Genomic DNA, 66,672 nt, shown 5'->3' with positions numbered 1-66,672 from the left:
CTCACTGTCCTGACTGTGAAGAACCCCCTACGTTGCTTCAAATGAAAGTTCCTTTCTTCTAGTCTAAAGGGGTGGCCTTTGGTACGGTGTCTGATCCACTTTATGGGTAAACAGGTCCCCTGCTATTTGTCTATAATGTCCTCTAATGTACTTGTAAAGTGTAATCATGTCTCCTCGCAAGCGCCTTTTTTCCAGAGAAAAAAACCCCAACCTTGACAGTCTACCCTCAAAATTTAAGTCTTCCGTCCCTCTAACCAATTTAGTTGTAGTTTAGTTTACAAGTTAAACACCCCCCAGTTCCTTACTCACTGGGGCTCTGGCCTCCCTGTAATATTTGGGGGGGGGGTGGCACTTTAATTTGCCTCCTCCATAAAAAATGTTTTTTACTGTGGAATAATCCTACCATGAGTTCTGGAATTGCCTTTGTGCCATCTTGCTTTGAATTCTGGTGTAATTAAAACATAAAATAATAATCTGTGCCATCCTACTATGAGTTCTGGGGTATTTATACATGGAATTGCCTCTGTGCCAATGGGAGTATTTAATGGGAGTCGGGAGAGTGTAATTTAAATGAGTTCTGGGGAATTGCCACTGCGTTCATTTATATATTCACAGAGGGTGTATTTGTAAAATGGGGGTTAGTCTTGCACAGTGGGTGTGGTCTAAACATTTTGCAGCAACCTTTTTCTACCCATGTACACAGAATTCAAAAGTAGGAAATTAAAATCTTTAATTCAAAAAAAAAATATATATATATTACAATCCCAAGATTAAATTAGATGTATAGATTCAGGCCCGGATTTGTGGAAAGGCCACGCCTAGGGCGGCAGGATTTTAGGGAGTAAATCCAGCCCTGTATAGATTGCACTTTCTATGCCCAGTGTGCTTCATGCTTGCAGGTACACTTCTTCAAGGGTTACAGTAATATAAGAGCCCCCAGTTAGTATTTATAGGGCTATTGTGCTATTTGCAAAACATATATTACCGTATATAGATCATTATTAAAAGATAATAATATTCTGTAAGAGGTCTGGGGGGGCTAGACAATTTCAGGGTTCGCAAAAGCTATATTCAATTCACACAAAGCAAAATTTGCTTTAACTTTATGCATTGAGAGTAGTAATTACCAACTTTTATTAAGGGATGCACCGAATCCTGGATTCAGCTTCGGGATTCAGCCTTTTTCATCAGGATTCGGCCGAATCCTTCTGTCCGGCCGAACTGAATCTGAATCCTAATTTGCATATGCAAATTAGGGGTGGGTGGGAATTGTGTGACTTTTTGTCACAAAACAAGGAAGTAAAAAATGTTTTCCCTTCCCACCCCTAATTTGTATATGCAAATTAGGATTTGGTTCGGTATTCGGCCGAATCTTTCGCAAAGGATTAGGGGGTTTGGCCGAATCCAAAATAGTGGATTCGGTGCATCCCTTCTGTTATTACATTCCCCCACAAGTTTACAAAAACTTTAACCATGTAAGTATAATAGATTAAAAAATAAAATTTTACTTTTAGTGATATAATATATAGAAATTTAGCAAAGCAAGCTTGCTGGATATCCCCCACAGGTATATATATATTACTGGGATTACTGCTGGATGGGCCAGCCAAATTTGGCCAACCATTGCAGGTTAGGATTGGGTGTGGGTCAGTTTGGGGAAGTACACTCCTAAAGATTCCCTGTTTGGAATAGGGGGCGTGGATAAAGTAGCATACACATCTAGAGACAAGGATACAGGTTGGGGCGTGGGTTTTGCAGGATAGGGGGCAGGTAGAGTTTTGCAGGATAGGGGGCAGGTAGAGTTTTTCCTGACCCTCACATCACTACTCCACCAGAGTAAAAGGCCCCACTGTTAACTAGAACCTGTTTCCTGAACCGTACAAATGGTTCTGATCTACTAGGGCTAGACTGACTTCAACTACACATGTCCCTGATCACAGAGAAAATCAAGTGGCCACCAATCACTCTGCCTATTATCAGGGGGTACGGAGTATTCGGTTCAGGGCACACAGGCAGATTCGGGAGTTAATCTCCCCAAATCTGCCTGTGTGCCCTGACTCTTAAAGGGGTTGTTCACCTTCAAACAACTAGTTGGTTTCAGATAGATCACCAGAAATAACGACTTTTTCCAATGACTTTCTATTTTCTATGTGTGACGGTTTTTCTATTATTGGAAGTGTAAAGTGTCATTTCTCTCCTTCTGAAGTTGCTCTGGGAGGGGAGGGGGGGTCGCCGATCCTGTAAACTGTTCTAAATTGATACATTTAGTTGATACATTTCTTATCGTTGTCCCTGCTGAACAGAATCTCTGGATTTCATAACAGGCAGCTGTTAAAATTGATACAATAGTTACTAATACTCCAGAGATGCTGCTGAGAAATGTATCAACTCAATGTTGCAAAATTGTAACAGTTTAGAGACAGCGCCTGAATTACTGAGCTGCCAGACTCAAACACCGGAGACACGAACATTCACCTTTAAACTTAGATTTTGGAAAAAACGTAAAAAATAAATAATGGAAAGTAATTGAAAAAAGTCTTTATTTCTGGGGAACAATCTAAAAACAACTGAATTGAAAAAAGTGTTTGGAAGGTGAACAACCCCTTTAAGGTATTTCTGTGATGAGGTTCAAAAGAGGGGTAAAAAGGCCTCTTCTCCTTTAAAAGGGTGGTTCACCTTTCATAACTTTTAGTATGTTATAGAATGGCTATTTCTAAGCATCTTTTCAAATGGCCTTCATTGTTATAGTTTGAATTATTTGCCTTTTTCTTCTGACTCTTTCCAACTTTCTTTCAAATGGAGTTCACTGCCCCATCTGAAAAGCAAAGGCTCTGTAAGGCTACACATTTAGGGGCAGATTTATCAAGGGTCAAAGTGAATTCGAGGGAATTTTCTAAGTAAAAAAATTCGAAGTAATTTTTTTGGATACTTTGACCATCGAATAGGATACTACGACTTCGACTCGAAGTAAAATCGTTTGAATATTTAACCATTTGATAATCGAAGTACTGTCTCTTTTAAAAAATTTCAATACCACTAGAGCATTTTTCTACGTTTTTGGAAGTCGAAGTTAAATCATTCGATCGATCGCTGAACGATTTTACTTCGACTGCAGGATATCCAAATTCGATGAAAAAAACGTAGACCGATATTCGAAGTCGAAGTATTTCAATTCGATGGTCGAATTTCGAAGTATTTTTAACTTCAAAATTCAACCCTTATTCATATTGGTACTTTTTTCTATTCAAGCTCTCTTCTATCCACATTCCATTTATTTATTCAAATCACTGCATGGTTGCTATGGAAATTTGGATTATATCAACCAGATTGCTGAAATTGGAGAGCTGCTGAATAAAGAGCTAAATAACTCAAAAACCACAAATACTAAAAAATGAAAAACAATTGCTTATTGTCTCTGACTATCACTCTCTACATCATACTAAAAGTTAATTTAAAGGTGAACAACCCCTTTAATGTTAACCTCTCCTGTAAGTTATCCTATTAGTGTTTTATCTAGTCCTACCCACTGTTTTTCTGATATATGGTTGTACCTGAACATGCCAGACTTCAGGGTAGGTAAGCACCAGAACCTCTGTGACATTTTCATGGACAGACATGATTACTTATCTTATCATGGTCCCCTTAAAGGAACAGTAACACAAGCCAAAAAGTGTTTTAAAGGAATTGCTCAGTGTAAAAATAAAAACTTTGTAAATGGATAGGCTGTGCAAAATAAAAAACATTTCTAATATAGCTAGTTAACCAAAAATGTAATGTATAAAGGCTGGAGTGACTGGATGTCTCACATAATAGCCAGAACACTTCTTCCTGCTTTGCAGCTCTCTAACTCTGAGTTAGTCAGCGACTTGAAGGTGGGCCACAAAATAATGTAGGATGGAGCACACAGTAGGCAGACTCTGCTGCAATAAATTTTATTTGGATCTACATGGATCCTTTTTCAAGTGATAAAGGATCCATGCAGATCCGAAACATGTTGTGATCCAAATAAAATTTATTGCAGCAGTCTGCCTACTGTGTGCTCCATCCTACACTATTTTGAATGATCGCGGAGCAAAATTGTCTTAGTATAGTAATGCGTACCAACCAGACACCTGGGGGCAGATTAACTAAAGGGCAAAGTGGCCAACGCAATCGTCAATTCGCCAGAAATTCCATCCGCAGGGACATCGCCAATTCACTAACAGGCGAAGAGGACAATTCGCTAGCGAACGAGACCGCCGCTATCGTTCGTTCGCACTCCACAGCCAGGCGACTTTTTGCTCTGGCAAACAGTCGTTACTCCGCAAATTCACCAAGAAGCAAATTTCACTGAACGTTACTTCTTTCGCCCAAATTTACTTTGCCACCTCAGACCAGGGAACGGATAGAAGAAGCTACATCTTCCTCAATCTTATGTCAGTGGCATCATATCCTGTATGCTGGAAATGCATTAAAGTTGTTAAAAATGCCCTCTTTTTTTTTAAAGAGGGATTGCCTTCAAGTCTGAACTATTAAAGATTTGTGTGAACAATTCTTTTTAAACTAATTTTGGAACATTTGTTGGGTGGACTCATGTTTAGGGCATTAGATGATCTCCTCTTTCTTAAAGGAGAGGAAAGCCAAACAACTAAACTACCTTCACTTTGTTCTCCATCAGGCCCCCTCCTGAAACGCAGCAGTAAAAACGCTGAAATCAGTACTGAATTTGTGCACAAGCTTTTGAAAGTTTCGCCCCCTATAGGAGTTTGCCGCCGCCATTTTCAAATTGGCACGTCACTTCTGCCTTGTGCTCCGTCGTTATGTGCATGTGCCTCCTTCGTGACCCACATCGTGACAACATCATTTACATGTATTGAGTACACTGGGTTAGACAGATAAAAAAAATACTGGACGTAGTTTGAAGTCAAAATAAAATGTGTCTTTTGCTTTATGCCTTAGTACAGACCTCAGTCAGACAGACCCGATCCTTTGCTGCCTTTTGTTAAGCTCCCCTCCTCAGCTCCTGCGCTCGCTCACTGACAGACTGTAAATTAAAACCAGAGCGAGCGCAGGAGCTGCAAAGCTTCCCCTAGTTTCCTGGCAAAGGGGAAACTGCATTGGCTATTGGAGCTCTGATTAATGAGGCGGGGCAGAGAGGTCAGCGATGACGCGTGGCTGTGTCACGTGACCGCATCACGTGACCGCATCGTCATCGCTGCACAAGGAAGAGAAAACACTTGTGCGCAGGGCACAGATGGAAGCTAATGCGCATGCCCTAATTATACGGATTTCTTACAGAGACAAAGGTTATCTTTTTCATACATGTCTATACTTTTACAAAAATTGATTTAAGCAAAAAGATTTAGTGAAAAAGTAATGAGGGAATGCTTGCTGGTAACTATATCTACTATACATTGTCAACATTAAGAGCTTGAGTTTTTTTTTGTCTTTCCTTCTCCTTCAATTATGGCTCATTGGACAGGTGTTTGAAAAAGTGGCCACTTCAAGCATTTGCACCAACATTACTAATAAATAGGGATGCACCAAATCCAGGATTCGGCCTTTTTCAGCAGGATTCGGCCGAATCCTTGTCCCTGGCGGAACCAAATCCTAATTTGCATATGTAAATTAGGGGTGGGGAGGGAAATCATGTGACTTTTCGTCAAAAGATTTTTTTCCCACTTTTTCCTTCCATGCCCCTAATTTGCATTTGCAAATTAGGATTCGGATTGGTATTCGACCAAATCTTTCATCAAGAATTCGGCCGAATCCTAAATAGCGCATCCCTACGACTTTTAGGTACCTGCCCTATTCAAATTAACCTAAACGTAAGAGTGCTAGGGAAGTTTCTATAGGCAGAAATGAACGCTAACCACTAGCAAAAATTCGGCTGCTGAGATGCAACTTCGCATGTAAGTGAATTAGCAAAGTGGTAACGAAGTGGCGCAAAGTGTGGCGAAGCGATCGCTGGCGAAAATTTGAGAATTGTAGGTTGGTGACAAAAAAATTACACTTTTAAAAACTTTTTGATTTGAACTAAGTAATATGATTGTGAATATGTGCCAAACATATATTGATCATTTGTAATTCACTGCATTGACCACAGCAAAATGTAATGCTTACTATCTGCTTTTATTCTATATGGTATGTGACAGTGGGTGTTCCCAGTAAATATTTACAATATTTGGACATCTGTATGAATTTTTAAAGCTTACTGTAAAACATTTGTGCTGCATGGTTCTCCAGTAGTAGACAGCGGAGTAACTATAGAGGAAATCCTATGGCTGCAGGGAGGCCCAAATAATCAGCAATTTCAACATTTATTGGTAAAAAAAAAAAAAAATCTGCTGTGGGGCCCAGCAACATCTAGTTACGCCACTGGTAGTAGATATACGAGTAGAACGGGATCTGTTATCAGGAAAACCTTTACTCAGAAGGTCATCTAAGCAAATCCGTAGTCCATTATAAGCAAATAATTAACATTTTTAAAAATGATTTCCTTTTCCCCTGTAATAACACAATACCTTGTACTTGATCACAATTAAGATGCATAATGGAGTCAAAGCAACATCCCTTTTTTGTGGGTTTTTTTTTTTTTTTTTTACAGACTACGGCTTGTGAACCAAATAAAGTTTTCCCTACGGAAAACCCCAGGTCCCAAGCATTCCTTACAATAGATCCTATACCTGTCCTTTTTTTTTTTTTTTACATATATAGAACATACTAGTACAGGTATGGGATCCGTTATCCGGAAACTCATTATCCTGAAAGCTCCAAATTATGGGCCTGTCTCACAGACTCCATTTTATCCACTTTTTTAAAAAGTATTTCCTTTTTCTCTGTAATAATAAAACAGAACCGTGTACTCGATTCAAAAACGAAGATATAATTAATCCTTATTGGAAGAACAATATTTAGTTTACTTAATATTTTAATGATTTTCTAGTAGACTTAAGGTATCCACAGAAAGATACGTTATCTGGAAAACTCCAGGTCCTGAACATTCTGGATAAAAGGTCCCATACCTTTACAACTGATAAGACGAGGGGAGAGGGTGGGGTTGCCACCTGGCCGGTATTTTACCGGCCTGGCCTGTAAAAATTATGGTTGATCACAATTTTATTAATGGGGAAAAAAGATAAATAGGAAGGCCGGTATTTTTTTTCCGGAAAAGGTGGCAACCATTGGAGAGGGTGGCTTTCAGGCTGCTAACAAAGGAGAGCTGCAAATTATAATTACTAGTTTTCTTTTAAAACTTCATTACTTGGAAAAAAAAAACACTATCACCCCCCCAACAACAATCCCCAACCTTTAGTTGAGCCATATGTCTACAGAGTGAATCATGGGTCAATGGTAGGGCCACCACAGGGGCATCAGTTAATCCCGACTCTGAAGGCAACAGACAGGGTTCAAAGTATAAAACCACAAGGAAATTAAAGGGGTACTGTCACCCAAAAAGAAAACATCCAGGCATAATATGGATAGTTTTCATATTAATATCTGTAGCCCAAAGCAGGGAATTCTTCTAAAGGTAAGGAAGGGTTTTAGGACTTGGTTCAACAAAGACCAACTGAAAAGGAGCGCAAGCTTTGCACCTTCTACCAATATCACACAAAGCTGAAATGTTATTACAGATCTGCTTACTTTGCTGTTTGCCAAGTTTAACCTTTGATGTCCAGCACACCTAAAAGTACCCATTCTGGGTGTCTGTATGGATAAAAAAAACACAAAAAAAAAAAACACAATTCTTTAGAGACAAGGTTTGCCTCCAGTAAATAGAAAACTTTACTGAAATTCATGGAGGCAATGAGAAAAATCTTACTTACAACCTAACTTGCTTATAAATGAGTGGCAGCTACTTTTAAGACCATGCTTATTTTATTCTGCATGATAGTAGCAGAGGTGAAATATAACTTTAAAAATATCTTGATAAAAGTATCTACAGGAGTCTTAAGAGGTTGAAGAAGTGATCATGCACACATTTCTGGCTACTGCATTTGAACAAACATCCAGAAACCACAGCAATTTAGGCACGTCTCATGCTTAGTCTTATTGCTCATATTAATAAAGCAATTTATTTCATGTTACTTAATAAAGAAGAAAAGTCAAGCTCAAATAAGGAGGTTAATGAATCTCCTCCCTGCTGCATATCAAACATCCCATTAATCAGGCCACTGTCAATTCTCTCTCCACCCTCATCCTCATTGGGCCGGTTGGTCATAAGTCGAGCAATGGATTCAGGATAAGCCATGAACGTGCCTTGACTAGTCCCAGGCTCTTGTAAAGCTGCAGAGAGTGTCCCAGATGATTGTGACTCGCTGAGAAGTTGGCTGAAATCACTATTGTCAATAGAACTCAAACTGGTACATCGGCTTTCGTTCTCATGTGGCAACATTTCTACTAAATCCAGATTTGCATCGCCTGGGAATGAGGGGTAGTTTAACATGGATTCTAAGCGGTCGTGATCAGACTGAGAGGGAGGCTGTGATGAAAATCCTAAATTGCTGAAGTCGCTGATGTTGACGGTGGACAGAAGAGTCGAAGGTGAAGTCACATTCTCAGCCTTTAAAACGGGCATGGAAAATGGAAGACAGGATACCACTGGATTTGGAACGGGTATGCTGGGTCTTATAGGCTCTGGAATAGAAGTACATTACAAATATTAATATTACAAATATTAGTACATGTTCCAAAAGCACAAGAAGTAGATAAAAGCAGTGAACATCTGTAAGAACAGATCTAACCTGACTTTGTTGGCACATTACGATTTGCCACAGCAATTCTGCGTTGGGGTCGCGTTTCTCCTCCTGAAAATAAGATTAATGTAATAAATACAAGATATAAATGAAAGTGTTACAAATAGCAATTTTGTATGGTGGTTTTGTTTGAACTAGTATTTTGGGTAAAAATCCATATAGCCGCAGTCATGGTTTGTCCCTCCTTTATTTAATGCAATTCACTTACAAACAACAAACTGCATGGTGGTAAAGCATGTTTACCGACTTAACATTTTAATTTATAGAAAATCTTTAAGAGTCTGAGATTACTTTTTAGATGGAATGTTTCCAAAAAGGAAATATATTAAATTCTGCAGAATTTTGTTCATAAATAGACTGCCTTCCTAATTTTACACCACTGCAAATTTTTGCCATTCTATATGGACTTTTGTACAACAAACTGGGGGCTTAAATATATGTAAGAAAGACCAGAATTATTGTCTTAAGGGTCACTCTTATCCCTAATTTTTACCCCCACCAGCACAAACGGGGCCCTCTTCACCTCTTGTATTGGATATTGGTTGCTTTGTATGTAATTGTGTATGTTCAGTGTAGAAACCCATTTATTGTACAGAGCTGTGAATATGTTGGTACTTTATAAATAGATATTATTATTATTATAATAACACTACATGCAGCAGGCGAAACTAAACATTCTAGAACTTGTTTGTTCAACTCTATGACCATATGGCTTTTATTCTGGAATGAGCTCCATGCTTTCTTTAGAGCAGATCCCAACTAGATTCACATTTGGCCATACATTACCTGTAAATGACTATGAAAGTTACTGTTGCAACCAAAATGGGAAATCTGCCTCTCTTGCGTTTGAGCTGATGATCGCCGTTAGGGGAGCATGCACATCAGTGTTGTGAGGGTCAGGTTTTTCTCGACCCGCCCCCCCTCCCAACCCAAACCCTGCCTGCTCTGTCCCCTCTATTTACAGCATAGAGCTGAGCCCGTACCAACATCATGAAATGGGAGGGGCAGGCGCGAGTATATAAATTGATGGGCCAGAAGCCAGCAGTATGAGGTTGCAGGCGGGGAGAGCGGAAGGGAGCACTCAACTCAACCTGAAGATTTATTTCGGTAGCCAGCCCGAAACCGCTGGCCCGCACGACACTAATGCACATGCTTGCATGCATCAAAGTGCCCACCAACCCAACTGCACTACTGAACTTTTTTGGAACAGGTAGGGCAAAGGAGGCTGTTTTGGGGAAGTACAGTGGTGCGGTTTGGGAGGGTGGCCACTCCAGTGGTCGTAACTTAAGTACATGGGTTTTGTGCTTCTTTAACCAAATTTAGTTGAGTAATTGGAAAGCTTATCTGAAGGTAATACAGGTATGGGATCAGTTAACCAGAAAGTTCCAAATTACAGAAAGGCCATCTCCCATAGACTCCATTTTATACAAATAATTCAGATTTTTTAAAAGGATTTGCTTTTTCTCTGTAATAAAACAGTATCTTGTACTTGATCCCAACTAAGATATAATCAATCCTCGCTGGAAGCAAAACCAGCCTATTGTTTATTTAATGTTGACATGATTTTCTAGTAGACTTAAGGTGCGAAGATCCAAATTCCCTTAAGATCTGTTATCTAGAAAATCCCGAGCATTCTGGATAACAGGTCCCTTACCTGTACTGGCATTTTAAAATATATAAATCTAATCCAACAGTCTCTCACCTGCAAAAGGATTATTTTTCACATAATGCTTGAAATTGTCAAGGGTCCTTTTTCGTTTTTCATCAATATGGTGGGGGTCTCCTGCATATTGAATACAAAGAGAGAGAAGCAAAAACCGAATGGTAAGGAACTCCTATTAAGGCAACAGTAATGAGGGATATTAAAGGGGCAGTTCACCTTTAAGTTAACTTTTCGTATACTATAGAATGGCTCATTGTAAGCAACTTTTCAATTGGTCTTCATTATTATTTTTTACAGTTTTATTAATGATTTGCCTTTTTTTTTCTGATTCTTTCCAGCTTTCAAATGGGGGTCACTGACCCCCATCTAAAAAAGAAATTCTCTGTAAAGCTACAAATGTATTGTTATGGCTACTTTGTATTACTCAACTTTCTATTCAGGCCCTCTCCCATTATCCAGTCTCTAAATGAAATCAATGCATGGTTGCTAGGGTAATTTGGACACTAGCAACCAGATTGCCAAAACTGGAGAGCTGTTGAATAAAATGCTAAATAACTCAAAAGCCACAAATAATACAAAATAAAAAGACCAATTGCAAATCGTCTCAGAACCTCCCGCTCTCTACATCATTCTAAAAGTTAAATCAAAGGTGAACAAGCCACTTTTAGATAGGAATGACAGACAAATCACCATGACACACCTTCATCTGGAAGATACTGAAACTCCATAGGCTCACTGACTTCTTTGTCTGATGGCCGCCTCAGCTGCATTTGCACTTTGACAGACTGACGTATTTTTGTGTCTTGAAAAGCAGGGGTTCGGAAGACAATAGCCACCTGGCGGTGAACATCTGCTTGGGAAAATATCCCACGAGCTTCCCAGTTGCCCAAACCGAATATCACCTCGATATCTTCTGGGGACCATAAAAAAATACACCGTTTAATGTATTTTTTCCACACAGTAGTATATCAGCTTTACTGCATTACAGGATACGTGATATATAATATTCCACCACTACAATAAATCAAAATCGCATGGATACGAATGCAGCTCATTATCATCGCAGAATTCCTTGTATCCAAAAGATAGCTGTCCCAAAGGCTTGCTTTTCTGTAAAAAATTCCTTTATTTAAATTATCATTAAAAATATTTGGTTACATTCAGTCCCCCCAGGCCCACCTTACGCGTTTCGCACCTTCCGGCGCTTAGTCATAGGTGTATCTGTAGACCACACAACCTCTGCGGGATTTATACCCTATCAGTCCCTCCCACTTTGTTTAAAACCAATCAAAATCTTTGAGGGATTAACCCTATTGTGTTAATTACTCTTCAACCATTCCTATATGGGGTTTAATTTCTTAATATTTTTCTTGCGTGAATATTTATAAATCCAATTACTAAGTATATATAATAGTCACTATTTATAAATTCAATCCTTAGGTATGTATAATAGTGTATCTCACAAAATTAGTATAATAACCAAACATCAGTACCACTCACTTCCTTTGCATTTGTTGTTCCTAGACCGTCAATTGCTCCCTTTTTAATCTAGATAACAGTATTAACCTTTTCACGTATAGCAAGTAACATCAAATTCATGATTAAGTCCTAAGGGCAAACGCGTGCTCAGATGGAATATCCAGAATACTTCTCTCCTGTCCAAGAGGCTCAACTGATCTCCTCCTCTTTCCCCCAATCTGGGGGACAACATTGGAAGGACTTGTACAAAAGGGTATGGAGGGGAATGTAATAGATGTGGTACTGCGGGATTATCTGGTCCCGCAGTCTATAACTATTCCTACCTTCTATCACCTCCCCAAGGTCCATAAGAAAGAAAGACCACCTTTGGGGAGACCAATAATTTCCGGTATTGGCTCCCTAAATGAACACCTTTCAGAGTGGGTGGATGCGTATCTACAGCCATTGGTAGTTCGACTTGAGAGTTATACTAGGGACACTACACATGTATTGCAGCGTTTAAGAGATACTGGTTGGACAGGGAATTATGCATGGGGAACACTAGATGTGGTTTCCTTATATTCCTCGATACCACATGATAAAGGCATTCAAGCAATCCGGTATCACTTAAATAAATACAGTGATTATTCGGATGAACTCATACAGTTTCTGTTAGAAGCTGTCGGGTTCCTTTTGAAACATAATTATTTTACCTTTGATGCGAGTTTCTATTTACAAAAGAGAGGGACAGCGATGGGAGCGAAATTCGCTCCCTCTTTTGCTAATTTATATATGGGGTGGTGGGAGGAAACCCATATTAATGTGAAACAGAAGGAACATCTAAAGCTGTATATGCGTTATATAGACGATCTTCTGTGTATATGGCAAGGGACTGAGGAGGAGTTTGGTAATTTTGTGAAGGACATCAATGAGAATGACTTAAACCTTGGTTTTACTAGTCAATTTAGCCCAAATCAAATAGAATTTTTGGATGTAAAGTTAACAGCAGAGGATCAGGTAATAAACACGAGTATTTATCGTAAACCGTGTAGTGGCAACACTCTTTTGCATGCCTCTTCCTGTCACCCAAAAAAACTAATAGAAGGAATACCGGTGGGACAGTTTCTGAGGCTCCGAAGAAACTGCTCCACGGGTAAGGATTTTGGGAACCAGGCACAGGACATGCAGCAGAGATTTGCGGAGAGAGGCTACAAACATAAAACTATACAGAAAGCTCTATTGAGGGCAAAAGGAAGTGTTAGAGAAGACCTGCTAAGTACGAAAACGAAACAAGATAAGAGCTCTAATTGGTCAGACAAAGTAGTACTTACTACTAGGTACAGTAAGCAATTTTTTGAAATTTCGAGGATTGTTAAGAAATTTTTACCTATTCTTTATGGGGATGAGCGCTTTTTCAGAGTGTTGAATCCAGGGATTAATGTGATTCCCAAGCGAGCCCACACTCTGAAGGATATGTTATCACCTAGTCATTTCAAAAAGAGAGACCAGGGACGAGATCTGGGGCCACTTACATCAATTGGGAACTATAGGTGTGGAAGTCAGAGATGCATAACGTGTAGGCACATGAAAGTATCAAAGAAATTCAAATCAACGGTAACAGGGAGGGAATTTGACATTAAGGGCTACATTAATTGCAATACTACTTATGTAATATATCTGATAACTTGCCTTAAATGTCAAATACAATATGTAGGCTGTACGACTAGGAAACTGAAAGAAAGAGCTAGGGAACATTTGAGTCAGATAAAGAACCCGCGAATGGCTGAAAAGAGCAATGTCACTAGGCACTTTAATACATGTAATGGAAATTCCCTAGAATCTTTTAGTATTCAGGGGATAGAGAGAGTCAGATTGGGGGAAAGAGGAGGAGATCAGTTGAGCCTCTTGGAGAGGAGAGAAGTATTCTGGATATTCCATCTGAGCACGCGTTTGCCCTTAGGACTTAATCATGAATTTGATGTTACTTGCTATACGTGAAAAGGTTAATACTGTTATCTAGATTAAAAAGGGAGCAATTGACGGTCTAGGAACAACAAATGCAAAGGAAGCGAGTGGTACTGATTTTGGTTATTATACTAATTTTGTGAGATACACTATTATACATACCTAAGGATTGAATTTATAAATAGTGACTATTATATATACTTAGTAATTGGATTTATAAATATTCACGCAAGAAAAATATTAAGAAATTAAACCCCATATAGGCATGGTTGAAGAGTAATTAACACAATAGGGTTAATCCCTCAAAGATTTTGATTGGTTTTAAACAAAGTGGGAGGGACTGATAGGGTATAAATCCCGCAGAGGTTGTGTGGTCTACAGATACACCTATGACTAAGCGCCGGAAGGTGCGAAACGCGTAAGGTGGGCCTGGGGGGACTGAATGTAACCAAATATTTTTAATGATAATTTAAATAAAGGAATTTTTTACAGAAAAGCAAGCCTTTGGGACAGCTATCTTTTGGATACAAGGAATTTTGATATATGTGTCGCCTGTGAACTGGGGCGAGTACCTAAGGCTTCACCAAATGTAAATCAGAGGCGGATTCCCAATTTTGATATATATCATTATCATCGCAGCCCTTGTTGTAACAGCAATTGGGAACAAAGGGAATTGATGGATTCTGAAAACAAACATTTTCTATGGCTCTTCTTGCCGAGTTAAACCTCTTATGTCTCAGGATTGATTCATTAATAATTCCAAAGCTGCAGTCAAGCACACAAAAGAAAGCATTGTTCCATCAGCAAATAAGCAAGCCTTGGCTATAAGCTCTCATCTTTCTCAGCTACTCAGCCACTTGCCTCTGTCAATAAATAAAAGTATGGGATGGCACAACTGTGGGCTATGAATGGATACAGGATCTGATAACTGAGAAACACCCTGCCTCTCAGTAATCTGTCTTGGCTTCAAAATATCAAAGCAGATAAAAAAAATCCCTCAAAGCTCAACGTCTGATACAGCCCAAGTTAGAATATATATTTATTAAAGTATATTATTATGAACATGGTTTATTTAAATGAAGCAGGGTTTTACATAAAAGGTTTTATGCAATATATTTGTACAGAGATCTACATTGTTCAGGGGTAAAATTTTCCTTGGAAAGTGTCTGCGACACTCACATGCTCAGTGGGCTCTGAGAAGCTGTTGAGAAGCTAAGCTTAGGGCTCGTAGAAAATTATTAAGCAGAAAATGAGGTTGCCATGTAATATAAGCTGATGCTACAGGGCTGATTATTAAATTATGATGCTAGTTGTACTGGTTTATGTACTGCCATGTATTTATGATCGGTTAATTACTAATCAGCCTTATTTTGTGACATTTATAGTATATATATTCGGTATATTGTGCATCGATCCCTAGTTCAGTAAGTGACAGCAGCACAGAGCATGTGCAGTGAATCAGCAGAAAAGAAGATGGGGAGCTACTGGGGCATCGTATGAAGTACAGATCTTCCCTGATAAAGGGCTGTGGTTCCCTTGGGCTGGTACAGAAACCCAAAACATAAAGTACATTTCTAGCCTACTTCTTTAGTTAAGCTTTAGTTCTCGGTTAAAGCAGATGGACAGTGCACTCTCTATATATACAAGGCAACCCTTGTGAAGCACATCCAATGCAGTTGCCCAGTTACTGCTTTTGGATACTGGACACATCCAGTATCAAAAATGTAAGGTTCTCAAATTAACATTTTCCAAAAGTTACTGTCGCTATGCGCAACATAGCCACAGTAACTTTTGGAAAATGTTAATTGTGGGATATCGATATTTGTTGATGGATAATCTGAAAACATTTTCTACCTTTTTGTACTTTATCACAAAGTAAGAAAATTTCATCTCCTCCCAAGCAGCTCCCGGAATTTTTGTTCACTCTGCATATCTTCAGTTCGGCAGTATTAGGGGCTCCTTGTTAAGAAAAAGAAGGAAACACAAAAGAAAATATTTACGATCTCTATAATTCTGTTTGAGGGAAGCATGCAGAATAAAATCCTGGTGGTGGTGGGGGAAGTCCCTCAGTATGCTATAAAACGCATGCTTCAGAGTTAACTTCTGATTATGGATGATATTTGTTTTAAAGTAATAAAGCTGCATTTAGGTGACTTTACCTTACCTTTAATTACGACAACTTTAAATTAAAGGCAAATCATGCTTTCAGTTTTCTGCATGATCGTGCCATTCACCAGTGGTGATGTATGGTAAATAAAAAGCATGCTGCAGAGACAAAACATTAAATAATCCTTATACACCAATGTCCATGGTCTGTGTGTGTGTTTAAAGGGCAACTAAACTCAAAAGTCTGACACTTCACATTAAGTAGTACAAGTTGTGATTAAGTTTAAACATAAATACTACATTATATATATTTTTTTTTTATTGTTGTACTCCTTCACCAGCCTAAGGGCACTAATAATTATTGTATAACCTGTATGGCAAATATGTTGCTTCTTCATCTTCTAAGCTGTGCATGGTAGTAGGCATGGTATCTAAGCCCTTTAACACTAGACCTGTAAAATTCATATATTGTAGTGATGATCATCTCAACAGGTATAAAACCTAGGGTACAATAGGTTTTTCCATATTTTGGATCACTGCTCCTTTTAAGCTACTAAGAAAAATTTAAATATTAATAAACCAAATAGGATGGTTTTGGATTTATGCAAGTAAAGTGGACCTTAGCAACTAGATAACTGCTGAAATGCCTTACTAGAAATCTTATTCCAAAGCCATAAACAAATACAAAATGAAAACTTATTCAAATCTATCTTAGAATAGCACTATGTTTTTTTATGTTTATGTTTTACCAGGGCAACAGTACATGATATTTTCATTTAAAACACTTTCATTTGTTGGTGTTACTGTTCCTTTAACTACACCTTTAGGGCCACCTGATTATATAAAAAAAGTGCATGCTTTTTGTACATTATTTAAATTAGGTATACATCAAGTCCATGATGTTTGGATTAAGATGAATACAGAAGCCACAATCTGTCCAAATACCGAAGAATAATTGGAATACTTCAATTGGAGAAAAATAATCCTTGGATATAACACTGTCAAATTCATTTTCACAAGTTTTAGTGCTGGATACGGTTAAATTCTGCATTCAGTGCATCTCTAATCTTACTGTTGTCATAGATGGGCTGGGATACCACAAATGGTAATGGAAGCATGCGACCAGCAGCCTGATCAGGAATGAAAACCTGGAAGCACAGGCAAACCGTGTTGAGGTCGTAATCGGCCTTCAGCTCCTCAGGAGACACTGGGATAAAAAAAAAAAAAAAGAGACACAAAACATAAATTATAATGACAAGAGAGAAGGTGTAAAGAAACCAAGATGCCTTTATACTAAGTTTGCCAGAGAAGACACTTCTCTAGTCAATGTGTGCTTTCAGATCTTTAAAGCGGTTGGTTGTTCACCTTCCAATACTTTTTTCAGTTCACCAGAAATATATACTTTTCCCAAATACTTTCTATTTCTGTGTGACCGTTTTTCTAATATTGAACTGTAAAGTTTCATTTTTCACCTTCTTTCGACTTTCTAAAGCAGCTGGGGGGGGGGGTCGCCAACTCTGTAACTGTTCTAAATTGATGCATTTAGTTGATACATTTCTTATCTTTGGCCCTGCTGAGCAGAATCCCTTCATTAAAGGCAACTGTTAGAAATGATACAATAGTTGCTAATACTCCAGAGATGCTGCTGAGAAATGTATCAATGGAATGTTGCAAAATTGTAACCGTTTAGAGTCTGCACCTGAATTACTGAGCTACCAGACTGAAACACCAGAGACAGGGACATTACATTTTAAACTTAGATTTTGGAAAAAAGATAAAAAATGGAAAGCGATTCAAAAAAAAAAAACTTTATTTCTGGAGAACAATCTGAAAACAAATGAACTGCAAAGGTTTTTGGAAGGTGAACAATCACTGTTGCCTGGTCTAAATGTTGACAGGAAGGTGCATAATGGAGAAGTTTCAGATCTGTGGTGAGCTTAAAAGGGAACAGTCATAGCTATAAAAATATACTCACAATCGGTTTCTCACAGATCTGTGCTTTATTGCCAACATATCTGAGATATTAAATGGTGCCTTACCTCCCTTTTTCAACATGAGCTCAATGAATATGAAATATATGAAATAACTTTTTTTTTGTTATTTCCTGCAATAAACTATTTGTACAAACTCCTGATAAACTTATTGTATTATGAGCTGCTTCTTATCTAAATGCCGGACAAATTCTGCAGCTTATGGAAGGAAGCTCATTAGCCCTGTCTACAGGGGTAAACTGTCCCCCACACTAACCACACCAGGCTGGGATGGGCTTTGCAGATTTGTTGAGAGATGAGTACAATTCTGCTTTGGAGTTGATTATTTTGAAACAGCTGGCTCCATGCATTATCTAGACCAGTGCTCTCCAGCTGACTGCCCGTGGGTTGCTTGTGGCCCGCAACCCCCCCTTGTGTGGCCCCCACATGAAAGTCTACCTGCTGTGACTGCTTACCTTGTGCAAGTTTAAAAGTATCAGTATTGAAATGAACAGGACCCTGCATTGTTTACACCTCAAATGCAGACCGTCATCTCCTGCATTGTTCACATCTGTGACCTACCTTTCCTGTGCTCTGTGTGTGTGCCATACTCTGCCTGCCCTCTGCTGTCCTATGTGCCTTGTGTGTGTGCGCCATACTCTGCCTGTCCTATGCTCCCTGTGTGTGTGCCCACTGCCTGTGGGAGGTGAACCTGGTGGGGGGGGGGGTGTTAGCATTTGGAAATACTTGTTTGGGGGTCCCCAGGTGTTTAATCATGTGCTAAGGGTTGCTGTGTTAGCCACAGGGGAGGATGAGGCATATGGATCATTTGAGGGTATGTCTTAAAAAAATTTGTCTCAAATATGAGTGATGAGTGATATCCCTGCAGTTAACAACAACCATATGTTTTTTTGGTGTGCTACCACCATTAATGTGGATATGGTCTTAAAAGTAATTATAGTAACATGGGTGTGGTTTAAAGTGGGTGTGGTTTAAAAACAGGGAGAGGGCAACACTGGCTTCCATTATCGGCCCTCCGCCACATAGGCCAGAAAAATGTTGGCCCTCGGTATCACAGAAGTTGGACAGCAGTGATCTAGAACAGGGTGCAAAAACCCTGTATTTGTCTCATCAACTAAATCTGAGCCTGACTCCGGCATGAAGAGTAATATATTTCTGTAGGCAAATGCCAAAGAGTAACTTGAATATTTCACATGTTAAAACATTTTGAATTTATTATATTTTGAAAGTGTCTTATTTTAATAAGATAAAAGTCTGGGGTTCGGTCATGGAAAAAACATGTTTTTCTTACAAAATGCATGAAAATGTTTCTAAATAGGTATATAACTTCAATAGTTCAAAACTTTAAGAAAGAAAGTCTATTAGTGGACATGATTATTTTATGTCCCCTACAAAGCAGTGGTTCGCAAAAGAGCAGTTCAGATAAGTTCAGATAAGCATTCAGATAAAACCTTTCTGCTGACCATTTTATGTCAAAATCCAACATTGAAAGACACGATTCACGATTGTTAGAGCACAAAATAATGACTGCAAGTAAACGAGAAAAAGGCAAAGTAGCAGGGAGAAAAGAAATGATACAATAGCTTGACATTACCATTAAAGGGGTTATTATTTGTCCGAATGCGATGGGCGACGGCATCTTCCACCTCTCTCTTTTTCACACACTGGATGCCCAGGTTCTGGAAGCTTAGGGAGACATAAAGATGATGTCTGTGGTTTTATAAGGTACTGCATATTTACATATGACTTTCATATTTACATAAGTATTTTCTGTGCCATACGGTCATGGGAAAAAAAATTTTTCAAAATGAATCAGTTAATAGTGCTGCTCCAGCAGAATTCTGCACTGAAATCCATTTCTCAAAAGAGCAAACAGATTTTTTTATATTCAGTTTTGAAATCTGACATGGGGCTAGACATATTGTCAATTTCCCAGCTGCCCCAAGTCATGTGACTTGTGCTCTGATAAACTTCAATCACTCTTTACTGCAAGTCTTTTCCCCCCCAGCAGCCAAACAAAAGAACAATGGGAAGGTAACCTGATAACAGCTCCCTAACACAAGATAACAGCTGCCTGGTAGATCTAAGAACAACATTCAATAGTAAAAACCCATGTCTTACTGAGACACATTCAGTTACATTGAGAAGGAAAAACAGCAGCCTGCCAGAAAGCATTTCTCTCCTAAAGTGCAGGCACAAGTTACATGATTTGGGGCAGCTGGGAAATGGACAAAACGTCTAGCCCCATGTCAGATTTCAAAATTGAATATAAAAAAATCTGTTTGCTCTTTTGAGAAATGGATTTCACTGCAGAATTCTGCTGGAGTAGCACTATTAACTGATGCGTTTTGAAAAAAACATGTTTTCCGATGACAGGATCCCTTTAATATAACCATGGCCTCAGGTAAGTGGGACCTTAAAAACCAGATAACAGTATTACCAAACTTTAGAGCTGCAGAAAACAAAGTAACTACTCAAAAGCTAAGACTAGAAATGCTCAACTGCAAATTGTCCATTGTATGCATCTTACCAAAAGGTACTCAAGAACTACCCCTTTAAAGGGGTGGTTCACCTTTGAGTTAACTTTTAGTATGCAATAGAATGCCAATTCTAAGCAACCTTTCAATTAGTCATCCTTATTTGTTTTTCGTAGTTTTTACATGATTTGCCTTTTTCTTCTGACTCTTTCCAGCTTTCAAATAGGGATCACTGACCCCATCTAAAACAAAAATGCGCTGTAACACTAAAAATATATTGTTGTTGCTATTTGTTATTACTCGTCTTTCTATTCAGGTCCTCTCTTTTTCAAATTCTAGTCTCTTATTTAAATCAGTGCATGGTAATTTAGACCCTAGCAACCAGATTGCTGAAATAGCAAACTAAATAGCTACTCAGTAAAAAGCTGAATAACTTTTGGTTTTTAATAAAAAATTAAAACCTAATTGTCTCAGAATATCACTCTTTACATCAAACTAAAAATGAATGTAAAGGTTAATAACCCCTTTAAATTATTGTGCTTTTTAAATGTGTTTATACCTGTATTCTTTTATTTCCCTATGTATTCTTCAAGTAAAACTATTAAGAACTAATTTTTTCACCTTCAGGCTTCTATAAAAAGCCTAAGCAGCTGCTTCCTCCTCTAGTTGGCTTACTGTACATGGCATTATCAGCTGCACATTGGAGGACCGCTGCCCTAGGTCTTCGAATGGCCTTTAAAGCAGGGATGCCCAAAATGGAGATGTTGAGATGGTGCTCACTAGATTACAGTTGCCATGCATTTTACAAAATAAAACCCTATACTGGTAAAGTCTGTGAGCTCCTGATTTAGAGAGAGAGTGACCATATGCCAGAATATGTACTCCCTTGGAGTAGGAACGGTAAAATAACATTTTAGGGAATGATGGCCCTTTAAGAACCATTTTAAACAACCACAGAGGAGCATTCACTGCTTTTACCTTTAGCTACAGTGTAATCAAATCAATCATTACCTGTGGATACTCCGATCTGGGGAAAGTTCAGCTTCATAATATCCATCCTTGCAGTCCTTTCCAACCAACTCATGAGGGTGAGGTTTATGTGGAGAATCCTTTGTAACTAGAGATATCCGAATACGAGCTGGGCCCTGGTAATTGTTGATCTAAAATGCAAAGAAAGGAGGGAATCAGACAATAAAAAACAAAACCGACAAATTATGAAAACCGTGAATGAAAAAATTTAATTTAAGGACCATCTGAATGGCTGTAGAATAAGTCGTTAAGGATTAGTGGAAAAATTAACAAACCCACACACACACCTATAGGTAACAATACTACTATTTTTTCTTGCCATCAATTCAGTCTTAGAAACATTCAGAAAATAAAAAAATGAAGAACGGTACGTCATAGGTCATTATCAACCATGCCATGTGTTTTTCACAGAAAATTAAAAATTATTCTATCATAACAATGGTTAACAGCAGTCAGTAGTAATTAATTTCAGTGACATTCATAAAACACACACGGGTAAATATCTGTGAGTCAAACATACAGAATAACCAAAAAAGGTTAACATAGTAACATAGTAAGTTAGGTTGAAAAAAAGACACGTCCATCAAGTTCAACCTTTTAACTCTATTTTAACCTGCCTAACTGCTAGTTTATCCAAAGACAGGCAAAAAAAAAAAAAAAAACTATTTGAAGGGGGAAAAAATTCTTCCTGACTCCAAAATAGCAATCAGATTATTCCCTGGATCAACTTGTACTTTGAGCTATCTTCCATTACCCTGTATTCCCTCCATCCCCTTCTTAAAGATATCTAATTTATCAGCCAGTAAGACTGATTCAGAGAGAGAGAAAAGGTCACAATATAAAAAAAAGCTTTTCAATTGTTCCTTGAGGTCGATATTACCTCACATAGGTGACACCTGCTGGATAATTGCTGATGCATTAACTGATATAAAAGTTACATTATCATGGAAAAGTGCAGAGGCTTAACTTTGGAACCGTAGGGCCCACTGCCAATGGCACCAGGTTCTCTTTTGCCTTTGGGCAACCCAGCAGTCATGGCATTTGCTCGCAGTTAGTTACGCCACTATTAAATATGTAAAAAATAAAAAATTAAAAGTTTCAGTACTTCCAAATAAACATGTCACAAAGAACACAATTTCAACGTAGGATTTGTTCTTAAGTAAAACGAGAGACCTGGTCAAGGGGAGGCATATATTTGCAAGGCACTGTAAACGCCAGCTTTGAAATAAAAATGCTCACAGAACAGAATTTCAATTCGTTATTGAATACATGAACTAATTGTTTAAATGTCTGAAAAGTGTGTCTTTCGAGTGAGCTTTAAACACTAGCACTGCCCACCTCAAAACTCACCATATATACAATGAAAATCAAAGCTGGAACATACTAACTGCAAATGGCTTAAAACTTATTGCTGTAAAAAGAAAATTGTATGGATATATTGGTTTTCCAACATTCATTATCCAGAAAGCTCTGAATTACAGGAAAACCATCTCCCATAGATTCTTGTCCACCGGACCTTGTTTTTAACCATAGAGAAGATATAATTAGTCCTTACTGGAGGCAAAACAATCCTATTGAGTTTAATGTAATGTAGAAATGCCAACGCCAGAACGTATTAGTAGCAATTTCAGCTAAAGCAGCCCAAACATATAGCTCTAACATTTCACTTTAACTTGTACTTGATGGTATTCAAATTACAGAAAGATCGCTTATCAGAAAACTCAGGTCTCAAGATCTCTTAATAATAGATTCCAAACACAAATAAGTACCAGCATTATGTAACTTTTGCTGGCATATTTTAAGATAATCTGCATATCCATACAGGTTGTGTAAAAGGCCACATTTTTGCAAACTTATTGAAATGGATTGAAGTACAAGATTGCTGGGTCCTTCCCAATTCATGAAGCCCTCCTCCAAAATGCAGCAGAACGCCTCCTCCAAAATGCAGCCCACATTGAAATGTGTTAATTCATAAAATATTTTTGGATTGCTTGTCATTAAGTAGTACAGTATAACACAACGACTTTATTGTGCAGATCAAGTAGAAAAAAATGTATGCACTAACCTTAATAGTGGGGTGAGTTTTTGATGTGTCCGTGCTTCGTTCACCTGGAATGCTTCCAGCAGAGCGCCCTTCACACTTGTAACGAAATCGCATCCCTCGCTGCTTTGGCTGCTCTATAATTTCCACAGGTGGGATGGAGGGAGGCATGCCTGTACAATGGGAGTAAAAATATACATATATTGACAAAACAGGAAATAACAAGCTAATAAATGTTAAAAGTTAAAGTGGACATGTCTATTGATTAAAGCTACTGCTACAGGTCTGAAAAAACCCAGGTCCCAAGCATTCTGGATAATCGATCCTATCCTATGTATTTTAATGGTCAGAAGTTAGCTATAAAAGTTTTTCTGTGCCAACATTACACAGAGCTTCCCTTTCACTGTTTTCCTCTTCAAAATGTCCTTCACCACTGGCAGCCACTTCACATTCTTGTGAATGAAAAATAAACAGCTTTATGGCTATTAAGACAGTACAAGAGCTATTAAAACAGTACAAATACAAAACAGAACAGAACAGAACATGTGCCATAGGAAAGTAATTTTACCTTGGGGGGTGTCAAAAGTTATCCAACCCCAAGTGGTTATATTTACATACTGGATACCCTGGGCCGGTGCTCCTATCTGCAGAAAACTGCAACTGCCAGAGCACTACAAAGCGATCCATCTTCTTCGCTTCTTCTTCATTTTTCCCGGAGCAGACGCATGCACAGTAGAATGAAATAGCCATCTTTTTCGTTAAAGTTCGGCTTTTCACTCTACTGTGCATGTGCAGCCGCAAGAAGAAAGAAGAAGCAGGAAGGTGATTAATCAGTGGTGCTCGCTAGAAAGACCCCAGCCGGTGCAGTTTTCTCCTGATAGGAGCACCGCTCCCCTGGGTGTCAGGTAAGTAAATGCAATCACTTGAAGGTGCCTAACATCTGGCACTCCCAAGCACAAAAATACTTTCCTTCTCTTTTAAGTAAAATAGGAAGTGGTTGCCATGAATTATGTTTTGACTGTACAATTCTTGCTTAAGAAGTCCAAAGAAACTTTCCTTGTGCCACTGCCCTAAATGCATGCATACATAGATTATCTAGCACACACAAAATTTACCATCAGCAATTTTAGGCTAAACAATATCGCCCCAATTAAATCTAGAGAGTTGTTTACTATTAATTCAACCTATTGATAAATGCACACTCCTAAGTAAATATAATCGCTAGCCTTAGACCACTGAAAAGTGCACAAGCCAAGGGTTACGATCCCTGCCTCTCGGTTATCTTTCCTGTTGCCCAGAGATCCTCTGTGCTGCCCCAATTGCGACTGTAAAGTTTAAGTTCTAATCTTTACTCTACTGAGCAACGCGGGGCATCCAGAAAATGTAAACGGATTGCTGGGGCATAGGTGAAAATGTGCAGCAGGAATAGCACCCTGAGACAGTAAGGGTACAACTACTCGGACGATTTCTGAATCCGACACGCTGCGCCGGACGATTTCCCCGTGATTGTGCCAGATCCGATGCGCCAAAATGCAGGCGTCAAGTTGGATGCGACGGAAAACAAGGTAAGCAACGTCGGATGGTGTCACAGCATTCGTCCAACACGACACGACTGTTGAATGCAGACTCTGCATGCTGCGTCTGCATCCATCATTTGTGTTGCGTTGGATGAACTCTGCGACTCCATCCAACATTTGTATTTCTTACCCTGTTTTTTTCTCATCCAACTTGACACCTGCGTTTTGGCGCAGCGGGTCGGATCCGGCACAATCGTGAGGAAATCGTCAGTATAGTTGTACCCTTAGTCATTATATTCACTGGGTTGACCGACACATTGGTATGCCCAGTGATTTTGCTTTACTTGTCTTTCTTTACCGTTACAGGATAAAATAGTAGGGAATAACAGAATCCACAATTTGGGGATTTGGCCAAATCCTTAATGAAAGATTTGGCTGATTCAAAACCCTAATTTGCTTATGCAAATTAGGGTAAGGAAGGGCAAAAAGTAACACACTGCAAAACCATTTTCAACCTCCTTGTTCATTTGACAAATGAAGTGATTTTAAGGACTCTAAGGCAATTGGATTAGGGCAAATCCTGGTGAAAACGGCAAATCCTGGCAGAATCCTTAAAGGGATACTGTCATGGGAAAAAAACATTTTTTTCAAAATGAATCAGTTAATAGTGCTGCTCCAGCAGAATTCTGCACTGAAATCCATTTCTCAAAAGAGTAAACAGATTTTTTTATATTCAATTTTGAAATCTGACATGGGGCTAGACATTTTGTCAATTTCCCAGCTGCCCCAAGTCATGTGACTTGTGCTATGATAAACTTCAATCACTCTTTACTGCTGTACTGCAAGTTGGAGTGATATCACCCCCTCCCTTTTCACCCCCAGCAGCCAAACAAAAGAACAACGGGAAGGTAACCAGATAACAGCTCCTTAACACAAGATAACAGCTGCCTGGTAGATCTAAGAACAACACTCAATAGTAAAAACCCATGTCTCACTGAGACACATTCAGTTACATTGAGAAGGAAAACAGCAGCCTGCCAGAAAGCATTTCTCTCCTAAAGTGCAGGCACAAGTCACATGACCAAGGGCAGCTGGGAAATTGACAAAATGTCTAGCCCCATGTCAGATTTCAAAATTGAATATGAAAAAATCTGTTTGCTCTTTTGAGAAATGGATTTCAGTGCAGAAGTCTGCTGGAGTTGCACTATAAACTGATGCGTTTTGAAAAAAACATGTTTTCCAATGACAGGATCCCTTTAACTGAATCCTGAATTTGCATTCCTAAAAAATAGGCTGTGTTATATCTTTGATCACATACTGGCTTTGAGAAGAGCACTCAAATGACAAATTTCAGGCATGGATGTGGCTATTAACTAAACATACTGCGCAGGCTGGTGGACATGGTAAAAGGGAAATTTGAGAAAGAATCTGCGTCAAGTGTAAGGTATTTATGGATTTTCTACCATCCCACCAGCAAAAAACGTTGTGCTTTTATGATTTACCGCCAGTATTGAATACAGGCCAAAGCTGAAATTATATAGAGGGTGGTGATTATAAAGAGGGTCCTATAATTAAAATATAATTTAAACACATTTATTATAAGAACTTAAATATTGACAATGGTGCTTTTAATGGAGCAGAATAAAGAGGGAGCACTGTAGTCAGCCCACCTAAAACGATACAAGCTTGTCATAAAGATCTTGCATTGCTGGAAGTTTGCCCTCCAATTCCGCTTATCAACACAGCACTATTGTATTTAAATATAATTGAAACCTACAATGCTGAATTTAGACAGTTGAAGGACAAATCGATTGCATATGGACCAATCGCAACAATTTACAGACATATATACAGGTAACTAGCCCAATTAAGGAAAGCAAATATTATTTGAGTTTAATTGAGAAGCTGCCTTAACTGCTTCTATGGGTCTACCATTAAAATTATATTGTATGAAACAAATTGTAATGTGATTTTCAGATAATGTATGGCGGCCTGTATCCATGTACTATGGATATTTGTTCAGGCACGTTGGAAAATCTTTTCTGCCTATTAACCATATCTGCCAGGGTGTGGTGCATAAATTCCTTCTGTTCAGATAGTTTGAGCTGTCTGCCCAGAACAATAGATAGATGGCCATGCCAGGTATGCCATTAGTATCGTAGCAGCCCATGAGCTGGTTGGTCAGATACCTTTGAGGATTGATGCATTTACACTGAAAATGATTAAAGGCAGAGCGTAAGAACAATCTCCACAATTTGAGGAGATTAGTCGTCCGGTGACAAATTGCCTCTTCTTCGGGCGACTAGCCGGCGGGATGGCACTTCGTTTTCTGAAGTCGTCGGAAGTTTCCTCCAGAGGCAACTTCGGGTAACTTTGGAAAACGAAGAGCTCATCCCGCCAGCGATTTAGATTCTAGCAGTTCAGGGAGATTAGTCGCCCGAAGAAGATGCAATTTGTCGTCGGGTGACTAAATCTCCCCGAATCTTCTCGTCTGTCTCTGCCCTTAGGGTCGAGTTTTTCTCAACCTGCAAATCGCTGTGCCTGATTCTTGTGCGTCTGGTTTCTAGCAGCGAGACAGTTTGACTGTCTGTCTGCTTGCCTCTGTCATAAAATGCCTTAAAATACAGGCTAAGTAGGGCAGGCAAGGGACCTGGACAAACAGTATTCTAAAAGAGAAAATAAAAGTCAGCATGTAAGATGAGTAAGAATTTGAACAGGCACATAAGCAATAGAAAGTAAACTGCAATAAAATTAAAGGGGTTGTTCACCTTTGAGAACTTTTAGTATGATGTAAAGAGTGATTTTCTGAGACAATTTGATTTATTTTAATTTTTTATTATTTTTGGTTTTTGAGTTAGCTTTTTATTCAGCAGTTCTTTAATTTGGGCAGAGTTATCAAGGGTTGAATTTAAAATTAAATTTTTTTATGGTCAAAATTGTCAAATTCAACTAGGGAGTTATTTAAATTCGATTTTCTAGATTTATCATACTCTAGCCCTTTAAGAATTCGAATTTGACTATTTGCCAACTAAAACCAGCCAAATTGCTGTTTAAGTCAATGGGAAAGGTCCAGGCTTCAATTTGGAGTCGTTTGCAGCCTTCCTGACATTCAAATTCTTTAAAATTAGAATCAAATTTTATTTGAGTTTTCAGGTAGAGTTTAAAAAAAACAATTTCATTAATAAATTTCAATTGGTCAAACTTCGAATTTATGGAAGTTTAGGGGAGTTTTTAAAAACTCATATAAATTTGACCTTATGATAAATGTGTCTCCTAGATAGTTTCAAAGAGAGCTGCTGAACTAAAGCCTGCTGTAAGCAGTTAAACTGTATATCCTAGCTAAAATGCTCAGATTACCATTTTTTTTGTCAATCAATTATTTTTAGGTCCACTTTAAAGGAACAGTAACATCAAAAAATAAAAGTGTTTTTAAAAATTAATGAAAATATAATGCAGTGTTGCCCATTTATTAAACCTCGATTTTTCTTCTGGTCGAGGTTTTTAGGGGGGAAAGGAATACAAACCCTCAATTTTTTTTTTTTTTTTAGAGATTTATCATATCCCAAAGCTGCTAAAATATGCCATTTCAAATCGGTCTTCAGAATGTCAACTATATTACAAATTTAAAAAGCTATGTGGCCTTTTTCTGCTTTTATTTAACTTTTATCTCCATCACTTTTCATTTTTCAACAACTAATCAGACTCAGGGTTATTATACAACAAAATAATGTAATTTTAGACCACTGATGTTTCTGGGTGAGTTAGAATAACAATTAGCAATTGGGGATTATTTCTTGTGGTTTTTCAGTTATTTAGTTTTTGTTCAGCAGAACTCCACTTGGGAATTTCAGCAGCTATCTGGTTGCTAGGATTGTGTTTTACCAGGCAGTGTTCTGAATGAGAAACTAGAATATGAATAGAAGGAATAAAAATGACAATAATAATAAAACCATAAGCTCACAGAGCAAAAGTTTTATGGCTGCCTGGTTCAGTGAATCCATTTGAACGATAGAAAGTTGTGGAAAGAAGTAAAAAAAATTATGAAAAATAAATAATGAAGACTGAAAAGTTGCTAGGAATGGGACATTTTATGTTATGCTAAAAGTTAGGAAAGGTTAAAATGAAGTAAGCTTTATCAGAAAGGTTTATATAAATACACCAGTAAACCCTCAAAGTAATGCCGCTTCTGTATCAGACTTCCTTCTTTCAGTGTAAACCTCCAGGACAAGGGCTTGAGCATGCTCAGTTTGCTGCTATCTCTACCCCCTGCTGTAATCTGAGCCCAGAGCTATGAGCGAGCTGGGAGAGGCTCGGGCAGGAAGTGATGTCACACTAAGCTAATATGGCAGTTGCTATTCTAAACAAACAGAGAGAGTTTCTAGAGCCGTTTTGCTCAGGTATGGTAAAGCATTCTACAGAATAAATAGTGTTCTAACTTGCACTATTATAGCTAATCTATTGGCGTTAAACTGCCAGGGTAGCTTTCCTCCCCCTTTAAAGGTGAACCACCCTTTTAAGGCCAGAATGCGGACAAATTTGAAAAGGAGCAGAGATATTTTCAGGCATCATAACAACACATTGGATTTCTCATGCTACATTGCAGCACTTCTTTAACAGACTTGTAACATGCCGAATAAAAATATCTTGCTTTCTAAACTCAATTCAAAAAAATGTCTCTTACATTGACACACTCATAGCCCAAACAGTCCCTCTTAATGTCCCCAAAATAGCTAAAAGGGATATTTTAAAGTCCTGGCCAATAGGACCCCTGGACTTCTCATTTCAACACACTCCTACACACACACAGGGATTATTGCAGTGACAGTCAAATACAAAGGGCTGCCATTTAGGATTCCTAATGCCAACCATTGCAGGCAACCCACTGTGTTTTAATTTCTGGTACTGTGTAGGAGAGATCAAAGCGCTATGCAATCCAAACTTAAACATATGTGGTTACTTACTTGAAACTATGTCTGTCCAATGGAATCCTAAACAGGGAAGGGAAAAAAAAGAAATCTCAATAAATATTATTTAAAAAATAATATATTTGAACCATGTAATAGCATACGGTTACCACCCACAATGAAGTAAAAAAAGGAGACAAAAGTGAAAGACAGCTTACAATCTACAGTATAGTCCACTGCTGATCATAATTACAACCAATATAACTTAACAGGTACCCACATTTCACCCACAGATGTAAATACAATGCATATATGAACCCCATATCTCGTATTCCACTTTCTGGGATGCACCAAAAACTGGCACAGTTGGGAGCCTGCTCAGGCATCCGCTCTTGAAATGAACAGTTTATGTGTTTTAAAGTAATAAAAGGGGTGGTTCACCTTTCAGTTAAGTTTTAGTATTATAGAATAAGCAACTTTCCAATTGGTCTTTATTATATCTATTTTTTTTTATATATATTTTTTCACAAATTTGCCTTCTTCTGACTCTTTCCAGCTTTTAAATGGGGGTCACTGACAACAAATGATCTGTAAGGCCACACAATTATTGTTATTGCTACTTTATTTTTACCCGCCACTCACTATTCATATCCCAGCCTCTTATTCAAATCTGTGTATGGTTGCTAGGTTGATTTGGGCCCAAGCAACCAGACTGCTGAAATTGCAAACTGGAGAGCTGCTGAATAAAAAGATAAATAACTCAAAAATCACAAATAATAAACAATGAAAACCAATTGCAAATTGTCTCAGAAAATCACTCTTTACATCAAACTAAAAGTTAAACTCAAAGATAAAAAACACCTTTAAAACATAATGTAAGGTTTTCCAGCACTGGTACAACTGGTGTGTTTGCTTTAGAAACTCTACTATAGTTTAAATAAACAAGCTGCTGTAGCCATGGGGGCAGCCATTCAAAGCACAGGTTACATGGCAGATAACAGATGCACTCTGTAGAATCCCATTGTATTTTATGATGTGCCTTTTCTCCTTTTTAAGCTTGAATGGCTGTATCCATGGCTACACAGTAGCTTATTTATATAAACTATAGCAGTCTTTTTAAAGCAACACGTAACTTTTACCAATGCATGGCAACAGTACATTTCGGTCTTATTCATTTAAAACACTTATTTTTTGGTGTTACTGTTCCTTTAACTTGCCCAGTTCCCCAAACCAGCTCCAAAATCCATACAACTCACTATATATATCAACCTGCTCAAATATGTGGAAAATAAACTTACAGACAAATAACTATATTATTGGGACTTTCAAATGCCCTGGTATTCAAGTGATATGTGCTAACTTGCAGTTTTTAGCAGTGAACATAGGAGTCTGTGTCCTGTCTGCTTATTAAAGTTCAGAGCTCTCAGGTAAGCTGCATCTGAATTTACTGTTTAGCTACCAAATGCAATATCATAGGCTACGTCTCTCACTCACTCACTTTGCTTATTTCTGATCTTGCCCACATGTTGTGTCTCATTCCCTTCTGCTTTTAGATTGTAAGCTCTTTTGCACAGGGCCTTTCTCACCTTTTGTACCATACTGGTCACTATATATGTAATTCTGTATGTTCTATGTATGTAATTCATGTGATTTCTTTGTATAAACATTTATTTTAAAGCACTGTACAATATGTTGGCAATCTAAAAATATGTGTTAATAATAATAATAATAATAATAATAATAATAATAATAATACTACTATTCCCACTGTTGCTCTTCTATACACCCTGCTCTCAGCCTCTGCTTCCCCTCTTCTGTGCTATATGATGATAATTTATGGACAAGAGTCTTTTGGTTGCTGCATGCCTGGTGCCTGTTTTTTATCAGCACCATGTCCGAAGGGGGAAAACAATACTATTTTGGCCAAAAAATGCTTGCAGTGAGCGTAATGCCACCCACTCCAGGAAAGATATTCTAGTACGGGTGCCCATGTTTGGTGACGTTTGTGCATAGTGAGCGAGTATTTTGGCTTGATTTTGCACACGTGCATGACATCAGACAAATGTTAGTAAATGAGTGAGCTAAGACTCTAAAGCTAAAACAATGGTTGCCCGCACCTGGAGTTTCCTCCCAGTGCGGGTGGCATATCGCTCACTATGATAATTTTTTGGATAAAACACATTTTACTGATTTGACCAATTTTTTTTTTTGTTTGTTTTATTGCAGTTCAGTGAGTATTAATGGTGACTGTAAAGCAGTGTGTAGGTGACATATGTAGGTGACAGGCAGATGTCATTCATGTCTGTCAATAAGGCAGCTCCTGTAATGCCACCCCCCCCACTTACCTTTTCATGCACTGGGGGAAACCGGAAATTTGACTCCTAAAGGGGTTGTTCACCTTCTTAAAACACTTTTTCTGTTCAGTTATTTTTAGATTATTTCCCAGAAATAAATAATTTCTTTCAATTACTTTCCATTATTTATTTGGGGCTACTAATCTCCCCAAACTGCTTCCCCCCTGTCTTCCGCCTGCTAGAATGAGAAATCGCCTGTGGCATGGCACTCGCGGCGCTTCGTTTTCCGAAGTTGCCCAAAGTTTCTTTGTGAGGCAACTTCGGAAAATGAAGCACCGCGAGTGCCATGCCGCAGGCGATTTCTCATTCTAGCAGGCAGAAGACAGGGGGAAGCAGTTCGGGGAGATTAGTCACCCCAAACAAGAGGCGAATAGTCGCTGGGCAACTAAATCTCCCGAAACGCCAAGTGTGACCTTACCCTTACAGACAGCATGCAGGAACTACATAACCCAAAATGCATTGCACTGTGATGTTCCTTTTCTTATTGAAATCATGTTTACAGGCATTTGTGTTGTTTGGAGGATACAGGCTGAGGACAGATGGCTGTTGATACAAAGTAATAGTAGTCAGCCAGCTCAGCAAAGTAGTCAGCGAGATCAGCAGGGGACTAGGCTTAGGGAGTTGTCAGAAACCATTTAAAATCATGAAAAGTCTGCATATTTTTCAAACGATGTATATTTTAAAGTTGCTTGAAATTAGGTTTACTTTTCAAAAAGCTTAAATTATGTTTTTTGTGGAGTTCCCCTTTAAAATTGAATATTCCGGTCTGGTGTTTCAGTCTGGCAGCTCAGTAATTCAGGTGCAGATTCTGAACGGTTACAATTTTGCAACATTTAGTTGATACATTTCTCAGCAGCATTTCTGGAGTATTAGCAACTATTGTATCAATTCTATCAGCTGACTCAGAGATTCTGCTCAGCACAAACATAAGAAATGTATCAACTAAATGTATCAATTTGGAACAGTTTACAGGGTCCCCTTCCCAGAGCAGCTTTAGAGGGTTAAAAATTGCACTTTACACTTCAATATTAGAAAAACGGTGACACAGAATAGAACGTAATAGAAAGTAATTGGAAAAAGTTGTTATATCTGGTGATCCATCTGAAAACAACTAGTTGTTTGAAGGTGAACAACCCCTTTAAAGTCTTAAGGTTTTAAGCATATGTTCAACAGTACTATTTAGGGGCAGTAAATATTTTTTAGCACTTTTCTTGTGGTATATTGTCCTCTTGACACAATAGGGAATTTTTGACATTTTGTAACTAAAAAGCACCAACATATTCTGCAGCATTGTACTATACAAGGGTTTATATATCAAACATGCAACTTACATACAAATACTGGATAAGACCACTCATGCAATTTCCATGCAACTAGACACAGGTAAATAAGATCAGATGGACCGAAATGTCAACAATGTGCACTTTCTTCCATCAATGCAAATGAAATCCCTGTAGCGAGACCGCAGCTGTAATCTAACTAGTCAAATCAGAATAGCCTACATAACACTGGTGTCATAGCCACAATCATTCGAGATATTACAGGCACTACATGTCCTGCCTTATGAAAACAGATAAATGTAAATCACTTTTTCCAAAACGAATTGGAGTCAACTCAGTGGTAATGTTGTTTTAAATGTAATTGGTACTGGAAAAAGTACATTACATTTTCAGGGTGTAGAATCTGTGAAAATGTAAAATCAGGGAAATGTATTATGTATAATATATAGGTGGGACCACAAAAAAAAAACAATGCAAAATGAGGGAAATTTTAAAACAAGGGGATGTAAAGTTGAGGTTGCACTGGATTAGTTTAGCCTTTCGCTCTCTGGTTCTGACTCTAGTTATACTCCATGCCTTTTAATCAGATGGCTTTTGCTACATTGTCTCATAAGTTAGAACCAGTAGTGCTGAGAATATATTGTGCAGATATTGCTTTCAACAGCAATGACTAAATAACTTTAAAACAACTATCAATACTTAATCAAAGTTTACTAGGTTTATTAAGAATGCATATTGGTTAGTCTATAGAAAGACATGACTAAAGTATTTTTAAAGGAACAGTTACACCAAAAAATTAAACTGTTTTAAAGTAATGAAAATCTAATGTTCTTTTGTGCCGCACTAGTAAAACTGGGGTGTTTGCTTTAAAAACTCTACAACAGTTTATAATCAAGCTGCTGTGTAGCCATGGGGGCGGGCCATTCAAAGCTTAAAAAAAGAGAAAAGGCACAGGATACACAGTAGAAAGAGATCAGCTCTGTAGTATACAATGGGATTTGTCAAAACTTAGCGATCTTCTGTTTATCCTGTGTTTGAATGGCTGTCCCCATAGCTACCCAGCAGCTTGTTTATATAAACTAGTAGTGTTTCTGAAGCAAACACACCAGTTCTATTAATGTACGACAACAATACATTATATTGTCGTTATTTTTAATTTTTTGGTGTTACTGTTCTTTTAAGCACCTGTAAATGAATCATGTGGATTCAATTCTTAGGGGCAGATGTATAAGCATATGAGATTTATTTGACCTCAAATAATGGAAATTTCAAATTGCAAATATATGTATAGGAATATTTTTTGTGAATTGACACGATCAAAAAAATAAATAAATAAAACTAATTTGCTGCAGAGTTTCTACAGAAGTCAGCGGAATTGTCGCTGAATGTTTAAAGCAATTTTTTTTTTCCATTTTCTCCCACCAGTTGATTATATAGTCAGCCTCATTAGAAATTAACGATATAACAATGTCATTTTTCTGTGCGTGTTTTTTTTTTCCACTATTGCAGCTATTCTGGTCGAGTTCTTAGATATGCTAGTGCTGAAAATAGAAATAAAAAAGGCGATGGAAAAAAATAACTGTGTATGTTTTGTTGTGATTTTTTACTCCCTACAATTGTGGGGTTTTCCCCATAAACTCAAAAACTGATAACTCTATCACTTGGTATGAGATGACGTTCACTGGTACCCCACGGATGCCGAGAATGAATCCATATGGAATCTACTTTTAATGATGCTGTTGCATCAGGGTGTAGCAGAGAAAGTGTTTTGGTTATTGTAATGTCATGGCATTACTTAAAGGGGTGGTTCATCTTTAAGTTAACTTTTAGTATGTTATAGAATGGCTAATTCTAGGCAACTTTTCAATTGGTCTTCATTATTTTATTTTATTTTTTTTTATATTTTTTGAAAAATTTGCCTACTTAGGTTTCCAGCTTTTAAATGGGGGTCACTGACCCCATCTAAAAATCGAATTCTCGGATTCTCAGATACGGGGAGATTAAATACTGCCCTAAGGCTACAAAATGGTTATTGCCTCTCTTACCCTTGTGTGTTAGTTTGCGCATGCGCGCTGTCCCTTTCATGCCGCCTCATGTTTTCTCTCATGCGCGCACAACAGGTTCTTTTGCGCATGTGCGTGCACACGTTTTTCCGTGTGCACCAGGTTTCTGCGCGTAATCTGCTGGGGCACTTCAACCATCCGGGCTGCCTAGGGTGTCTGCCCAGGCTGGCCCGGCACTGCTCTCCTGTTCCAGTCTCTTATTCAAATCAATGCATGGTTGATTTGGTTGGACATAAGCAACCAGATTGCTTAAATTGCAAACTAGAGAGGTGCAGAATTAAAAGCTAAATAACGCAAAAAAACACAAATAATTAATATAATACTCAAAGTTCATTTGAAACCCCTTTAAAAAGAAAAAACCTTTCCATTTTAAAATATGAATTAGGAGAAGCACTAGGAATAGTGCAGACTGCTGGAAAAATATAAGTGGCAGATACATAAATAGTATGTAAAATATACCTTTAGAATACACAAAAGCCATAAATATCTTATAAACGGTGAGTTCTGATGTCATCAGTTATAAACGGTGAGTTCTGATGTCATTTCTGTCACATGACTTACTGAAACTTGTGTATTATAATAAATAAAGTACCCCCTGTTGCAAAATATGAGGATATTATAAGTTACCTCGGAGTTCCATGACCTGTACAAAAACATGGTCATGAAACTCCTCGGTAACTTATGATATCCTTATAATTTACAAGAAGGGGTACTTTATGCACTATATAATTCACAAAAGACATGAATATCTTTTAAATTATAATCCTTAAAACTGATGTCATCAGTTATAAACAGTGAGTAGTGATGTCATTTTTGCCATGACTCACTAAAACTTGTGTATTATAATAAATAAAGTACCCCCCTATTGCAAAATATGAGGATATTAGAAGTTACCTCGGAGTTCCATGACCTGTATAAAAACATGGTCATGTTTGTTATAAAACTCCTCAGTAACTTATAATATCCTTATATTTTACAAGAGGGGGTCCTTTATTCACTATATAAATGGTGCTTTGTGGTTGTCATCAGTTATAATCAGTGCTTAGTGATGTCATTTGTCTCACATGACGGACTAAAGGCTTATAATAGTTTTTGTTTTGGTAACGTTTTAAGCTTAGAATGTGATCATAAAAAGTATGACAAAAGAGGGGGAAAAAAACACTAAAATCTATCAATAATATCTTATATATAAACCTATAGAATATATCCTTGGTCTTCAGTGATGTCACTTATGGGGGGATTAAGTAAGAAGACATTTAACCTGCCTTCAGACCTCCCAATAGCAAAGGGCTACACATGACTGGTGCTCTGAGACTAAAGAAAAACATTAACAATTCGTGAACAAGATTTCCCAAGAATCTCAAGAGATAGACACATCCGTACATTAATATATACAGTATAATAATAAAGGAAATATGAGCCAGCCTCCTGCGCGTGGGCTATTGGGCGATCAGACCCGCATACGAACGCCCCTACAAGTTATTTTTTGAATGTACACACCTAGCTAAACTCCACAAGGCCGGCCCGTACTAATAAGAAAAGGGAGGGGGGGGATTTAGAAATCCCGGTAGGCTTCTTACCATCCATGTTCAACGCTGGCCTTTAACAGGGGCTAGCTCCCCTTGCAGTTTCAGAAATGTATACAATATTTTCGCCACCGATACTCTTTTACTTCTCCACTTCACGGTTTCGCTCTCCCTCTTCTTCTTCCTTCCCTAATAGATATCCGCCCCCTTCTTCGCATTTACAGACATTGAGAGACGATCCCTGGCTCGGGCTGCGGAAATACCCAAATGACGTAAGGGAGGAACGCCCTGGCAAATGCGCATGCGGGAAGTTGAAAGGTGAAAGCCTTGCTTATCCGTCCTGTCCAATAAAGAAGAGCGTAGAAGTCGTACTGTAAAAGTTAAAAAAAAAAAAAAGGTTTGAGTTCCTGTAAAAAGAGGGCGGGCGACTTCAGGGACAGGGTAAAAATGACCTTACCTTATGCGAAACGCAAAAATAGTTTGTTTTGTTGTTGTAGTCGGGAAAAAAAAAGTTTTGTTAAGCTGACGGCATCGTGCTGGGAGCCATTTTAAACACAGTTGTTAAGCGACATAAAACTTTTGTCGTAACCGCAGCTAATGCTGTACAATCTCTTGATTTTATGAAATTCATGCTAAAGGAAGGCAGTAAAGTAGCCAGATTCTCTGAACAGTCTCGTTCCCTGTGTGACAAGGGTTCATGATCGGATATTCTTTCATGGGTTTAAAGAATCGGCTTATACAATTGCTTTAGCGCTGTTTGTGGACCTGCAGCGCCGCCGTAGTATCACGAACCGTTCTAATATGACGCAGCACAGTAGCATTATAACTGCGCATTATCCATACTATCCATGACTACAAGAGACTATGGCAGTGCGGTGAAACTCAGTAGTTTGTAAGAAACAGTTCTGGTCTATATATTGTATGAAATACGGTACGGCTAAAGTACATATTACTTTGCGTATTATTGATTAGGTGAACATCAAGAATATTTCATTAAAAATACTGCTGTTTCTCTGCTTACACATAAGATGGCCGGTTAGCTCAGTTGGTTAGAGCGTGGTGCTAATAACGCCAAGGTCGCGGGTTCGATCCCCGTACTGGCCAACTTGTTTTTTTTTTAGTTTCATTTTACTGTATTATTTATTCTTTAAAACCAACAGTGCTATAGTTTTTTTGAGAATGTTTATGGTGCATTTCATACATTAGAGACCGCTTTAAAGGAGACATTTTGTGTTTAAAAAAAAAAAAGGAATGTTCAAGTGTATTATATACCCTTTTAACTATAGAAGGAAAGTGCTTAAAGAAGTAGTGCGTCTGGTAACTTAATTGAAAATATACTATTCCTGCCCATCTGTTCCACTTCCTGCTGCCTCCTGTCCCAGGCTGTGCAGAGGAGCCAGTGGCACTCAGCACACTGCACTGTAGAATTGGAATCAATTAGCAGCTAGCAGGACCTAATAGGGAACTGAAGCCTGTCTTTGCTTTTGTAACTGCAGGGCTGTGATTGGCTGTCTCCCCCTATTGTGCTTCTGGCAGGGACACACCCCCTCCTCATTTGAAACACAGGCAGGGACCAGTAAACATCTATAGGGAGCATCAATAAAGGGGCAATTTTTAAAGATAGTATTTTGTAGCACAATGTGAGACCAACACTACATATTATTCATAATTGGGGGGCAAGGCCGGGGCCGGAACTAGGGCAGAAGAGGTACCTGCCTATTCAAAAGTCTTCTGCCTACCCCTAGTGGTTTGATCCCCTGCTGCTCTCTCCTCCCCTCTATCACCCTCCCCTCCCTCCCTTACGCCTCCCTCTCCTGCCCTTCCCCTCTGTTACTCTGTCTACTTGGCCCAGGCCCTGGGCAAGGCCACCCTCACAAACCTATACTTTCCACATCCACTCTCCCGCATTTGCACACTCATGAATACACCCCACTCATTCACACATACACACTCACAAATAGACAGCAACATACATAAAATTTACAAATGCATGGTAGCACACTTATAAATACCCCCACTAACTCCATCACAAAATATATAAACCCCACTTGCATTCACCCTCACTTTTTCTCTGCAATAATAAAACAGTACCTTGTACTTGATCATAACTATAAGATATAATTCATAGTTATTAAAGGCAAAACATGCCTATTGTGTTTATTTAATGTTTTTTTTTGTAGACAAAGTATGACAACCTAAATGAAGGAAAAATCTGGAAAATCCCAGGGCCCGAGTTTTCTGGATTAGAGGTCCCATACCTGCATATACTTACATAGTAACATAGTAAGTTAGGTTGAAAAAAGACACACGTCCATCATGGTCACCATAATATTGGACCATTATTCCCCCTTTAACTGCCTATTGCTGCGTCTAACGCCCCTCCCAGCAACTAAGGTCATGTGACCATCTGCAAGGAGAGGCAAAACAGGTTGCATTAGGAAATATTTGGGTAAAGAGGGACTAATTCATTAATAAACTAATCTTCCCTTACTTTTGCCCAAACTGAAACTAGCTTAGTTTATCAAAAAATCCTCTTCTTGCATCTGTTATCCAGTAGGAGACTTTCTGCACTAGCCGGGTTATTTGGGTTATTTTCCATGGGTCTTAAACCCTGCTTCCTTACTTTATATATTTATATATGCAGGCCCAGATTTCCATTGTGGGCGCCTCCTAGGCCACAGTGTCCAAGCGCCTGACAGCTTTGTGTGCAACCTCCTGCCCCCCACAAGAGTGCAAGCATGCATGCACCAGAATGCTGAGGATTAGCACTCCTTAGAGTGTGGCTGGGCACCCTAGGCCTGGGTTTTTGTGGACTTGACACAAATCCGGGCCTGTATATATGACCGTTATAACCAATATAAAAATTTGTCCAAAGCACAATTCCACGTCATATGGTTACTGGAACACTGGGAGAGTTATTTACTAAAATACGAATTTATCTCAGTTTTTAAATAAAAAAACATGACCAAATTCCCATTTTTTAAACATAAGGAGGAAGGAGTGGATTATGTTGGGATAGAGCATATGACATTGGGACGAGGAATGGTGTTTTGGGGCAGGTTGGTGATAGTGGACAGGGCTATGATGTGATAGGAAGGGAATTTCTTGATTCCCTGTTCACCAGTAGATACTTACAGAGAAATCCTTTCAGAAAAAATAAATAAATAAGCCATAAAATATAGCCTACCAAAGGGGCTGGAACAAGGCACATCAGAATAGGAAAGTGAGGGAACCATTTGCAAACAACAAGACACAGTGGGGTTCATTTATCAACACTGGGCAAATTTGTCCATGGGCAGTTACCCATAGCAACCAATCCGTGAATAGCTTTTTAAAGCCAGCTGCAAGTATAACAATGAATGCAGCAATTTGATTGGTTGCCATGGGTTACTGCCCATGGGCAAATTTGCCCAGTTTTGATAAATGACCCCCAATATTTCCATTCAAAACTCAACTCCGGTATTCAGAGTGATCTGACCCAGGACAATGACTCAGCTGGTGCTTCTTTTTCGTATAAAGTCAATTGGAGGCGATGCAGGTATTTGGCACTGGCCTAGCCACACACCAGTAATGAATTCAATATGAAAAGACAGCCAATACCTGTTTTTGCAGCCAACAGGGTGATCCCAAATTTATTCCATGGTGCTATCAACATTTTACATTGAGCAAACATTTCTGGACCGCATGGCCCTTCCTCAGTGATACCCAACCACAGAGACTGTGCGGATTTATAGACAAAAAAACAATGACCCCTAGTGGTGGTCTTCTTAAAAAGTTCTCTGATAATGAAAAAATGTAAATTTTTCAATTAAAGTCCATTTTCATATTTTTCACACCACATATTACTCTAAGAATAAATACTTTCTTTAAAAATACATAATAAGGAAAAAACATCTTTATGAGAACACTTTTTTTGTTTGTTTTTGTTAACAAGTATATGTCAATCCTGTAAGATACCTTAATATAACCACGTGTATCATGTCCATATATACAACCAATATTATGATCAAAAGCGATTACTAGTAGTTACTCACTAACTAGGGTACGATTAGGAGGAGGATGTCTTTATCTCACTTGCACATTGAAGAATTCTATCTTTCTCTTTATATGGCTGCAAGAAAAACATGTGCATGTTAATTATTTAGGAGTCCAGTTACAGAATGATCAATTCACAGGAAGCAGTTTAAACCCCAACTTTCATCACGTTGCAACATTTTTTTAGATTGCACTTCTTCCAGCACTTGCCAACGCAATTGTGCTACATTATGTTTACACTCTGTCCAATGTTGACCTACAGAAGTAATTTTAGAGTGTGCATTCCGGATGGAGCTGCTATGTTCATTTAGTCGCATCCTTATCATTTTGTTGGTTTTACATATCCCTTACCACACGAACATTTAAGATAGTATATAACGTTCTTTGACATACATGTATGGTACACCCGTAGTTTTATTTGGGTTCCTTGTATTGGGTGTACTACTGTATTACCCTTTATGATACTGTTATAGTTCTGGCATGATAAACTAGGAAAGGTACCTACTACGGGTTTCCCCAGGAATCTTTTTTTACTGTTTTCGGGGGATGTATGTCCGTGTGGACTAGATAATCACCAACATTTTTGCCTCTCTTATAGGCAAACAGGGGAAAATCATTTATATTCATTAATATTGGCCAGTACTTTCTGACCACTTTTCTTACCCTTTTAGAGTGGGTAACAAAAGGTATCCTTTCACACTTTTCTTCCTTTTTCGTATTAGTCAACAATGTTTCACGTGGTAGTGTATCTAATTCCTCCTCTGCTTTCTGTGAGATGGATTTAGGATAACCTTTCTTTTTAAATATGCCTATCATCTTCTCTTTACTGCTCAAATAATTATCATAATTAGAAGTAATGCACTTACATCACAATAATTGGCTTTTAGGAAAACCTGACATTGTGTTAGGAGGGTGAAAGCTGTCAAAACGTAACATGCTATTTTTATCAACAGATAAGATTAGATGACAGTTTATCTCTCTCCCTCCTAAACTGAACATCCAGGAACTTTATTTGTATTTTGTCAAAGTGCAAAACAAATTTAATTGTATTATGTGTTCTATTGAAGTAGTCAGAGAATTGCAACAGCTTTTCTTTTGGGCCTTTCCACACAAAAAATATATATTGTCCACATAGCGGCAGTACCAAAAAATATAATAAGAAAACAATGTATTCTGCAAAATTATTTGCTCCTCATGATTGTAGATAAATATATTCACATAATTAGGTGCCATATTAGCACCCATACTGGTACCTTGTTTTTGCAAGTGATATTGTGTGTCAAACATAAAATAGTTTCTAGTCAAGACTATCTCTAAAAGGGAGATACCAACAACACCATATGTGAATCCTGGACATATTTCCTATGTAGATGACTTGTAACTGCCTCTATCCCTTCTGTGTGTGGGATACATGCATATAAGCTTGAAACGTCCATGGTGCAAAGGAATACCTCTTCATTTTCAAACAGATTAATATGTGTTATTTTATTTAAAAAATTGGTGGTATCTCTGAGACACACAGGTAATTCCTGCACAATGGGGCTCAAGCTACTGTCTATGAATATAGCCAGTGGTTGTAACAGTGAATCATTCCCCAAAACTATGGGTCTACCTGGATGATTAGATGGATGCTTATGGATTTTTGGCAACAAGTAAAAGAAGGGATGTGTCACTGTTAGGGCTGTTTTCATTTCTGGGGTTAAGATCCCTTCTGCTTCTGAATCATTTAACAGACTATCTATTTCTTTTTTATGTTTAACGGTGGAATGCTGATAGTAACTCATAGTGTTCACCATTACTTAATTGTTTCTCTGCTTCATGCACATACATAGTCTTATCCATAACCACAAACAGAGTTCCTGGACGTTCAGGTTAGGAGGGAGAGAGATAAACTGTCATCTAATCTGGCCAGAAAGTCTGTTGATAAAAATAGCATGTCATGTTTTGACAGCTTTCACCCTCCTAACACAATGTCAGGTCTTCCAAAAAGCAAATTATTGCGATGTAAGCGCATTACTTCTAATAATAATAATCATTTGAGCAGTAAAGAGAAGATGATAGGCATGTTTAAAAAGAAAGGTTATCCTAAGTCCATTTTACAGAAAGCAGAGGAGGAAGTAGATAGACTACCATGTGAAACATTGTTGATTAATACGAAAAAAAGGAAGAAAAGTGTGAAAGGATACCTTTTGTTACCCACTCTAAAAGGGTAAGAAAAGTGGTCAGAAGTACTGGCCAATATTAATGAATGACCCCACTACTTCTAGGGTGTTTAAAGATTTTCCCCTGTTTGCCTATAAGAGAGGCAAAAATGTTGGTGACACGGACATACATCCCCCGAAAACAGTAGAACAAAGATTCCTGGGGAAACCCGTATTGCCAGAACTGTAATAGTATCATAAAGGATAATACAGTTGTAGGGATGTGTATGCTAGCCATCCCCAGTATATTAGCAGGCAGTCCCTCAGTGTTATAGATACCTAACTGGGTCCTAAAATACAGTTGGGAGGGGTACTGTTTCCTATTATTGCTTTAAGCTATGCCCCTTGTTGTTTCTCACAGTGACCAGCAGATGGCACTGTGCTATAGTATAAAAGGCTCTGAAGCCATGCTTTCAGGGTCCATCTTGTGCTGGCTCTAGCCTGAGCAGGCAAGCAGAGCTCGAGTGGAACCTAGACAGGTCAGGTCTAGTAAGGATAGGCTACTCACTGTTATAGATCACTCTAGGAGTGACAGACAGTCAGATTATTTAGCTGAGCGGTTTGAGGCTCCTCCGAGGATTGTGAGTGGGATTAAGATCCCAGGGTACTAATTGCCCAGACGTAGGGACTAAGTGTACTGACCTAGGGTAGAGAGTATTCCCCTCAGGTTCCACTTAGGGAAAAGGCTAAAAGCTGGCTGTACCTCCTCAAAGCTGCATGCATTATTCTTGTTCTCGAGGAGAATCATATTGACCAAAAGGTGCTGTGAGTATTGCCTATCCAATGTTGATCCTATATGTGCTGATAGTACAATCCACTGAGGATTGTATATTGTGTCTCATAAATCTGTTCTATGGTTAAGTTATAAGAACCACTGGCGCCCAATTATTTGCACCCTGAATACAGTTATAGTTGCACTACACCCTGCTTCCACATCGCTGCGAAGGCTCACTCCCTAAGATTTAAAGGTCTCATCCGGAGCACATTTATTGGGAGTGGAGCTCATAGTAGAGTAAGGTGCACTCTATTTACTATAGCGCTACACAGTATTACACCCTACACAAGGAACCCAAATTAAACTATGGGGGTACCATACATGTATGTCAAAGAATGTTATATACTATCTTAAATGGCCGTGTGGTAAGGGATATGTAAGTAGAACCAACCAATGATAAGGATGCGACTAAATGAACATCGCAGCTCCATCCGGAATGCACACTCTAAAATGACCTCTGTAGGTCAACATTGGACAGAGTGTAAACATAATGTAGCACAATTGCGTTGGCAAGTGCTGGAAGAAGTGAAATCTGATTATGTTAATATTGATAAAAAACTCTTGCAACATGAGTGTTTTTGGATTTGGAAGCTGGGTACTTTAGCCCCTAAGGGACTGAATGAAATTTGGGGTTTAAACTGCTTCCTATGAATTGATCTTTAACCGCTTTCTGTAACTGGACTCCTAAATAATTAACATGCACATGTTTTTCTTGCAGCCATATAAAGAGAAAGATAGAATTCTGCAATGTACAAGTGAGATAGAGACATCCTCCTCCTAATCGTACCCTAGTGAGTGAGTAACTACTAGTAATCGCTTTTGATCATAATATTGGTTGTATATATGTATTATAATGGGCATGATACACATGGTTATATTAAGGTATCTCACAGGATTGACCTATACTTGTTAACAAAAACAAAAAACGTGTTCTCATAAAGATGCTTTTTCCTTATTATGTATTTTTAAAGAAAGTATTTATTCTTAGAGAAATATGTGGTGTGAAAAATATGAACATGGACTGTAATTGAAAATTTCATTATCAGAGAAATTTTTGCGAAGACCACCGATAGGGGTCGTTGTTTTTTTGTCTATAAATCTGCGCAGGCTCTATGGTTGGGTATCACTGAGGAAGGGCCATGCGGTCCCGAAATGTTTGATTAATGTAAAGTGTTGATAGCACCATAGAATAAATTTGGGATCACCCTGTTTGCTGCAAAAACAGGTATTGGCTGTATTTTCATATTGGCTTCTTTTTCATATACCTCAGTGTCCAGCATGCTAACAGATCAGAACTACCAAATTCATCCCAAAATTCTTGTGTATATACTTAACTTGCCATCAAGAAGACCATTGTAACAGTGTCATTATAAGAAGTAATATAGAGCTTCAGGAGCAGAACAAATTAAGGCTAATTTCAAATCACCTTACAAAGGCTTAAGTAAGACACCACCTGCTTAGGAAAAACTCTACAGAAAAAACTGACTCTTCCATGCTGGATATATGGCAACTTTAATGGGAAATCCACTTTGTAGTGATAAAGCACATTTGAGACATCTTCCAGTGGGTTTTGCCTTCTACTGGATGAAATGGGTACAGGTTTTCGGAGGACATTATTTTTCAACATCATCACTTATGTAATTATGTTAATGAGATACATATTGCAAGTTTATAGCGCTTAAAGCTCAAGCTGGTCAGATGCCCATTCTTCTCACAGTGTCCCCCCACCTACCTATTTAACCTACCCTTCCCTACTTACCTATGTAGATTCTCCTCCTAACATAGCAGTACCATTCCACATGGCCCTCCATGGAAATTTACCAAAAGGTGAGTGTTGGAATTATAACCTTTGATTTAATTCAGTTTACTTTAGTTGTTGCCAGTATGTACTCAGCTTGTTCGTTCACAATATAATTCTTCTCCAAAATGTATATTATTGTAATGTGTAATGTATATTTTTTGTAGGGTTGCCACCTTTTGTAGAAAAAAATACTGGTCATCCTATGTTTTTGTGGTTTTTCATGCTAAATTTTTACCGGCCAGGTGGCAACCCTAATTGTTAGTGTAGTTTATCTATTCCTGTTTTTTTAGCTTTAATATTGGTGTGGAGACAGCACTCTCAGTGTATTGTGCCTGAGTCTGAGCTTTGAGAAAGAGGTCGCCGGGCGACTAAATCCCCCCCTGAATCTCCTTGTGTGGACTAACCCTTAGGCTATGGACACACAGGCTGTTTTCAGCCTGCGTATTTGGGCTGATTTCAGCCTGTGTGTGACCGCACACAGGCTGATCAGAATCAAATCAATGGAGCAGGGGCACGGGCATGGCATGAAAAAATGGTAAAAACTAAAAAAAAATTAAAAAGTTGTTATTTCTGGTAAACAATCTGAAAATAACTGCACTTAAAAATCACAAATCCTTTTATGAAATATTTTGCTGCTCAGGAAAAAAAGATACGGAGCTATACAAGCAATGGGAAGAGGTCTGCCAAACGCAACAAGATGCTCATAAGAGAAACCTACAACTGTTAAATGATTTCAGAAGAGAAGAAAGACAACTATCACTTTTAAATGTAAAAACAGAACTTTTCAAGAAAAAAAGGGTATTTTATTGCTCATGTATTAGTACCCTGCAAATCCTATATTTTCATGTGTTTATTTTTCTCCAAAAGTCCCTAATAATTTCTTAACATCCTAATTTTTATATGTTATCAATTGATACTATATCAAATCTGATGCAAAAAAAATCTTATCCTTGCCTCCTTAACCTGATGTACCAAGTCATTACACACCATGTGAAAACCAAAAATGCAGTGGATATTTCAGAGACTCTTCTTTAAGTAACTATACAACATTTTTATTTGTTAGGGGTGGCTGATAGATACAGGTTCAAAGGTGCAGGTAGCCCCATGGTAGTGCTGTTCTACTGGCTACCATGACTGCTGCATTGGAGTGTAATATCCTGTGATCTGCCTGACAACAGAAGGTAGGTTATAGTGAGTTTATCTTTGCATTTTTTGGCATTGATGTCATCATTGCTTCCCTCTGTTGTTAACATGCAAGTGAGACCAAGGATGGGTGCACACCAACAGATGGCAGAATGAATAGCTTCTTTGGGAGTAATTTTACAAAGCCACACCTTAATATTCAAAGATAAACCACACATCCTCCTGCTGCTGTTGAGAGATACATGTTGTGTCCGAACTAGGATTCACAACAGGCCCTGGCATTCCAAGTACACAAGGTCCAATCAGCCCCCCACCAGCCCAATTAATATTGACTGTCTATGCCAACTTACAGCAGCCCCTCTGGCATTTGCCAGAACCCACAGATTGCCAGTCTGGGCCTTACAGGTACAGACCAGGATTTGGATGAAAACCCAGGTAACTAACAAAACGTTTACAATTTATTTTATAAATTATTTGTGAAGAGTCCAGCAATCATGTGTTGCAAGTTCCCTTTGACAACTCATGTCAATAATGACTTGCTGGTTGTTGTCTTGTGTTGTTGCAAAGTATATACAAAGTGAATAACTCAATAAAGTATTGTGTTTGGTGATGCTTAAGTACAATCAGTATAATTAGGTAAAATATGCATTTATTTAATTTACTACATTCACATCAGGGATTGGATCATGCTTTATTGATGGAGTGTTGTGATTGGTGCACTTTTGTTCAAATCTGGGTGTTTGAGCTCCACATACTCAGCCTATGATTAAGTGTTTGTAACACAAAACGCATAAGGCAGAGGATACAATAAATCTTTTCTACTTGATCTTAACCAACTGTTGGAAGATTGCCTTTATTTGAGTGCCTGCTCCAGTTTAATTCACGGTTATTCACATAAAAAATGCAAGAAATACTACAGTTGCCTTGTCTTTATTATAATGATACTAGGAGATGTAGCACAACAAAGCTTTGCTGTCTCCAAGATTTAACAGAAATAATAAAATTAACCTATACTTTAATGTAATATATTACTCTCTTGGCCATTTCATGAACACTGGCAATCTATTAAATTCTGTCACCTATACAATGGGGTTAACTAAACAACCATTTAGAGATCACTTACAGTTCATACTACAATTGTTTATTAATTGATGCAATTTGTAAAATTTTACTCAAATGTGAATATGCAAATTAGGGTTCAGATTTGGTTTGGTATTCAAAAATACTGAACAATAAATAAACTTTTGTCCATCACCACACCAAAATTTAATACCAATCCCCCATAAAATTACATAGTAAGTTAGGTTGAAAAAAGATCTTTTGATGACAAGAAAAGGCCATCTCCCATAGACTCCATTTTAAACAAATACAGGTATGTGACCTGTTATCCTGAATGCTCGTGGCCTGGGGTTTTCTGGATAATGGATCTTCCCGTAATTTGTAAATTGTCTCAGAATATCACTATATCATATTATAAGTTAAAGGGATACTGTTGCGGAAAACACGTTTTTTCAGTTAATGGTGCTGTTCCAGCAGAATGTCTGCAAAAATAGAAACAGTACTTCCAATGCCCACCTCCTGGTCATTAATAAACAAGTTAAAAAGCAAAGCACCAGGACAGACCCTGTAGCTGAGACTTTTGCCCCCGACCCCTAATAGTTTGCATTATTTTAGTAATTGTAGCAATAGTTAATTATTACTTACTATTGTATTTTGTTGGGCCACGCTGCAGTGTGCCTTTTTATGGTATCCATGAACATTTTGCCCCTCAACGGGGTTTCTTAGTTTTCTGTTTTAATACTCAGATTCTATGTTCCTCAGGTATCAACAGTATTTTCATTAGCACTTTGTATATGCAACAATAAATTTGATGTTTAGTCTTATAACTATTTTTAATGTATTAATTATATAGTACATGCATTTAAAATGGGGTTTAATTAGTGCTGTCTTTCCCTACTTTTCCCTGCTATTGTTTTTTTATTCTTTACAGTTCAGCTACAGATTTCTTCATCAGATTCTTCCTCAGAAAGCCAGCATTGCAATTTAACCTTATCTTGTAAAAAGTGCATTACAACAAGTATGATGTTGCAGTGCTCCCAAGCAGAACAGCATTACTTCAGATTATCTAGGATGGGGATGCAATAAGCTGCCAGACAGAATGCAGCAATAGTATATTTGATGTACCTGAAAGAGCTTGGGGGAATCATAACTAATATAGTCCTAAACAAAGTGAAATATTAACTACCACATCTTCAGCATGGGGAGGGGATACTGCTAAAATAAAAAAACAATATATATTATATGAACTGCAACAGGACAAAGAGGAAGTAACAAATTCTAACCAAGTAAATAAACATCAGAATAGCAAGAGTGTACGAAATGAAAAAGGTGGAATGTACAAACAGCAACAAGAACGAGACGAGAGTGTTAAAAAAGCAGGGATTAATAAGGAAGAGAAAGATACATCTGAGTAAGATAAGCGTGACAATAATAGTGAAGAAGGGAAAGAAGAGAAAATTGATGAAAATGATATATCAGAAAGTGAAATACTATAAATTACAAAATAGTAAGAGTGGAAGAAAGAAGACAAGAGGAAGTTACAAACAGCAGGGAATACTGAAAAGGAAGGGATTAATAAGGAAAAGAAAGATACATCCGAGGAAGATGAGTCTGACAAGAGCAGTGAAGAAAAAGTAGGAGAAGAAAAAAGTGATATATCAGAAAGTGGAAATATTAAGAAAAGAGGAAGGTAGAAATAGCAAGAAGGAGAATGTCAAAAAGGGAGAGATTCATATTGACCAAAGCGTAAGAGGAGTAACAAAGTTTTGCTAGGCAGAATCGATCACTAGTATAATTTCGCTAGCAAAAAGTCGCCAGCGTTCGCCAGCCAGGATGGAACTTTGCATTTTAGTGAATTAGCATAGTGGTAACGAATTTTCGCCCATGGTGAAGTGCTGCGAAGCGGTCGCTTTTTTTCTGCACTTTGACTGGATATATGGTTGTTATGTTTCCACAGAATGCAAGCGCTAAAGCACTAAGGGATGCAAATATTTGCCTGTTAAGTCCTTCTAAAAAGCACTTGTGCCCCAGAGAAAGCAGCACTTTGCACATTGCACCGGATTCTGCAGAGCATAAGGATTAGCCCTGTCCTTACTGCCTACCTAACATGGGCAGTGCTCTAGTCAAGGGGCTGTCCTCAGATCTCTGTGCTCCAAATGGGAGCACAAAGGCCTGCTGCAATTCAAAAAAGCAGAAATGGACTTTTCTGTATCGCTGGACTCTTGTAAGCTATTCTCAAATGATATGTACTACAAACATTTATAGAATATAATTATGCTTTTTTTATGCAACAGGAAAGAAAATCACTTCTCTCAAGAACCAGGTGACTATCTTTTAATGTTGTCATGTCTGTATATACTTGTCTAGCTGAATCTATTTCTGTCCCTTTAAGTTGATTTTTAGGATTTGAGCTAAAACAATTAGGGGATATTTAATAGATGCTAGCCACACAACCTTCACTGGTAGCCCTATATTTGTGTTTGCCAACATTACTAGGCCAGTTCTGAGCATTATTGGCATTAACTGTCATGGTTGTTGAAACATATTGACCTCTCTGTACACTGAACAGCCAATGTCAACCCAATAATATGCCATCCAGCTCTTTTTATAGTCCACACCTGTATGCTTAAGTGCATGTGTAAGGCACGAGGGCCCCGAGGTAGTAAGGACCAAGGAGGAGGTAACAAAGTCCGAGTTCGCAGCACAGAAGGAGTAGGCAATAGAATAGTCGTAAACAGGCAGTAGAATCAGTTCAGGCAGACGAGGTTCAAATACGAGAGTTCAGGCAAGGTCGGTACACAAGATAATCAACAAGAAACACACCCAGGAATCAGCAAGCGAAAACCTATAATTGGGCACTGAGGAGACTCTGAAGCTGCTTTAAATAGGCCTGGGTTTGGCGCCAATTTTGGACGCACTGACGTCATGACGCCGACGCACTGACGCCAGCGTCCTGACGCCAACGCACATTCTGACACCGGCGTCCGTTCCGACGCTGGCGACCAATCCGAGGGCGTAAAGACGCCGATGTCATAGTGCTGCGACCAGCAGGATCCAGGAGGCCGCCATCTTGGACGCCATCTTGGCCGCCATCTTGGTGAGGATTATCGGTTTCCATTACAGTACCCCCTTCCTTAGGGGGGGCCTCAGGACCACCTGGGCTGAAAGGGAATTGTCGATGAAATTTTTGGGCCAAGAGAGGAGCATGGACATCGGAGCTTCTTACCCATGAGCACTCCTCAGGACCGAATCCCTTCCATTCAATGAGGTACTGCAAGGTGCCTCTAGAAATCCGAGAGTCCAAAATCTTCTTTACTTCAAACTCTCAATGCCCATCCACAATGACAGGAGCTGGGGAGGAAGAAGAAGAAGAAACTGCAGGTTTAAGCAAAGAAACATGGAAGGCATTGGGGATCCGCATCTCAGGAGGAAGTTGCAACCGCACAGCCACAGGATTGATGATCTCGGTGATAGGGAAGGGACCAATAAACTTGGGACCGAGTTTAGGTGAAGGAACTTTGAGGCGAATATTGCGAGTAGGCAGCCAGACCTTGTCACCGGGAACATACAGAGGGGAAGAAACTCTTCTCTTGTCAGCAAACTTCTTCTGTGCAAGAGAACTCTTCTCCAAGTTGACAATAGTAGCCTGCCAGATGGCCGACATGTGGGCAGCTTGATCGTTGGCGGCAGGAACATTTGTGAGCAGTAGATCTTGAGGAAAAGCCAAGGGGTTAAGACCATAAACACAAAAAAAAGGAGACTTTTCAGAAGAAGAGTGCAAGGCATTATTATGTGCAAATTCGGCCCAAGGAAGGAGGTCAGCCCAATCATCCTGACACAGGGATACATGACACCGGAGGAACTGTTCAAGAGCCTGGTTAACTCTTTCTGCCGCTCCATTAGACTGGGGATGATATAAAGAAGAAAACTGAAGGGAAATATTAAGGGCTTTACAAAGGGACCTCCAAAACTTAGAAACAAATTGGGACCCACGGTCAGAGACAATCTCAGCAGGAAAACCATGGAGACGAAAAATATGTTTAATAAATAATGAAGAAAGTTCTGGAGCTGAAGGAAGTTTCCGAAGAGGAATAAAGTGTGCCATCTTACTAAATCTGTCAATCACCACCCAGATGACAGTGTAGCCAGAGGAAGCAGGAAGATCCACGATGAAATCCATTGCCAAATGGGTCTAAGGGCGTGATGGAACAGGCAAAGGTAAAAGTAGGCCTTTAGGAGGAGAATGTCCTGACTTGGATACAGCACAAGTGGAGCAGGAAGAAACAAAGTCTCTAACATCTTTTCTTAAAGAAGGCCACCAGACGAGACGAGATAACAGTTCAGTCGTTTTTTTAATTCCAGGATGACCGGCCTGCTTCGAACTGTGAGATTGGACCAGAATGGAACGACGAAGCTCAGGAGGAACAAAGGCTACGCCTACAGGAGTTTCCACAGGAGCAGAAGATTGAATAGACAAAAGATGAGAAGCAAGGGAAGGAAACAGGGCGGCAATGATCTTTGTAGGAGGCACAATGGATTCTGGGTCTTCAGAGATGGGATTTTCAGGGATAAAACTTCTGGAAAGAGCATCCGCTTTCTTGTTTCTTGAACCAGGACGAAAAGTTAAGATGAAGTTAAAACGTGAGAAGAACAGTGCCCATCTGGCTTGTCGGGGATTGAGGCGCTTAAGGGTCTGGATATACTCTAGGTTTTTGTGGTCGGTGAAGATGGTTACAGGGACCGATGACCCTTCAAGTGTCTCCACTCTTCTAGAGCAAGTTTGACAGCCAGTAACTCACGGTTCCCTACGTCATAATTTCTTTCGGAGGAGGAAAACTTTTTGGAAAAGAAGGCACACAGATGCAGTTTACCATCAGAAGAGGATCTTTGGGATAATATTGCTCCTGCTCCGATATCCGAGGCATCCACTTCGATAAAGAAAGGTTGGAGAGGTTCAGGGTGCCTAAGGATTGGGGCAGACGAAAAGGATTCTTTAAGAGTCTTGAAAGCTTCCAAGGCTAGAGGAGACCAATGCTGAGGTTTACCCCCTTTACGTATAAGAGCAAGAATTGGAGCAATCTTTGACGAAAAACCTTTAATGAACTGTCTATAATAGTTTGCAAAGCTGATGAATCTTTGAACAGCCTTGACACTGGTGGGAAGAGGCCAATCTTGAATTGCCGAAACCTTGGCTGGATCCATCTTGAAGCCTTGTTGGGAAATGATGTATCCTAGGAAAGAAATGGATGATACTTCAAAGGAACATTTCTCCAACTTGGCAAACAGATTGTTTTTTCGTAGACGGGAAAGAACTTCTTGAACCTGATGACGATGTTCTTGGAGGTTTTTGGAAAAAATAAGAATATCGTCCAAATAAACGACCACATATTGCCCCAACAGATCCCGGAAGATATCATTAATGAATTCTTGAAAGACCGCAGGAGCATTGCAAAGGCCGAAGGGCATAACCAAGTACTCATAATGCCCGTCACGAGTATTGAACGCGGTCTTCCATTCGTCTCCTACTCTGATCCGGATAAGATTGTAGGCCCCACGCAGATCTAATTTGGTGAAGAGGCTTGCACCCTTGAGCTGGTCGAACAATTCAGAGATGAGAGGAAGAGGGTAACGATTTTTCACCGTGATTTTGTTTAAACCCCTGTAGTCAATGCAGGGCCGCAAACCGCCATCTTTCTTTTCCACAAAGAAGAATCCAGCCCCGGCCGGAGAGGAAGATGGACGAATGAACCCCCTTTGGAGATTCTCCTGGATGTATTCCTTCATAGCAGAGGTTTCGGAAGGAGAAAGCGGGTAGGTGCGGCCCCTAGGAGGCATGGATCCAGGAAGCAGTTCAACAGGACAATCATAGGGACGATGAGGAGGTAAGGTTTCAGCAGACTTCTTGTTGAAAACATCAGAGAAGGCTTGGTAAACTGGAGGTAAAGAAGAATTCGGGGTCACAGAAGAAACTTTGATAAGAGATTTGACAGGCAGACAGTTCTGTTGACAAAAAGAACTCCAGCAGGAGATCTGAGCTGAAGACCAATCAATGACTGGATTGTGAATACTCAGCTAGGGTAGACCAAGCACAATGGGAGTTGAAGGGCAGTCAATTAAGAGAAAAGACAGTCTTTCAAGATGCATCGTTCCCACAGTGAGAGAAAGTTCCAGGGTAGACTGTGAAATAACAGCAGAAGATAATGGACGATCATCAATGGCTAGAACTCGAAGGGGAACAGCCAATGGTTGAAGAGGAATGGAATGTCTTCCAGCAAAATCTTTGTCCATGAAATTCCCTGCTGCGCCAGAATCGAGGAAAGCTTGGGAAGAAATCTTTTGGGTTCCAAACCGGATCTGTACAGGAAGAAGGAAACGTAGAGTAGAAGAATGGGGAGAAGGACCAATTCCACCCAGGTAAGTCTCCCCAACCATACCTAGGTGTTGGCGTTTCCCGGCTTCACAGGGCATTCATAGGCGAAGTGGGCCTTGCCCCCACAATAAAGGCAAAGACCAGCAGCCCTTCTCCGAAGCTTCTCCTGTTCGGAAAGGCGAGCCCGTCCTATCTGCATCGGTTCTTCAGCCGGAGGAGAAGAAATTGCAGGAGCCGCAGGATAAGAAGGAGAGGGTGGGTAAGAAGCCAAACTGGAAAGAAATGGCCTCTGAAAACGAGGAGCCAATACTGGTTGAAATCTCTGGAATTTCCTTGCCCGCTCTCGATCAACTTGATGCTCCCTCTGCCGGGTATCCACTTTCACTGCCAAGGCAACGAGGTCTTCCCAGCGTGGAGGCATTTCACGGGACACCAGATCGTCCTTTATGCGCATTGCCAGACCATTATAGAAGGCAGCATGATAGCTATCGTTGTTCCACGAAGTCTCAGCCACCAGGGTACGGAATTCGATGGCATACTCAGGAACTGTACGAGTGCCTTGCTGTAACTGGAACAAGCGAGCAGAAGCAGAAGCGGATCGACCTGGGGCGTCGAACACCGTGCGAAGGTCACGGATGAAGTCCTTGGCATTGTCAATGACCGGATCCTCCTTCTCCCAGTGAGGAGAAGCCCACTCCAGAGCTTTCCCTTGCAGGCGGGTGATGATATAGCCCACCTTCGCTCGCTCCGAGACAAACTGACCTGGAAGCAGGGTGAACTGGATCTCACACTGATTGATGAAACCACGGCATGATTCCGGATCACCGCTGTACAGAGGAGGTGCAGGGATGCGAGGTTCGGAAATCTGGAGCGGAGTAGCTGGAACAGGCGGACGAGCTGGAACCACTGGAGACAAGGCAGACAATTTCTCCAGGATTGCTTCTAGTGCCTGGCCGAAGTGGGTTTGTTGGGCTTCGTAGGTCTGCATGCGAGAAGCCAAACCACAAACGGCTCTGCCGACATCCGTAGGAACTTGAGGCTCCTCAGAAGGGTCCATGGCCCAATTATAATTATAATGTAAGGCCCGAGGGCCCCGAGGTAGTAAGGACCAAGGAGGAGGTAACAAAGTCCGAGTTCGCAGCACAGAAGGAGTAGGCAATAGAATAGTCGTAAACAGGCAGTAGAATCAGTTCAGGCAGATGAGGTTCAAATACGAGAGTTCAGGCAAGGTCGGTACACAAGATAACCAACAAGAAACACACCCAGGAATCAGCAAGCGAAAACCTATAATTGGGCACTGAGGAGACTCTGAAGCTGCTTTAAATAGGCCTGGGTTTGGCGCCAATTTTGGATGCACTGACGTCATGACGCGGACGCCGACGCACTGACGCCAGCGTCCTGACGCCAACGCACCAATCCGAGGGCGTAAAGACGCCGATGTCATAGTGCTGCGACCAGAAGGATCCAGGAGGCCGCCATCTTGGACGCCATCTTGGCCGCCATCTTGGGGAGGATTATCGGTTTCCATTACAGCATGCCTCCATTGCCCATAGTATACCTCTGTTATTAATTATGTAAGGAAGGCAGTTACAAGTTTAGAAGTTTAGGTCCAGCATGTTACTTTGGATGAAATTATATCGCATACCTGTCTTTTGTGGGAAATAAGTAGTAACCCTTTAAATCTAGCTGATTTTCCAATACTTATGTAATAAATATTAGGCCCCAACATCAGTGGGATATTGGGAGGTGTAATCCACCAACATGTAGAGGGCCTACAGGCTGTCCATTGATGATAAATATTTCATACTAATGTTTTGCCACAGAACTTACAGAAATGCAATCCACTGACCCAGTCCAAGAGGACCAACTGGAACATGAAAAAGAAAGGTAACATTCTTCAAATGAAGGATAATAAATCCTTCAACGTTCTCACAGCTCTCTAAATCCAAACTAATCTTTTTTGTTTCACTTAGGCTACAGCTGTAATTACTAGACCTTTATCTGTAATACATTTTTTATGTTATGTTCCCTGTTTTAGGTCCCGCTGGCTTTGTTGCATTTCATCATTCCCTCTGCCAGAGTTTTGCAATAAAAGGTAAATACGCAATAACTGATCTCTCAACAGCTTCTTTTTTTTTTTTTTATCCCTATGGTCTTTCTGCTTGTCAGTCTGTTTATATGCATCATTATTGTTATGGCCATTGTGTCTATCAACCTTTATATAAACCTTGAGGCAACAACAATGCACTGTTGATTTTTTATTAAAAGGTAAAATGTATAATGAAGCAATAGAATTCTTAATGAATCAGATGCAATTTGAGTGTAGGACTGGCCAGATATGGGATGACTTTGACATAGCTGACCAGCTTAAATATATTGCAATATATGGACAAACAATCCCTGTTTTGTTTAAAGGGTAAGGCATTTTTTAGTAGCTGTATGCACAAAATGTCTCTGTCTTAAATATATTGATAATGGGTTGATTGCAGAGGACTCTTGTATTTGTCTATATTTATTTTGTGGTCACAGCCTCATTGCAAATTAGTGGTGAGCACAATTTTCCCTTGTTTGTTATAGTTATCCTACTACAAGTTAGTATATCTCAGTATGAAGATGGAAAGATTTCCCGTGATATGGCTGGTAAGCTTAAAGATTCTATAACCACAGGGGGAAATAATATAAAAGTTTTTTCCCTCATATTACCCTGTCTTTCCATAAGTATGGGAATTACTGCTGGCACACGCCATTGTATTGAGTAGTGATGGGCGAATTTGTGAAATTGCAGCGAATTTGGAATTTGGACGCTTGTTGGAATAGGACAAATAAACAAGTAGAGGATTTCACCAGTTTAGACTTGAGGTCCGGGTGCACATACCCCAGACCTACAACACAAGGTAGAAGTATGATACCATGCAGAAAACAGCAAGCACTCACAGATCCCACATACAGGCTTAGTAAAACAACTACAGACTGTATGTCCTATAATTGCCTAAAATAAGGTCTGTGGTTCTTTCACTATGTCTGTCTGTGGGATCTGTGAGTGACTGCTGTTTTCTCCATGGTATGACACAACACCATGGTATGACACAACACTTTGGGGGTTGTTTATTAAAGTCTGAATATTTTTTTTACTAAAAGATCCAAATTTTTATTGAAAAAAAATTTGAGTTTGCATGGATGTAAAAAGTCAGAATCCAAAAATCTGGCATCTCAAGTCTGCCTAGGTTGTATAAAAGTCAATGGGAGAGGTCTCTGTCCTATTTGGAAGTTTCTGTGGTCCCTGGCTGAAATTAGCTCAAAAATTCTACTATTTTGGGCTTTTCAGGCAAAAACCCCCAAAATTTGGACTTTTGGGAAAAAAACTGAAAAAAATTATGATTTGGAAAAAACTCTGAAAAAAAATCATATGATTCGTGTTTTTGCTTGATGTTATCAAGTTTTCCCCCGATCCAATTAATTCTAGTTGGTCAAATCATGGATTCTAATTTGGTCTGACTTTTTTAAAATAAAATAGAAAAATTCAGATTTTTATAAATAACCCCCTTTTATACTTTTTGCAGCTTATATGTGCGCCATTTTCCTCCACTAGATGTCAGTGTAACCCACCTATTGTGACTAAAATACATGGCTTTTTAAATAACTTTATACAGTTGTGTAATCAAAGTGCAGAACAAGTTTAGTTTTTGTAATATATAACATACCAACCATAATTATGGTCCATACTGATAAAAGGACCTGTTGAAATGCTAGTTCATCTTTATGATCTTAAAGTGTGGTTTAGGCAGTAGTATTCTAAGACAATTCACAATTAACCCTCATGCTTGAAACTTAGACTGCTACCTTGTTGCTAGCATTCAATTAACCTAGCAACCAGGTAGATGCTTGGAATCCAACTTGTCTATTTCTAATAAAGTTTGTATCAATATGTCATATGTTAATATTGTGTAATTGTGCCATTCTGAGCACAATGCACTGAAATATTCCTGGCAAAAATACATCATGTGATTACACAGCGTATTGTTCAAATGGCTAAAATTGTTGTAGAGATAACAAAACACTGCTGCATCAGCCAGCAAGCACTATATTTAATAATAGTGAGGGTAGCGTATAATTACAAAATTCCATTTTCAAAGACTGTGTTTGGTTGTATGGCAGCTCCATCAATGTTCTGATTGCAATGCAAGCATGCCTGCAAAAGCTGTCAAGGTACACTTGGTGGGCTGTCAATGGGTGGCACTTGCAGTTAGATTTTGGGAGTGTCATTTCAGGGAAGATGATGCCCCCCAAAATCTGCCAGAGCAGAGCAGGGCAGGAAGATGAAGGTGTGCATGGGTGTAACTACAGAGTTACAGAGAGAGACCCTGCGGCTGCACGGGGGCCCAGGAGTATGTAAAGTATGAATGTATGAATCTGGATATACTATATCTCCTTTATTAATTAACTTGAGGATTTGTCATTGTGTATGAAATAACCTGAAATTGAGATAGGTGATTCTGGGAGAGCAAAATTGAATTTAACATTGCATTTTGAAATTACGTTCTTTTATGCAATCCTGCAGCCAATTATTGCATCTGTGTTTATGGGTGCATCCATTCTGCTGCTTTTTGACAGTTGATATGGATCATAAACAGTGCTGTAGTATTTCGGTCTGTTGGCACCCTAGGCACTGGACCTAAGGATGGCCCAAATCAGGCAACTGCGCATGCGTGCATGTCTATGTGTGGGATGTCAGTTCACCTGTGTGTGACTCCCCTCACCTTATTTTTAAAACTACGCCACTTTAAAGCTGCCGCCCTAGGCACAGGCCTCAAGTGCCTTTATATATAGACGGCCCTGGATACAAAACAACATAATAGACTTAATAATAATTAAATGCCCTAATTTGGCTCATGTATGAGTTTATGGCCTGACTAGGAACTGCATGGTTGGACCTAGATGGATTCCATGAAGGATCAAAGCGGTTACATAAACCACATCTGAAGGAGCCCTTATTAGGTATTTTTTTTAATTTACCTGGGAGGGCTATGGCACATATGGGATTTTGATGGCTGCTCCTGGTAACAAACACTGCAGATAGTGAGTGATATCAGTGCTCTGTATGTTGAGCAACCAAGGTTCCAGTGAGTAGTGACAAGACGCATTTGTTAAATAAATGTTTAATAACCCACTGATAATTCACAACATGCATTCCCTAAAACAATACACATTTGTTTTTTACTGTTTTACTGTTGGATGTGCTATATATTAAATATGTTTCATAAAAGGTCATTTAAAAAATGTCTGATATAATCTTTGGTTTCAGCAACATCAACTAAAGTTGACAAAGGTGTAATTATCATATAATTATTATACAGGTATAGGACCCATTATCCAGAAACCCGTTATCCAGATAAAAATTTTAAAAATTATTTCCTTTTTCTCTGTAATAATAAAACCGTACCTTGTACTTGATCCCAACTAAAAAATATAATTAATCCTTATTGGAAGCAAAACCAGCCTATTGTGTTTATGTAATGTTTACATGATTTTCTAGTATACTTATGGTGTAAATATCCAAATTATGGAAAGATCTGTTATCCGGAAAAACCCAGGTCCCGAGCATTCTGGACAACAGGTCCCATACCTGTATCTATTTTCCAGATATGAAAAGCCAATAATAACTTGCTATCTAAATCTTTGAGAGATCAGTATACAGTTATGGGACCTGTTATCCCAAATGCTCTGGACCTGGGTTTTTCCAGATAACGGATCTTTCCGTAATTTGGATGTCTAATAGGTTGCCCAACAGGATTGTTTTGCCTACGTTAAGGATTCATGATATCTTAGCTGCAATCAAGTATGAGGTACCCTTTTAGTATTACAGAGAAAAAAAAGAAAACATTTTTTATGAATTTGGATTATTTGGATAAAATGGAGTCTATGTTAGACAGCCTTTCTATAATTCTGAGCTTTTTGGATTACAGATTTCCACATAACGGATTCAGTACTTCCATTTTAAACGTCAAGGCATCAGTTCCCTAAATGTGTACACCCATTTATTAAGAACTGTTTTTCAAAGTTCCTAAACTCATTTAAAATGAAAGCCATTGATATAATCTTAAAACGTGTCAACAACTTGATATGTTATCGAAACAATTTTGTGTGGGAGTCTATGGTTTCAGAGGGAAAAGTTATTGTATGTAACAACATGCCATAAATATACATTGACCAACGGTGGCCAATGGCTAAACACTGAGAGATGCATTGGCATCGCCAAACAAGCGAATCTCTCCCTGATATGCCCACCCTGAGGTGGACATTAGCGGGCTGACCCGATCATAACTAAAGGTAAACTGGCGGGCGGATCAACAAACATATGCTGTCCACGACCCGACTGGATTTTTAGTTCTGTTCGATTGACATCTGGCTGACTTTCGAACAGATATCGATCGGAGAAGCCCGTCAGAGGGCCCCATACACAGGCCAATAAGCTGCCAACTCTGTCTGCCGGCAGCATTTATCGGCCCGTGTATAGCCACTTTAAAGGCGTAACATGAAATATATGGAGCAATTCAATTGCTTTGGTTTCAGGGGCCATGAAACAGTTAAATAAAGAGTCAAAACAATTGATTATAGCCATCAGATGCCATAAGGCCGTAACCATATCAGGTGTGATGTTCCAGGGACAGGGTATTCTTAAGTGACAATGAGTCCAAATAAACAATGGGCTGAGTGTAGAAATCTGTCAGTCAGGATTTCAGTGTGATAGAGAGGGCATAAGGAGGGGGAGAAAGGCACAGGTGGAAGGAGAGATAGTTAAACAATAGTATAGAGATAAAATTCAATGTAATTTTCCCATTCAAAAATGATTCCATTGTTATCATGAAGGCAATATCTTTATTTGTTTGCAAATGACTAATTAACATGGGAACAGAACAGCAAACCCTATGCCATGTTGCAGTATATTGATGTTAGCTGCCTGCTTATTAAAATCAAGAACTGTATTTGTCTTTAGCAAGTTTAGCAATCTGACAGATAGGCTATAGTAAAGACCAACTTCCCCTTTAGCTCCAACATATGTATTTGGTTCAAGTTTAGCCTTTGTTAGCTGGGGAAATTATCATTAACGTGTATTGTCCCCTATTGTATACAGGAGAATACAGGGTTTGCAATTGAGAATTGCATATAGGGATTGGTGAATATCTCATGCCACTGAGTAGCTGAGTGGAGCTTATGAGATCCAGTTGGATCCAATATAGAAATTATTGAAATGAGTTCATATAACTTTTTTTAGCTAGTAGCTACTACTTTGTATTAGGCGTACTACTGATGGATATAGTGACTATTACTGCACACTGTCTCCTTCCCATTACAGTGAGAGATAGCAACCAAGCTAAGTATTTAACTCGTGCACCTTCAGTCATGGTAATACTGGTTTTCAACAAGATGAATGTATGACCTTCTCCTGGGCCACTTTAAGGTGGTCCCAGAATAAAGATCAGTGCTGGGCCAGCATTGCCTCCCTCCCCCTGAGGAAGAGACAAGCATGGTCTCTCTCACTTTGGGGGAACAAAACAGCACGAGTGTGGAGTGGAGACAGAGGGCCGGATTAGGGGTAGGCGGCAAAGTAGATATGTGCCTGGTGCCCTCACAGCTTTGCACCCTTTGCACGTACCATTTCTGCCTACCCAGTTCCGGCCCTGGCAATGGGGTCCGAAGTCCATTAGCATCGTGTGGCTTTACTTCTCTCAATCTACATTTTAAGCTGTCTATGCACTGCCAGATGAGTGGATAGATAAATTGGGCTGCTCTGATCGTTGGAATGGGGACCGACAAATGGATAATGCAGAGGGTTCTATAGGTCTGTTGAATAAAGATCACATTAACATGTTGATGCTGTCCTTTTCAGATGGAAAAATCTCACTTGGCCATTGATATCTGGCTGATTTTCGGCCAGATATCAATTGTGCAGGGTCATCATGGGAACTATACACAAGCCCATGAACTGCAGACTCAGACTAGAAGTACTAAATCAGCTTTTGTCAGCCCTTGTATGACAACCTTAATGCTGGATGGGAGGCAATATGATTGTGAAAAGGATTACCTTATTGCTAATTTACTGAATGGCTAATGCAGTGGTCCCCAACCAGTAACTTGCGATCAACATGTTGCTCACCAACCCCTTTGATGTTGCTTCCAGTGGCATCAAAGCTTATTTATCAGGTGCTTATTTTTTAATTCCAGGCTTGGAGGTAAGTTTTGGTTGCACAAAAACAGATGTACTGCCAAACAGAGCCTCCTGTAGGCTACCAGTCCATATATGGGCTACCAATCAAGCAATCGCAGTTGATATTTGGCATACACTGGAACTTTTTTCATGCTTGTGTTGCTCTCCAGTTCTTTTTACATTTAAATGTGGCTCACAAGTTAAAACAGTTGGTGACCCTTGAGCTAATGTTTCTTCCAGAATCAATGTTGTTTTTAGTACGCAAAAAATGGTTGCCACCTTTCTGGCCTTCTTATTTTTTTATCTTTTTACCCAATTGGCATGAAGTCTCATTTTTACCAGCAAGGCCAGTAAAGAAAACAGCCATGTGGCAACCCAAAGCACAGTTGGTGGATTCTCCTAAACACATACAGTATTAATTGGGCTGAGGACTACATAAGGCTAGGAATGCTCAAGTCTGCACAGGACCACACATTTAATCCGATTGTTGACCCAGGACTCAAATGATCAACCTGGTTTGGCCAATAAGATAAAAAAAATAATCATAGTATCAATATGTTGTAGGAGTAAAAGTCTGCAATAGACTTGAATGGTCACCATATTCTTTATCTCCTACACAAGAGAAAGGAAAACATTATACACAGACCACTTTGATTTGTATTCAGCCATGGCAAAAGGACAACCCACCTGTGCATGGGACACCACAAAAATCAGAAAAAGAGAAAGTTAATATAAGAAATGAATAAAGGTTATATTGTAGAGTTGTTCCTGCAGAGTAAAATGAGTAAGTGCTATTTCTGTGGATACTTTGTAAATAGCTGTTGGATTAAGAAGATGGATAGGTTTAAATACAGGCCATTCTACCTACACACACTCTCTATTTTAGCCAATCATTGTTTCTCTATGGGTCGTACTTTTTTCCTCAACAGTGACTATCTTTATGTGTCTATTGTTCATAGTTATTGTCTCTCTCCATGTGTCTCATTGTTCCTCATTGTTCCCCCAGTCAGTGTATCTCTCAATCTGTCTCCCTGCCCCCCCCCAATAAGTATCTCAATCCAAGTATCTCAATGTTCACCCTATCAGTCTCTCTCTCTTTTTGTGTCAAACTCTCTAAATGTCTCACTCTTCTTTCAGCAAGTATCTCCCCCCCCCCCGGTTAGTGTCTATCTCCTTGTATCTCACCGTCCCACCCAGTCAGCATCTCTTTCTCCAGCTGGAGGGCCATATCCCTGATGTACCTGTTTAACCATTTAATAATCATTCCACAATTCATGTCCTTTTTTTAAGAGCATCCCTCTAGTTCTGTGGTCTAGTGGCAAAAGCCATGCTTCATTCCTGGATAGTGGATACTGCATGATGGCCACAGATTATCAAGTGTACTTAAAATGGAATATGGGAACTGCTGAAAAGAGTATAAATAAAAATATATTCATAACAGTATGCTAACATATTCATGTACACAGAAGAACCACCTAATCATATTTCCTGCCTAACACTTGTATAGTAGAAAACCTTTACAAAATGTGTGAAAAGGAACAGTTGGAAGGTGTTGTTTTTGTGAATTGAGGGCAATTAAGAAGTGTAAATTTGTTTCCATACATAAACCAATCTGCATTTAGGATTTTTAACTGATTTCGGATCAATCAAGTGTTGGCTTTCATTATTCCACCAGCAAAGATTTTGTTAAATTATTTTATTAACTTCTAAACCTCAACTTTCTGTAATCAGCGTTCACATTGTTTGTAGTTAGAAATTTGTTTTATAAAATGCCAGATTGGGTAGCTCATGATCCTGATATGTCCAGAAGCTTCTGAATTAAGACAAAAAATTAAATATTGGTACACAGATAGCAGAAATAAAAGATCATTGGCTAGGTTTAGTTATTCATTGGTGAGTTGTATCTCAAACTAATGGTAAACGCAGAAGCACCTTTAAATCTGTTTTCATCTGAACAACATCTAAGATCTGCTCAGTTTTGGTGGCCTCTACCTGCCAATGTGTACCAAACATACCCAAAGTAAGGGTGATAGCACATGAGATTAGTCACTAGTAGTAAATCTGCTCTCCCACTAGGCATTTTTAGGAGATAGAGCAGATAGTAGAGCAGATTTATCATGGGCCATTAATCTCCCTGCCGTAGCCCTAAGGCCCTAAGGCCAATGCAAAGTGATAATTTACAATTATTATTTATCATGGGCCATTAATCTCCCTGCCGTAGCCCTAAGGCTAGGGCCACATGGGGCCAAAATCAACCTGCTGAGATCCACAGGCCAATTTGAGCCCCTACAGCAAAGAGTATCCGCTTTCTTCTTTCATGTTTGGAACCATGGTGTCGTCTCTGGCGCAAACACACTTGGCAGATTTTGGCACGAAATGCAAAGTCTTGCATTTCTGTGTCGAAATCTGCAGCTGAACTGGAGCAGACACAATGGTTCTGGACGTAAGATAAGTAGAATACTGCTCGTGGTAGGGGCTGAAACTGGCCTGTGGATTTCAGCATGCTGATTTTAGCCCCGTGCGGTCCAAGTCTAAGCAGGTCAGTCTCTGAACACCCTAGGTCCCAAATTTATATTAAAACCACAAGAGTTTGCTATTAATATATTTATCTTTTATTTGAAAATTGCCAAAATACACTGCAGCTCAGTCTAATCGACCCACAAAGCCAATGCAAAGTGATAATTTACAATTATTATCAATGAGACAGCTCTCTAAAGCATGCCGGTCCATTAAGAGAAATGAAAAAGAAATATAACAATCACATAAAAAAGAGGGATGGGAGGACATTAACATATGAAAATGTCCTCTCCCACTAATTCCCATTTACAGTGCTTAACTAGGAAGAGGTGAGTTGTAATAGTCTAAAATATGTGTTTAACATGTATAACTATGGGTCCTTAATGGGTTTATTAATAGGAATCTAATGTCCAGGTATATGGAGTTAATAAAAGTATCTATTCTTTGTATTGTTGCATAAAGAACTCTGTTTCTTGGAATTCCTGGCCTATTCTAACCCCATAAATCAGACGGGATAATGAGTTACAATGTTCATTGGACACACACATAGAGACCCTTTCAGAATATGAGCTACACTAATTATCTTACAAAAGGGGAGATTAGCAGAGACAATTGCATGCAGACATGCGAACTCTCTTTTCTCCTCCCCCCTATCCTGCCTGCCTATTGTAATGAAATCGCTTAGCAGCAAGACGTTTTCCTCTATCTGTATCAATGGCTAATTGTTATTAACCAATATCTCTGTACATTAGAGAGGATGGTGCATGTAATCTCTACCCCCTGCCAAACTTTGATTGTTAGAGTCTATTTCCAACCTCTAGACAGGATGGATTTCCCACCATTCTAACCACTTACCAAGGAGCCATAGGATTCTTGCTCTATTTGCATTAAAGTTAGCTCATTCTTTCATTTAGGGTTAGGCCACACTGGGCGTTTTGGGGAGATTTGGTCGCCTGGCGACTAATCGCCTTGTTTTTGCAGCGACCAATCTCCCCAAACGCCTTCCCTCACTCTGAGCCGGCTAAAATGAAAAAACGCCGGTGCTAATCATATGCGGCGATTTGTTTTCCCGAAGTTGCCTGAACCAAATCTCCCCAAAACGCCCAGTATGGCCTAACCCTTAAAGTCCCCAACCTGGCTTTCCTGATGTACAGCCATTAAGACAGCTTATTGTATCACAAAATTCAATCACCCTAGGAATGATACCCAATGTATAGTCAATAGCCCCTTCTTGATTGTCAAACTAACATCCACAAAATTTCACAAAAACACTTAAGGGGTCATTTAAGAACCCCAGTGGCATAAGTGAAAGAGCAATACGGGGCACAAGAACATGCTGGGTTGCTGCACTCTGCACTGGATCACTGAACTGCTATAGGCTAGGGCTAGACAAGTTGGAGAAATGCAGGAAAATGCAGGCTCCCAATCAATTTTCCATCTTCGCCTATCAACAAGC

General features: G+C 39.1%; 1 protein-coding gene and 1 non-coding gene across 4 annotated transcripts; one reads left to right on the top strand and one right to left on the bottom strand.

Annotated features, from left to right (window-relative positions):
- Positions 1-7,724: 7,724 nt before the first annotated feature.
- On the bottom strand, positions 7,725-37,716 carry rela.L (v-rel avian reticuloendotheliosis viral oncogene homolog A L homeolog). 3 transcript variants are annotated; one of them, NM_001087579.1, is given in 13 exon segments: positions 7,843-8,105; positions 8,108-8,125; positions 8,127-8,616; positions 8,724-8,786; positions 10,438-10,518; positions 11,099-11,311; positions 15,676-15,780; positions 17,000-17,134; positions 19,513-19,604; positions 21,407-21,555; positions 23,490-23,638; positions 29,944-29,970; positions 37,164-37,355. In NM_001087579.1, coding segments are annotated over 13 exon segments (1,581 nt in total). In that variant the 5' UTR covers positions 37,171-37,355; the 3' UTR covers positions 7,843-8,053.
- Positions 37,717-38,139: 423 nt separating this feature from the next.
- trnai-aau lies at positions 38,140-38,213 on the top strand. Its single transcript has one exon. It is a non-coding gene; the product is annotated as a tRNA-Ile (tRNA).
- Positions 38,214-66,672: the final 28,459 nt, after the last annotated feature.

The sequence above is a fragment of the Xenopus laevis genome, chromosome 4L (genome assembly GCF_017654675.1).
Source record: "Xenopus laevis strain J_2021 chromosome 4L, Xenopus_laevis_v10.1, whole genome shotgun sequence".
In the NCBI taxonomy this organism is placed as follows: Eukaryota; Metazoa; Chordata; class Amphibia; order Anura; family Pipidae; genus Xenopus; species Xenopus laevis.
Note: the sequence above shows the minus strand (reverse complement) of the source record. Positions and strands in the feature narration are given on the sequence as shown.

What these genes read in the sequence shown, in the direction of transcription:
- rela.L (XM_018256513.2), bottom strand. An exon ending in TTGTGATAAAGTACAAAAAG is followed by an intron (nt 11,312 to 15,675) that starts GTAGAAAATGTT and finishes TATGGTCCCCAG; the next exon opens with AAGATATCGAGGTGATATTC. An exon ending in TCAGTATCTTCCAGATGAAG is followed by an intron (nt 10,519 to 11,098) that starts GTGTGTCATGGT and finishes TTCAATATGCAG; the next exon opens with GAGACCCCCACCATATTGAT.